At 34.4% G+C, this 72,089-nt stretch overlaps 3 protein-coding genes across 3 annotated transcripts; 1 reads left to right on the top strand and 2 right to left on the bottom strand.

Annotated features, from left to right (window-relative positions):
• Positions 1-16,612: 16,612 nt before the first annotated feature.
• LOC131056912 (probable UDP-glucosyl transferase 73B6) lies at positions 16,613-18,064 on the top strand. The gene has a single exon (XM_057991185.2). It carries the CDS (start codon positions 16,613-16,615, stop codon positions 18,062-18,064), a length of 1,452 nt encoding a protein of 483 aa, XP_057847168.2.
• Positions 18,065-31,595: 13,531 nt separating this feature from the next.
• LOC131056913 (scopoletin glucosyltransferase) lies at positions 31,596-33,128 on the bottom strand. Its single transcript, XM_057991186.1, has one exon. The coding sequence runs from the start codon at positions 33,126-33,128 to the stop codon at positions 31,596-31,598; it is 1,533 nt and encodes a 510-aa protein (XP_057847169.1).
• Positions 33,129-37,542: 4,414 nt separating this feature from the next.
• On the bottom strand, positions 37,543-43,046 carry LOC131056914 (UDP-glycosyltransferase 73C3-like). The gene is made up of 2 exons (XM_057991187.1): positions 42,879-43,046; positions 37,543-37,770 (listed from the first exon to the last, which is right to left on the bottom strand). The coding sequence occupies exons 1-2, from the start codon at positions 43,044-43,046 to the stop codon at positions 37,543-37,545; spliced, it is 396 nt and encodes a 131-aa protein (XP_057847170.1).
• Between the last annotated feature and the right edge of the window lie 29,043 nt (positions 43,047-72,089).

The raw sequence follows: 72,089 nt of genomic DNA, 5'->3' as shown, positions 1-72,089 counted from the left end.
CATCTCAAAAATTCCAACTTATCACAATGGTGGAGTCTGTGCTCAACACCTCAAAAATTCCAACCACAATTCAACAACAAATTCAATAAAAAGCTCTTTGATGGAATCTGAACTCAACATCTTACAATTTTAAGAACCTATAAAAAATTGCTCTAAAAAATGACCCTACAACTGCATTGTATTTGTAGTTCCAAAATCATGGTTGATGACAACTTACAAGAATAATCTATTGAAACTATTTGAACACATACTCTCTTAATCAAAATTGTTTTAACATAATATTGCAGAATCACAAAAGTTCTTCCTTATAAATTCTTTCAAATACCTTCTTACTCTGTTTTCAATATTCGATGAACAAGACACTTAACACAGATCAACTAAGGAATGTATTAATGACCTTTTCCTTTTTACACACACCCTTCTTCCATATTTTTCCAATATATATATAAGCATCCTTTTTAACACAAAACCAGTAAAAACAAAAAATCTTTCTTCGTAAATGAAATGCTCATAACTGAAGAGATGTTATGAAACTACTTTTTCAACCAACTATTAAAAGAAACCCTTCTCTTTTTTCATTTAACATTAAATTGAATCTTTGGTATTTGCTTGAAAGAATACCTGACTATGTAGGCAAAAAGTTAAAAAGAAATTGAAAAACCTATTTGCATCTTTTGCTCAAAGTCCACTTTTTGTGCATGATGACAACAAACCAACTTCTGCTCAACGATATCACTTTTTTGTTCACAATGATGTGATAAACCAGACAAACTGCAACATTTGAAACAGTTATCTGATAGAGGCTGCAAAAGAATACATGGCGGCTAGGGTTCGAACAAATGCTTTCGAAAGAAAGCTAGAAACATGATATACAAGCCCCAAAATAAATAACAATGATATTTCAAATCCGAATAATATCAATCGCCCAAAGTAAAAGCTGCCCACGTGCCAAAGGATATGCCATTAATCAAGTAACTCTTGTGGACACAATCTACCAAGTGGGATAATTCAACCATTACAAAAACACAAATAATAAATGCCAAGTGTTACAACCAAGTATCCCCGTGGGCAAATAGTCACTACGTAAAGAGATGCACATAGACCAAGAAATAAAAAATCCAACCTGTCATCTCAACCACCACATGCCGACATCAAGGACAATAACAAAGATAAGAGACCAACATGGGTCTACAAATGGGTTAGATCAATATGAAAAAGAAACACACGTTTTGTCATCTTATAACTTCAAAATCTGTTGTCGTTTATAAAAAATCATTCGGATTGTAGCGGTTAAAGTGCCCCAGTTTGAATTGACCACCTTTGCAATTCTTACCATATTTTTGGATTTTTTTTCTTGTGTTTTCTTCTTGCATGTCTCCTTTGACCAAACACTTGTGTATTACCTTGGGTTCACTAAAATCAGTAATGGAGTATGACAGGTAAGGGTGGGATTGTGCACCTTGCTCATCAACATTAAAAAAACACTCCTTTGTACGATACCCAACACAAAGTAGGAAGCTCACCACAACCATGAACACCCTGCAAAAACCCCACGTCGCAATGGTGACCTTTCCTGCAATGGGGCATTGCATCCCATCTCTAGACTTAGCCAAATTTCTCGCTTCACACTCTCTCATGGTCAACTATATCACCACTCGCACCATAGCATAGCGTCTACGAGGTGTTATAGACGACTCCAGCCAGGCCGTTGTTCTGAATATTCAGCTAGTTGGCCTAAATCCTCCCAACGCCATTCAATGTCTGCCAGAGGAACGCGAAAATATGGATCTTCTACCACGAAAATCGGTGCCTGGTGTTTCTTCATTCGTAGAGAACCTTCGTGAGTCCTTCGAACAGTGGGTCGAAGAGCAGGTCAGTCGTCGACCAGTGTGTATATTTAGCGATCTGCTCATCGACTGGACTGTGCACTCTGCAGAGAGATTTGAAACTATTAGGGTAATTTTTTCCCCATGCGGGGCTTTTGGGACCTCTGTATTTCACACCATCTTTGACTCAATAACCAGAAACACGTTGCAGAAGGAGGGCGATAGTGTTATAGGCGATGGTATTTTATCCTCGACTATAACACTAGGATTGTAAGCTCTTAACCGGGCACTCCTTTTATTGCAGTAAAAGAGATTGTGGGTTATCTCCACCATGGTTTTCTCCCTCTAATCAAGGGTTTCCACGTATAATTGTTGGTGTTATGTGATGTTTATTTGTTGCATGCAAATCTTTTTCCTTCAATGTTCTTGCTTTCATTATTAATGCAATGCTTAATGGTAATTTGAAAAAAGTAGTTGTAGATTGGTCAGTTTGGAATATTATTGTTTATAAACTATTTTTACTGATTCACCCCCCCCTCTAAGTCACCAATTAATACCAACAATTGGTATCAGAGCATAGGTCCTATAAAGAAAAGTTTAACATATTGAGGAAAAGATCATGGAGGAATACTCGTGTCTGAAGTAGCTTGATTAAGCTAATGAGATGATTGCTTAGCTGAAGGATAGACTGAAAAAATCACTTGCTAAAAGGAAGGAACTCACTCTACAACTTAATGAGAGTCAGGATATCATAGATAAACTCTATGAACATAGTGGATCTGAGGAAGCAAAAGAGGCAGTCTCAGAGGTGATGGAAAAGAACAAGAAGCAAACTAAAGAAATCACAAATCTAAAAAGAGAGCATGAAAGTCAGGCCCTGAGATTGACTGAAATACTACAAGCCATCAGGATAGCAGAGGAAAGAACGAGAAATGTAGAAGATGCACTGTCAAAAGATGAAAGAGCCAAAAGGCTTATTGAAGAATCCCTAAGAGAGAATGATGCAATAATCATTGAAAAGGATGAAGAAATCCGAATTCTTACTCAAGAGAACACAATCATGCAAGAGCATTTGCATGAAAAAGCAGAGGAAAAGGAGAAGATGATAAAGGAGATTGATCAACTAAAAAATGAGTTGAAAGCTACAAATGAGTTGATTTGAGGCAAACTTTCACAAGGGAGTTCTTTCTCCCAACTCACCTACTCAAATACTCTAGCGGGATTTCCCACTCAAGGGTAAATTTACTAATATTTGAGACCCTAACAAAATATAGATGCAGTCAAAGGTTGATTCCCAACCCACTCACCATCTACACTCTTCACAAAACTCTCAAGAGACTTCTCAAGCCTACTAGACACTCACAAGGCTTCAACAACATATGAAACACTTCATGACTCCATAACTCCCACTCCCCATTGAGACACCTTAGAACAAATAGAAACCATAATGACAATCCAACAAGGATTCCTAACCGACTTTGATTCCCACAACCATCTTATACTCGGTTCAAACTTGGCAATTAAGATTGCCCTTAAGGTTGACTAATGAGGTAGAAAATAAAGATCCCAAAGCTATGAGCCTATTAGGATTGATTTAGAGAACGTACCCAAGGTAGACACACACCTAAATTTGTTCAACTACAAACTAAAACATCTACAAACCACTATTGCAACAATAGTAGATTGATTTTTGAACTGTGATCATGAAGACATCGAGGATAGTCATATGCATAGGGCTTCTCCTCTCTTCTTAATGCCTTCAAATGCTTCTAGAGGTTGTTAGGGTCTTCCCACTCCCTTCCCAAAAAATAATCACTGAACCACCCATTACTTAACTTTGCAAAATAGATAATCTTGTCTCGCTGGTTATATTGTAATAGTCATAGTCACTGTTAAGGACAATCTTGAAATCTTGTTGTTTTGGTTTGTGAAATGGTCACCAACCTTTGGAGCATGTTTATGGTAACCCCACACACCACTCTTTGCCTTCTCCTAACCCCTTCAAGGCCTAACTTTACATTCCAATCTCCAACATACCATCAATTCATTGTCCTAGTAGACCGAGACACCAAAAATAAGTCTCTTCAACACATTTTTGCATGTCTAAATTTCATCATCAAACCCTACAAGAATGGAGAATATAAATGGGTGAAAGTATAGTGTTGTGTCACACTTTAGGCTAAGTGCGATCACATTAAATATCCTACTCAACCGAGCAGGACTCAACTAAGTCTGCATGGCGCCACATGGCACCTATGTGGAGGACGGGTGGTGGGGTATACTCGGGCTCAGTCGAGTCCTCCTCGGCCGAGCCGAGTCCCAACGACTGCACTTAGCCCCCCATAGTGCTATTTCGCATTAAAATATGAGGGAAAGGATGCTCATGGACGGTCTCGCCGCTTGGGGGATTTGGCCGAGCCCTACTCGACCGAGTCCCACTCGGTCGAGGCTTCTTATGTGGCATCCCACATTGCAGCCTACTCAACAAAACCCCCCCAATTTCCAGAACTTTCAAATTCTACTAAGTTGAACTGTTTTGCTATTGTTAGCCTTTTCCTTTATAAAAGTGAGACACAAGTTTGTGCTTTTACCCAAATAAATGATTAAAAGAGCCTCTCCAACCAGTGGTGTGGACATTTTTACTTTGAAAGACCCAAAATACATTTTTCTTCCCTCACGGGGAACCCTAATGAGAGTTTTGACAATTTTCACAACAATTAATATAACTTGGCCAAAATACAATGAAATTAAATGAAACCAAAAAAAATTGCAAAAAATTCATCCCCCTAACATGTTCATCATGTTTCCAAAGAAAATGAATGAGTTTTCAAAATAAAAAATGCAAATGAACAAACTATAACGTCTGATAAGACTGAGAAAATGCAAGGAACTCTGAGATTTTTATTGGTTTTTCTTGTTTTATGTCTCATACATTGTCCAACCCACATCTTGGTCGAGGGTAGGGCTATTTGAATGAATTCCAAACCCTTACAATGGTTATAACTATGTTTTAAATCTCACATAATCAAAATGTATGAAATAACTAATGTTGCATTGCCAAGTTTTGTCAATTATGATAATTTTAACTGGAAAACTGATCAAGGACCTAAACTAAGATCCAAATGACCTCACACTATAAAAAATAGATCCAAAGGCCAAAAAGACCTTCAAACATGATTTAAAAAAATTATTGTTCATCTTGGTACACATTTGTACTATATTGACAATTTAGACAATTTTTGGGCAACATAACTCCTGTAGAACTCAAAACACTACATAATGATCTCAAGGACCCTGATCACATAAAGAATGGTCTTCTATGACCTTATTTATGAAAATATCATAAACACACTAAATATCCTATGTTTATACCATATTGGACTCAAAATGGTCTTCTTGTGCTAGGTGCTCCTGCACCATACACCCGACCAAGAAAAGAAAGCATGCCCCATGAGTCATTTCCATGCCTTGCTCCACACCTCTCCTAAGCTTCACCATGTCTTCTAAATTTTCTCTACACTAGAATCTTCCTCCATGGAATAAGATATTCTTTTATTGGTTGAAGCCTACCATTATAAGGCTTTATATGTACACCTTGCCATGATGGATTCTGTAATCAGACCTGCACCATTTTTCTTAGCCTTCCTTGCTATCTTCCTTGCTTGTGCACCTTCATACAAACACTTAGTTGATGTCCCTTGGACTACTGCTATGGTGGTAAATGACTTCCCATCAACTATAGGACAAATGATAGTCCCCACTAGGGACGCTTCTTCCTTCTTCCAACCACCTTGTGGCTGCATGTACATCTGATCTTTGGCCTTGTCTTGGTCTATTTTATACATCAACCTTGGATCTCAGTCATTTGTGACTGTACCAACTTTCTGATTTGACATCTCCAAACATGGGAGTAACTGTAACTTTACTTGCCTCGTCTTCATTCATATTGACAAACTCCTTTCTTCAAAACATAATCACCTTAGTGGACTTGTCTCTTGCCTCATCACACTCCTACAACGATGTTAGTACAAAATAATTTCCATCCTTACAAATGGTATAAGTATTAGCCCATCCATCATACAATGCACACCTATCAAACTGCCATGGTCTTCCAAGTAGGAGATGGCAACAATCCATAGGTAGAATGTCACAAATTACCCTATCCTTATATGCACCAATCTAAAACTCAACAAATTATTGTTTACTTACTATGATTGACTAATTATCATTTAACTAAGATACCCTATAAGGTGTTCCATGAGGGATTCTTTCCAGATTTAATTTGTCTACCATTTCTTGAGAGACTATGTTATTAGTACTTCCCGAATCTATGACAACCTTCCATACCTTACCTTTGCATTTACAAGTGGTCTTGAATAGGCTCCTTCTTTGTGTTGTCCCCCTCTCCTTTGATTCTTTGAGTAGTTGTATTCTGACCATCAATGAATCCCCCATTTCAGGATCAACATATTGCATTGGAGAGTTTACACTCTCATCCTCATCTTCTTGCACTGATTGCACTCTCTTTTCACTTCTTTGGTCACCTCCACTTGATGTAGATCCTTTCTTCTAAAGACTCTTGAATGCTTGATGTCCAAATGAATTGCAATTGTAGCATCTTCCTAGAAATGTGTTTGAGCCTCTGCCTCCAACAATGCCTCTTGTGCCTTTGAATCCACCTCTAGAATCTGCAACTTGTTATTTTAATTTTCTTTCTTCTTCTTAGCCTTCAAGGGACTGCCTTGAACCCCTTCCTGTACTAGTACTACGTCTGCCTCTTCCTTGTCTCTCTTGCCTTATTTTGATCTTTTATCCCCAATGGATAATTGATAACACTCCTCAACTGTTCTTGGGCTTTCCATAGGTAACTCATCTTGGATGTTGAATCTTAATCCCCCAATATACCTAGCCACCTTTTCCACATTGTCCTCCATATGACCTGCCTTTATGCTCAATTTATAAAACTCATCAGTGTATGCCTTCACATGCATCTCTCTCTACTCCAAACCTTGTAATTTCTTGTACATTTGCAATGCATAATCAGATGGTAAGAACTTACCTTTGATCTTGGCCACCATCTTATCCCAAGAGACAATATTTTTTTTGCCTCTCTTCCTTCTCCCAGTTTGCTCATAATCCCACCATAAAAGTGCATGTCCCTTCAGTTTTGTATTTTCTATCTTTACCCTCTACTCCTCTAGAATATCTTCACACTTAAAGCGATTATCTAATGTTGCAATTCAATCCAAAATTTCCACCTCATTCAGATCACCTCCATACATAGGTGTATCAATTTTTTCCTTAGGCTTGTCTTCCTGGACCACCCTTAGTAACTTATCCATCCTTTGGTCTTCAAGATCTAATTCCCCTTCTTCTCCTTCTTCCTCAGTGTCACTCTCATCTCCTTGAACCATTCTCGTTCTCTGATCGGTCTCTATAGTAGTGAGCCTCTCCCTCAACTCTCTCATCTCTCTTTAATCTCTCGCTTGTTTGTCCTTCAACTCTTGCAACTCCCTAGCAAGGACATTACCTTTTGGAGGCATCTTGTCTCTTCAACTTCCTCACCACACAACCAGCACAACCCTCTCAGATCAGATGTATGCTCTGATACCAGTTTGATACAGAACCAAACCACAAACTCAACACACTTACACAATCCTCTTTGATTTGAGGAAAACTTTCACAAGGGAGTTATTTATCGCAAACTCACCTACTCAAATACTCTAGAGGGATTTACCACTCAAGGACATGTTTACTAACATTTGAGACCCTAACAAAACATAGATCCAATCAAAGGTTGATTCCCAACCCCCTCACCATTTGCACTCTTCACAAAACTCTCAAGAGACTTCTCAAGCCTACTAGACACTCACAAGGCTTCAAGGAAACATAAAACACTTCATGGATCCATAATCTCACTCCCAATTGAGACACCTTTGGAACAAATAGAAACAATAATGACAATCCAACAAGGACCCCTAACCGACTTTGATTCCCACAACTTTTTATACTCGGTTCAAACTTGGCAATTAGGACTGTCCTCAGGGTTGACTAATGACCAAAGTCAAAGATCCCAAAGCCATGAGCCTGTTAGGATTTATTTTGAGACCTTTACCAAGGTAGACACACACCTAACTTTGTTCAACAACAAACTAAAACATCTACAAACCACTGCTGCAACAATAGTAGACTGAATTTTGAATTGTGATCATGAAGACAGTGAGGATAGTCATATGAAGAGGGCTTACCCTCTCTTCTTAATGCATTCAAATGCTTTGAGATGTTTTTAGGGTCTTCCTACTCCCTTACCAAACACCAATCACTAAACCACCCATTACTTAACTTTGCAAAATAGATAATCTTGTCTCACTGGTTATATTATAACAGTCATAGTCATTGCGAATGACAATCTTGAAATCTTGTTATTTTGGTTTGTGAAATGGATGCCAACCTTTGGATAATGTTTGTGGTAACCCACCACACCTCTCTTTTCCTTCTCCTAACACATTCAAGACCTAAGTTTACATTCATACATCCAACATACCATCAATTCACTGTCCTAGTAGACCTAGACACCAAAAATCAGTCTCTTCAACATATTTTTACATGTGTGAACTTCATCATAGAACCCTAGAAGAATGGAGAATATAAATACATAATTAAAAGAGCCTCTCCAACCATTTGTGTGAAATTCGTAATGTTGGAATGGCCCAAAATATATTTTTCTTCTCTCACTGGGAACCTTAATGAGGGTTTTGACAGTTTTCACAAGAATTAATATAACTTTGCCAAAACACAATGAAATTAAAAGAAACCAAGACAAAAATATAGAAAATTCATCTCCCTAACATGTTCAATAGGTTTCGAAATAAAATGAATGATATTTCACAATAAAAAATATAAATGAACAAACTATAACATGTGATAAGATTGAGAAAATGCAGGGAACTCTAAGATTTTTATTGGTTTTTCTTGTTTGATGTCTCATACACTATCCAACCCCCATATTGGCTGAGGGTAGGGATATTTGAATGAATTCCAAGCCCCTTAAAATAGTTAAATAATTGTATTTTAAATCTCACCTAATCAAAATGTATCAAATAACTAATGTTACATTGACAATTTTTGTCAATTATGACAATTTTAACCAAAATTGATCAAGGTCCTAAACTAGGACCCAAATGACCTCACACTATTATAAATAGATCCAAGGAGGCCCAAATGACCTTCAAACATGATTAAACACTTCATTTATCATCTTGGTACACATTTGTACTATATTGACAATTTAGACAATTTTTGGTCAATATAAGTCCTATAGAACTCAAAACACTACATAATGGTCACAAGGATCCTGATCACATCAAGAATGGTCTTCTATGACCTTATTTGTGAAAAAATAATAAACACACTAAAGATCCTATGTTTATACCATACTGGACTCAAAATGGTCTTCTTGTGCTAGGTGCTTCTGCACCAAGATGGAAAGGAGAAAGGTGAAAAAGAGAAGATGTGTGGATTCCCAGGCCACGAGCTCTGATTCCATCACTTTGATGGTCAAGGAAACCTCTGATTATATGCTAGTATCCTCTAGTTACAGGGCTAGATCAAGTGATTTTTTTCTTTTTTCTAATAAAGTTCTTAGTTTGTGTCATAATTGGCAGGGAAAGGGTACCCACACACAGTAGACCATCACTTCTTTTTTTTATATGCCAGGTGGTTGTTTTGTGTTTTGGTGGTCCTCATTCTTTTTTTTCTATTGGTTTTTTAGTTTATCTATTAGTTCTTTGATCACCTTGTTGGGTTTTTGTTGTGTTTTGGTGGAGGGCCTTTTTGTTGGTTGTGCATCCCTCATGTTCTCTTGGTGTCATTTTGTGGTTATGTATTGGTACATACCTATCCCTCTTTCATTAATCAAAACACACACACACACACACACACACACACACACACACACACATATATATATATATATATATATATATATAAAATACTCTATTGTATTTCAATTTACTATGCATATCATTTAATAATTATTTTTAAAATTAATTATATGTTTTGATTATATAAAAGTTACTAACATATTTAAAATCTTGATGTACATAATGCTAAATATTGTAAACCCTAAAAACACTTTAATTGACCTTTCATATTTTGTTATATCTTAAACTAAACATTATGGACCCTAAAACTACTTTAATTGAACTTCTATATTTTGTTATGTCTTAAACTAAACATTATGAACCCTCAAACTACTTTACTTGACCTTTCTTGTTAATAAACAATATTTTTAGTACTCTTTTCCTTTGAACAACTAAGTTCAAAATATTGATAAAGGAATGTGTGTTCTATCGTCTATGTTATTACAACACTGATGTAAATTTGCCTTGTTTAGAGAAAATAAATTGGATTTTATTGATTGAATGAATTAATGAGATATTTTAATAATGTCCACAAGGCCAAAGAAACCTATGCTACCCAAGAATAGCACACACCCCCAAAATATAGGGTACCAAATCTTTAAATCAAAATGTAAGTTGCTCCATAGACCTGCCCTTCAAAAATGAATTTTGATCAGTAGGTTTATTGTTTTGTCTAGCTTTGTTTCCTCAAACAAATTATTTTAAATTGTTTGTTTTTAGGATGTCCTCATATTTATTGTGAATGTCACTATTTGTCAAGCACTTCATGACAAAGTGGTTCTCTATCTCTACTACTTCTCTTTTGTAAAATAAGCGTATTCTCTTTTTCCATTCATCCTTAGGTATTATCTACCTATTTCATACCTCAACTGATGAGAGCTAGTTCTCAATCGAGCAATAGATAATTTCACTTTCCATTTAATATTTTCTCCTATGTAAGATTTTTCCTCATTATCTCCTATTAGATTAAACCCTTTGATATAATAGACTTCTTAACACCCATTTTGTTTTGACCATAAGCTACTTCTAAATTTTTCCCTCATAATTATTTTTATTTTCTCATTGGTATTTGGAAATTTCTTGATATTAAGGTCCCATTTCTTCATCCATTTGTTTTTTTTGTTTCATCCATTTTTTCTTCCTTTTATTAGCTTTTCCTCTAGAATCATCTTAGGCCCACAATGTTTTCCCATATTTTTAGTCTTATTTAGGTAACTTATCAAATGGATCATCGTTGATGCTTCCAAATGAATAGTGTTAATTTCAACCAATAAAATCTCATATGGAAGAAGTGGTTTTAACCTTGAAACTACTTGTCATTATATATTTTTGAATTATTTCAACTTGCCTCCATTTATGATATGACATCTTGCTGCCCCAAGTTTCACATCCGTAGAGGACCACCAAAATTATCAACAAACCATAAAGCATTCTCTTGGTTTTCCCATCTCATAATTCTACCTTCCTACATCTAATTTGTAAGGAATTTGGTGCTCTCCATCCTCCTTGAATTCTTTTTTCTCTACAAGTTTCCTAATATTAGGTTATCTTCAGAGTTGTGTCCCAAGACACCATTGAATGCTTTGAAAGAAGCAACATTTACTAGCTAGAATGTATATCCAGCTAGATCATCGTCAACAATGATAACATTCTTTTGGTCCCTCCCAAGCCTATCAAGGTATTTTACCATCACAAATTTCTCTTCACATTTTATTTTCCTTCTTTTTCATCATCATCTTCTTTATTATGAACTTCGATTATGGTGCATGAATCTTTATATAGGCAATATTTAATGGTGATATTGTTGTCTGTCTGAAGTTTGTTTAGTATAGCAGTTACATAGGTACTTTGGGTTGAAGTAAAACCAATGTTTTCATAGTTGTACTCACTCAATCTCTGCAATAGAAGATCAACCCCTAGCCTTTTTTGTACATGGCAAGTAAGAATGCCATCACCTTCTCCCATGTTAGGAACTGTCATAAGAAAATCATATTGTGGGATAGGAGTAAAACTTGCATGCACAAGTGTGTTATCCAGACCTAAAACTACTATCTTTTCCTCCTCCTCATTGAGAGGTAGAGAAAATGTGTTAAGATATCGTGTGTTTTGAAGTGGGAATTCATTTCATACTTTTTTTTAATATTGAATTGATCTTTTTATAATCTAGAGTTTGATCATCCGGTGCATCATAGCTAATTGGTTTGACTTGTATATAATTTAATGAAATTTTTATTGGATTTATATTGAATAACAAGTATAAATATATATATTTAATATTATTTATAAAATTCGATCCTATAATGATGGTCTTGACTTGTGTCTTTTTACTCTTTAGAAACTTGTTTATCTTTTGTCAAGAGGTTGAGATGCAAGTGAATGCTAGCAAAACCAAAGTGATGATCTTCTTCTTAAAAAGAAATAGAAAGACTCAATATAACTTTCTTTTTTAGGGTAATTTGTTAGATTTGGTGAACGAGTACAAGCACCTAGGGATCAATTTTCACAACAAACTTAATTAGGAAACTTGAAAACAACACAAGCTCTAGTGGTGTTGTCTTCATATCACACCCACCTTTAAAAAAATGACTCACTTTTGTTTGCCATAAAGACAATGTTCGCAAAAGGCTAAATCTACAAGTTTGAGACCCGAAAGTTGATTTCTTGTGTGCATAACATGGAGCCCTTTCTTACTAATATGCCCAAGCCTTTGATGCCAAAGATCCGCTTTGCTGTGCTCAACCACCATTGCAGCTTCCACTTCACCATGAGTCTTAAAAAAATAAAGACTACCCAATTTATTGCCATTTGCAATCAGCATGGTATGATGAGTTACCTTCCAAGTATCTGGAAAAAAAATCACATTAAGACTTTGATCGAAGAGCTGTCCAACGGATATCAAATTTTGTTTTAATTGTGGGACATGCCAAACATCTTTGAGCAGCCATATTTTACCACCTTCTAATGGTAGCAACACATCACCCTTTCCTATAATTTCACAAGCTTTGTTATCTCCTAAGAAGACATTCCCAAAGTGACCTTCTTTGTAGTTTATGAACACTTCAAGACATGAGGTAGCATGATGAGAGGCACCAGAATCAAGTATCCATGAATCCGGAGTAGTGTCAGTTGTTGAAAGGATAAGTACACTATCATCCTTGTCATAGATGATATTCTCTTCGCTGCCCCACACCTTCTCTTGTACCCTTTTGTAGTTTCTACAATCCTTCTTTACATGACCAGATTTGCCACAAAACCAACAATCACCATTTCTATTTTTGGACTTCGATCTCCTTGCTGATTTCGATCGCCTATGATAATTATTTTTGCCTCTATTATGGCTCCTACCTCTTTTTTTGGTTCTTACCACCGTTAAGGCATAATCAGATGAAGATACTTTAGTTTTTCTTCTCAAATCCTCGCTGAGAAGAGTAGTTGCTACATCATTAAAAGCTAACTTATTTTTACCGGATATCGATATGCTAACTACTGTTACAACACCATCCTAGCTACTTGGTAAAGAGCATAACAAAAGGACAACCTTTCTTTCATTGTCTTGTGTCATCCCCACTGAAGTTGCTTGACTAATCAATGTATTAAATTCATTGATGTGATTTGCCATTGCGCAACCCTCCTTCATCTTAAGCTTGTACAACCGCTTCATGATAAACACTTTATTTCCAACCGATGCCATTTCATACATGGCTATTAATTTATCCCATACATCTTTCGTTGTTGCTTCACCCATGACATTGAAGAGAACATTGTTGGACAACGAGAGAAAAATTGTTGTTCTTGCCTTCTTATCTAATTTTTCCCATTCTTCATCAACTATCATAGTTGGCTTCTTTGCTTTCCCTTCAAGCGCAAGTAAAAGGTCTTGCTTTATCAGCAAGGACTCCATCTGCACCTTCCATAACCCGAAGTTCTGACCAGAGAACTTCTCTAACTTTGCTTCTTCCATGATTCTGGAATTTCAACCACCAAAATCTTAACAATAATCTAACCTCACTCTGATACCAATTGTTAAATTAAAGAAGTGTGAATAAAATGCAGAAAGAAAAATAGAATTCAGAAAGCAAACACAAATTCATAACACATGTTTTACATGGTTCACCATAAATGGCTACATCCACTTTGAAGTAGGGGAAAAATATATTACTCTGTTTATCATCAATACAATCAGCTGCAAGTTACATCTTCAGAAAGATCAACCAAAGAAAGTGAGAACCTCTCATATATATAAGAAAAGGCAGGAATACGAGAAGGTACAAGCCTTTGGAGGGAAATAAAGAAGACCGTTGGGCTTCACATGCTTAACAGTTTTAATAGACCAAGAACTATGGAAAGTCATGGATTTATGCAAAGTAGCTGTAACATGTGGAGATGTGAGAGAAGCCATTAGAACCCATGCTTTTTATCACCACTATAAATGAAGAGTATGCTTGCAGTTTAAGATAAAGACAACTTGAATGTGAGTGCATGCTTTCTGGGGTAAGTTTATCCAAAATTAAGAAAATGATTGTTTTCCAGAATTGTTCCAAGTTTTAGTTTCAACTAGCCAGATTCCCCTTCAGCATTACAATTTCATTAGTTATGTTGTTGAGATGGCAAAACAGTGACTTTATATGTTTCAATTAGACCCGGGGTTCTTAACCTTTTCGTTAAACTGTGCAAAAATTTTGAAATTGTTGTTTTTATTGAAAGCTACCATGAGACTGCAGATGTTATTCTAGGGAAAATTGATGTTAATTTTGACATAAGTAGATGGATTTATAGAGATCATTGCAAAAGGGTTTGCGATGGGTATGTGAAAGATCTTAAGAAGATTGGTTTAAATTGGTATAGTGCTATGATTGTGGATCATGTTAATTCTAGTTGCTATAAATCATAGCTTGAGAATGGTATTGATATAAGAAGGTTTGAATAGGGTAATGCTAAGGATAAAGAATTGTATCAGCTTGTTGATTTCTATAATGTGGTTGTGAGTTATCATGATTTAAGGCATGCTATTTGGTTGAAGAGAGGGTCAAATAATACGGCCAAAGAATGCTTTTAAAAACCACCTAGTTTAAGTACACATAGGTTAACCAGTTTGGAAAGAGTAAAAAGAAACAAGTCAAGGTCATCATTGTAGGATCAAAGTTGTATAGCGAGGTCTAGGGTCACCTGCATAGTTTTAACTCTTTAGCAAAGTAAAATTTATTGCTAATTTGTTGGAGTCTTATTGTTGGAGATATGAAGGTAGATTTAATCGATAGATAATAGAATATATGCTACAACATAAAATCCACCTCTCATAGAGCTAAACATACCTAGATTCTTATTTCAGTTAAATATTCATTTCAATATTTGTTTAAACTCAATTCTTTTATGTAAAAGGAATTTATTATCCTATATATTTTATAAAGATTGGTTATCCCCTTTCCATTTTTTAAATATATTTCATATACTAATTATTTGAAGTGTTTGTTGTTAGAAGATATTGAATGTAATATTTAATATTAACAACACACATATTCAAAAGTATAGTTAAAAGCATTACATTAAATTTAATGGAAACAAACACAACTTATACTTCGATGAAATAACTTCACTACACATGCATATGAGGATGACGATATTGAGATACATTTTTGTCATCTTGTTATGTATCTTTTTGTCTTGTCAATAAATGCAAAATCAACCGAGATGAAGTGGATTAAGAGTGCGGCCCACCTCATCATTCTCCTTGAGGAGAATATAAAATTTGCTTTTGATGAGTCAAAGCTTGTCTTTCTTGATGGTCTATATTACCATTTTTTCAATTTTAGATCTTATACTTCGACTTAAAACTTTATTAGACTGTATGAATCAGCATGTTGTATTTTATAAACCGTATATACAACTCTAAATGCTAAAATTTTGTTAATTTTTTCTTTAATTTTAAATAATATATTTTTAATTGTGCTTTCCATATTGTTTAATATTTTTTATATTTTTTAATTCATTATATTTTTTATGTTCATAGCTGACTACTTATAAGAAAGTTGCTAACTTGCTATCTTTTTTTTTATGGAGGTCCAAACCTGCAAGCATGATAGTCTAGCAAGGGCATGAAATCCACAAGTACACCAACCCAACGAGGACCTTCACAAAGTAGTTTTTGCCACCTAATATGAGAGCATGAGCCTATAGGCTAAAACTCCTTTGGCTAAGAGCCAAGGACTAAGGGGTATCATTCCACCAAATTCACCCATGACACGATCCCGACCTCATCTCATATGATGTTGGAGCCTTGCTCTCACCAAGACTTGATTTCTGGTAGACTCATTTGAGACCATTCAACTTCACCAATAGACCAAGGACCCATTGACAACTTACTATCATTTTTAAAAAACAAGCTAGAACAAATAATGTTAAACATTGTAGACCCAAAAAAAAAAAAAAAAATTGACTTGACCTTCCCTATTTTGTTATGTATTTTAAATGAACCTGTTTTCAGTACGCTTTTCCTATGAAACAAGAAGTTTAAAACTTTGATAAAGAAACGCATCTTCTGTCGTCTCCGTAATAACCATATCTGCTGTCGTTTATAAAAACTCATTTGGATTTTAGCGGTTAAAGTGCCCCAGTTCGAATTGACTACCTTTGCAATTCTTATCACATTTCTGGATTTTTTACTGTGTTTTCTTCTTGCACGTCTCCTTGACCAAACACTTGTGTATTGCCTTGGGTTCACTAAACTTTGTAATGGAGTATGACAGGTAAGGGTTGGATTGTGCACCTTGCTCATCAACGTTAAAAGAGCACTGCTATGTACAATACCCAACACAAAGAAGGAAGTTCACCACAGCCATGAATACCCAGCAGAAACCCCACGTCGCAATGGTGACCTTTCCTGCAATGGGGCATTGCATCCCATCTCTTGACTTAGCCAGATTGCTCGCTTCACACTCTCTCGCCGTCAGCTATATCACCACTCGTACCATAGCACAGCGTCTACAAGGTCTCATGGACGAATCCAGCCAGCATATTCAGCTGGTCGGCCTAAGTCCTCCCAACGCCATTGAAGGTATGCCTGAGGGACGCGAAAGTATGGATCTTATACCACGGAAATCTGCGTCCGTCGTTATTTCCTTCGTCGAGAGCCTTCGAGACCCTTTCGAACGGTGGGTCGAAGAGCAGGGCAGTCGTCGACCCGTGTGTATATTTAGCGACCTGTTCATCGACTGGACTGTGCACTCTGCGGAGAGATTTGGAACTATTAGGGTCATTTTTGCCCCTTGTGGGGCTTTTGGGACCTCTGTATTTCACGCCATCCTTGGCTCCATAACCACAAACACGCTGCGGAAGGAGGGTGATATTGTTATACTCGATGGTATTTTATCATCTGCAATCAAATTTACCAAGGAACAGATGCCTGAGAGATTTCTTCAACTAGATCTAGCTGACCCAAGTATAAGGTTTTTAATGGGGACGATGCGGTCAATTAGTAAATGCTGGGGAATGCTCGTCAACACGTTCGACGAGCTCGAGCCTCGTTATCTTCAGCACTTGAAAAACATACTAAACGGTAAACCCCTTTGGTCTGTTGGTCCCGTTGTTCCTTTGGGTTGTATTGCTAATACGAGGGGGAAAACAGCGGACATTAGCGAGCATAAGTTAGTGCAATGGCTAGATTCTAAGAGCCCGTCTTCGGTTATCTATGTTTCATTTGGAAGCCAGGCTTTTCTTTCACAAGAGCAGACTCAGGTACTGGCGAGGGGTCTTGCAGCCAGCCATCAGCCTTTTGTTTGGTCCATCAAAGTTTCCCCGGAAACTGTATCTGCAGACTCAAACCAAGAAGAATTTTGTACTTCGTACCTTCCAGAAGGGTTTATGGAGAGAGATAATGGATTGGTCATATGGGGATGGGCACCACAGCTTGTCATTTTGTCCCACCCATCTGTGGGTGAGTTCATGAGCCACTGCGGGTGGAATTCGACTCTTGAAAGCATTTTGATGGGCGTCCCAATGGTCACATGGCCGATGTTCGCAGAACAACATTTTAACTCTAAGCTGGTGACTGAGGAACTGGGCATTGGTGTCCAATTTTGCCAAAACCTGGATGCGATTCCTTGTGAGGACAAGGTGGAGGAATCTGTAAGACTTGTCCTCTGTACTGACGAAGGTACAGAGATGAGGAATCGTGCTTTGAAATTTCAGAGAATGGCTAAACGATCTGTAGGAGGAGGGTCTTCGACCTTAAATTTACAAGCTTTTGCTATTGAGATGCATAAGCTCATGAATTTAAAAGGTGAAGATAGGATTGAGGATGGATATGATGTAAATGTCTGATTTATTGTGTAGAAGTAATGTCTGATTCAGTTATCTTTCTTGTAGAAAACGCACTTCATGGTTGTCAAACGTATCTCTTTATTTTTAATTTGCACTCGAGCTTTTAAAGAATTCCTAATTGTGTTCTTCATACTGTAGAAAAATACATGGCTCAAAATCTTTAGATTCGTACATTTCTCGTTGTATAAATGATTCCTTTTCTTTCTCGGCCTTAAGCTCTTCTCTCTCTCTTCCCTATCTATAATTCATCACTCCACTTATTTGTTTTTTAAAATTATCTGTGATTCACCAGTCAAAACTAACATTATGAACAAAAATAAAATAATTTACCACATAGTTTTTACTTGTTAGATTCACTAAGATTTTATGTCATATTTCATTTTGTGTGCCCTTTAAGGCCTCATTCAGTACTTGGACTCATGAGTTCGCTTCTGCCAATCTGGAATCCAACTTGTACATGTCGTAAAAGCTCTCAAATCTGTGCATGAAGATCCCTTCTGTTTGATAGCATTTGTAGCCATATCCTTCATTTTTTCTGCGCGCTCTTTCAATTTTGTCTACATTGCGACAGCCTCCTTTACCTTTTCCTCATTTGGCATCCTATCTCTGTGTTGGCAGAACTGAGTTCCTACCCCTAACTCTGCAGAACTGAATTCAATTTTTGCTTTTGTTCTCCTTTCGTCATGCATGACGAAGTTGATGTCAGAGATGAGAGCACTAATTTCACTGAAAATAGACCGACGGCAGCTCCTGACTCACAAGTCGTGATGCTCGAGGAAATGGACGAAAAGCGTAATAATTGCCACACATTTCGCACTGATGATGCATGTGAAATAAAAATTCCTTCAAGCTTGTAATTTTTTCGTTGTTTGTTGTAAGGGAGAGGACAAGACTCTGGTGTGGGTGTGGGCTTCTGTAGATGTTGGAATGGACTATGCGGGCCTCAGTATTTAATACACTTTACTCGAAAATTGGTTTTTTTTTATAATTTTAAGCATAGATTTTTAGAAGATTAAGATTAGCACGTGTATTTTAAGATGTCCACTTTAATATGTTATGGTTATGTAGATAGTAAATTATATGTGGGAGAAATTTTTTTATAGGATAGATTATGGAATTGATTAAAATTTCATTATAAAATTTTGAAATACAAAACATGAAATTAATTAGAAGATATATACAATCTTTATTTATATAAATAGCATCTAAAGGTAATTACATGTATTATACTTACAATATTATTATTATTATTTTTAATCAATATTATACTTACTATATTGTTATGGTTCCCCCCATCCATGTATAGCCTTTTTAGGCTCTACTTGCTATCATAGGCACACCATTATGTCTTTGTTCCATTTTTGTAGCTTTCAGTGGTTTTATGTGTGTCTATATTTTTATTTCAGTAGTTTATGTTGTTTTTTATTAGAGTCAAATTGATTTTGAAGGGACCCAGAAACCCTTTACAAAAAAGAACAACCAAAACTAGGAGAGAACTAGACAAAAACCAACAATTGGCTAATAGCAAAACAAAAGGGAAACCAAAGGCTTGATAGACCCAACAACCTATTGAATATTCTTTAACATTTTTGTAGCTTCTACATTCTTTCAAATTAAACCTTCATTAAAATTCAAAACATCATTCAAAATATTGGTTTAATCACTCTTACCCTTATCATGGCTATGCATTCTAGTAAAGGGGCTAATAATAGAACTTGTGCTCATGCCATGTTAATCTCCAGCAACATTCTTTCCTTCATTCTCCACAAAAGCAAAAGGGGGGTTAGAGTTACTCTTTGACAAACCTTTGAGGGACTACACCTTATCATTCAATTGTCTCAGACTATCGGAGCTATTCTACATAGCGGTTCTACTCACAACCATAACAATCCTAATTTTATCATGGATCTTATCAATGGTCTCTTCTAGAGACCTGATCTTTTCCTCATGATCTATTTTCATATTTTTTACATCCTTAGCCACATTTTGGATAAGGGAAAGCATTTTATCTACATTGTCCAAAGAAGGGGTCCTATTCAAATTATTCTGCCCCAATTTCACTTTCTCTTTAAGCGTATTAACTCTATCCTTAAGCAAGTTTATTTCAGACACCATCCATTTAAAAAGGTTGTTTTGTCCCTCCATCATATCCTTGACCACTACTAGCATGTCCCTTATTCTGGTGGTAGAGGAACCCTTATCCATTCCCACGGGGGTACCTTTCTTAGATTCAATTTGGATATCAATGTGAATTTCCATACCCTATGGACCCATCCTAGAAACAGGGATATTGACCTTGTCCCCTACCCCCTCATCCATTTTCTTTTTATATTCACATTTAAATTCTCTAAAGTCATTTTGTCATGGGGGAAACTAGTCTTCCTTATATCCCCAATTACAAAATGAGACAAATTAGGAACATTTTTCTTCTTTTCATTCTCTTTTTTGTACTTTGGAGATTTAGAAGATTCCTTCACTTGATATTATTAGAAAAAATAGAGGTTAGTGAATCCAGAACAAACTCCTTCGAGGGCACACAATCTTAATCTTCTTTATTTGTTTCATACCCATGAGGCCAATTGGGGGCAAAAGTATCCTTGTTAGGTCATTTGTGATTCCCAATATGGAAGAATGCTTCATTTTAGAGGGGACATCATCAGAGTCAATAGAGAAATTAGAGAAATACTAGTAAACATTAGAGGCCAACTCAAATTTGTATTTAGAAGAAGATAGATTGGGCTGAATAGATAGATCTTTAGCATGTTCTATGATAAAGAGAATGAGACCTTCATGGAGAGCTGATGAATTGAGGTTATTTCTATGTACATTAATCCTATGGCCAAGCGAAGAGAGAAGATAAAAGGGCATAAAGATCCATCTATCATGCCTAAAATGATTCAAAATAATGAAATAATAGATAAGCAGGCTTGTAAAGTGGTCGTAAAGGGTTAAGTACCTCATGATCACTTCAAAAACTTCAACCAAAAGGGGTTTGATGGATGCATGTTCATATCCTCCAATAGTTTTCATCTCAACCCTTTTCCATTTGCCTTCTTTGAAGAAGATATTAACTACTTCATCAAATGTCTTTCGATCCCTATAAACTTTCCTACCCTCCACGAACATTCCATTGATTTTAGCAATGGGGTTTTTAGTGACTAATTTCAACCTTATATGCACACAAAATCCCATTATCCCACCCTTCCTAAAAAACATTGGTTACCAGAGGGTCGTGGCCATGGAGTTTCCCCAGATAAGGAGTAATACCTTTTATCGATAGTTTATCCCAAATAGTATGTTTGTTCTGCCATTTCTCATAAGAGGTGGCTTCCACCCTATTTCTCTCATCACCCATAATATTTCAATAGCTAACAAAAAACCAAGAACCATCCAAGGGAAAAGTAAACCCCAGAAAGCAAGTGAAAACCAGATTGGCAAACACCTCAGGTCTAGAAAACTTATAAATTAATGTCCTACCTTTTCCTTCCATAATGGGGATCAAACATCTCATCCTTCCCAACCGCAGAAGCCAACTGTAATGAGCCATCATTACAAAGAGAGTCGTCCAATTAGCATAATTGATTATCATCAGCAATGAGATTTTAATTTCTATGGAGATGCCATCATAAGTCCCCCACCATAAAATATGAGGTTGATTGACACCAATGTTAGCAAAACCATCAACAACTTTATTACCCTCGCGAAATACATGAGAGATTTTATAATCTTCAAAAGATTTAAGCATTTCAATGCTATCAAGTATTAAGATTTTGATTATCCAACTAAGAGCTTGAAGACCCCTTAGATAGTTGATAATGTTTAATGAGTCACTCTCTAGCCAAAGCTTTCGATAGTCATTAGAGACTACCAACTTGATTCCAACATAGGCTGCATTTACCTCGACATAATAGTTTGTCATGATTCCCAAAGGGAAGGCCACAACCAAGACAAACCTACCATTATGATCAGTAGTTTATGTTGTTACTTATGCATGAATCTATACTTAATTAGCTCAAATTTAAATCAACCAGTCCATCTAAAAATGATTAGAAACCATGTTGTTTGACTCTTTTTTATTAGAGTTAGTCAAGCATAACACCTTTGGTCTATTCATGTTCCAAAGTTTAATGGAAGAGAGGTTGACTTTGGTTAAATTAGTAGTTAGATTTGTGCATCACTTTTCCATATTAAACAATGATTTTTTTTATTTAATCATGTTTTTTTTGTTCACTATGACACTTATTATAATATGATCTCGTCCCTGGTAAATAAGATCTGAAATGAATTAATTTGTTAGCCAATTCAATGTTTAGTAGATTTCTTAAGTAGATGAAATATTTTCAATTATGGTTTATATATTGTATTTACATTTTTCTTAATAAATACCAAGAGAAGTGCTTAGATATAATGGTACTTCATAAGATTTGATAGAATATATCAAAATCTTAGATTTCTTTTGAATCCACTACCATGAAAACATATTAATTTTAATAAATATTTTTACATTTAGAATTTGTTAGGTCAAAATTAAATGTGTAGCTTATTTCTATTTGGAAAGAGAGTAAGACATGTCATTTCCAATAATCCTTAGTGCATGATTAACCAAATTGGGAACACTCATTATTTTTGTCACTCTTGTTTTCTATTTGTAATATTTCCTTATTAATTCATAACTCATGATATCCATTTTGTAGTCACATCAAGAACAATGTTGAGTACTTTCATTTTTCATTACTATAATTTTAAATAGTGTTTGCATAATGATTATTTCTTTGTTATTAGTTTTGGTGGTGTGAGTCTTATTTGAAATATTATTAGTTGTATTCGGGAGTATTTTTAGTTATTCTTCTTTTATTTCAACCTCTTTGTAGTATAGTTTGTATTTAGCCTATATATTATAATGATCTTCTAATGTGACTTCTACATACATAGTGGCTATAATGCTTCCCATGTGTATATTAACTTCTAACAATTAATATATCAAAGTCTTTATTTTAATGAAAGATATTTTGCTAATATTTTAATATCTTGAGGAGAATTAAATTTTCCCATTATATTTGTATTTTCATTTGTGAGAATATGTTACATGTACTATTATATTTACTCACATTATTAGCATTTCTTCCAATTGGATGATATTACCTAGTTGTCCATATACAAGTCTATATTATTAGATGGGGAGAATCTATGTTTACCTTTCACATTCAACCATCCACTATTTCTAAATTGGCAGTTTGATGGATTAACATGCACATTGTGTGTATACTAATTATGAATAATTTGTTATTGTTCTAGTTTCTATTTTGTTTTTTATTCATTTGTCAAGTCTATTGAGAAAATTGAGCTTGGCGCATCTCAATTTGAACTTCTACTTCATGATTCCTTTATGTAAGTTGATGAATTACATCTATTTGTTGATGTATTTATTTTCCCTATGGCCGTTTTATGTCTGGGTAGCTACACCAACATCTTAGAAGAGAGTTTCTAGCTCTTATTTAGTTTCATTGCATAAGGTAGGACAATTGTGATATACACTTCTCTTTGGATTTCTTAAATGTGAATGTAAAGGTATATTGATATATATGCCTTTGGTATGTAATTCTTGGGATGTGTCTCTATTTCTTATAATAATATTTATTTCATTTTGAGGCATATTATAATCATATCTAAGAGTGTTCTATCCTTCTTGTTAGTTGAGTCACCTAAATTGTACTAATATTATTCTCTTACTACTCCTATCTATCTACCAACCAATTCATTTCTTTAAGAATCATGTTCATCGACTAACATACCTAAAATTTTAGCTCTCCACTGAGACTATCATTTTCTTAGACCAATTGAAATTACATCAGTATTTCTTTTACTTTCAAATCACATTAGAAAGAATACGATGATTTGAAAGTCAAAGAAACACTAAAGTACTTTTAATTGATCTAAGAAAGTGATAGTCTAAATGAAAAGAAAAGATAAGATGATAGTCTAAGTGGAGAGCTAAAAAAAATTGAGTGCTTCCTTGATAGAGTAATTACTCCACATATTAGGAGAAATAAATTTTTACAAAAGTAGATTTTCTAAAGTATCAACCAAGGGATAGTTTGCATGGTCCTCGTGCATTTTCTCACCTTTCTAATACTAATCACATTTTTGGAAATTTCCTCGGTGTTTTCTTCTGGCACGTCTCCTTGACGAAACACTTGTGTATTATACTTGTGTCTTTCCAATACTTTGCTTGTTGCCCTTACCTCCACGCTCTGTCCCCTCCTTTATGGTAATCAGACATGTTTAGAAAAATTACTACTTAAGAGAGGTAACGATGGTTACGTAGAAAAAGTCGATGTTAAAGCGATCAAAATGTAGTGGGCACTTTATGCGTTGAAACTTCGAAACTCTTATAAACTATATTAAGCTTTCGATGTCAATGTAAGTTTTACTGAAATAAGAACTGTTTTGAAAGCTAATGAACTTAAAAACTGGACAACTGACCGAAATTTTTGAAAAGCGACAACAGTACAGAAGCATGATTCAAAAGCGATAGACTTATTCAGTACTTGGATTGATTAGATTCGATTCTGCCTCTCTCTTCTGTTCTATCGGTCTGGAATTCAACTTGTACATGTCACTTACAAAAGCTCTCAAATCTGTGGTTGAAGATCCTTTGTTCTCGATTGCATTTGTAGCCGTCAACTTCAATTTCTCTGCGCGCTCTCTTGCATTTGTAGACTCTTTCCTCTTTTCGAATCCAATCTGCGTGTTCGCAAAACTGTATTCCTACGCCTAATTCTGCAAAAAGATTTGAATTGAAGTGATGATCTCCAGCCATGGGCCATGCGAGTATTTAAACACCAATACAAACACTTTCTAGCACAGAGTTCCATCCGAAGTGGCTTACGAATGCACCCACCGAAATATGACAAAGAATTGCAAGCTGAGGCAGCCAACCGCGTATGATTAACCCTCTCTCTTTGGTTCCCTCCAGAAAGCCCTCTGGCAGATATGTGCTATTGAGGTCGGTTGTTTACTCTGAAGATTCTGGTTCCATCTTTGGGCACATTTTGATAGCCCAAACAAATGGTTGTTTGCTGGCTTCCACACCTCTGGCCAAGGCATGTGTTTGCTCTTCTGATAAAGGTATGACTTCCAAACGAAACGTACACAACGGAACGAGGGCTATGCGAATCCAGCCAGCAAACCAGCTCTTATTCGTTGATGCTCACCATTTTCCCTCTCATGGTAACATTACCTGCTCCGCCAAATAAATTTTGTGGATACACAGGGCCTATGGCCCAAATTGGCTTAGCGGTTATATTTTTCAGGGCCTTGGAAAATTGATAACCTTTTTATCTTCACTCAGAAATGGGTTCCTTATTGTAACCCTGAGGCTACGCGTACCTTAGAAGACCCTATCTAGATCTGGTTGCTCAAACATATTGGTTTGGCAAGTGTCTTGGTCGTATTGGGGGAGCCCTTGGGAACAAGCTAGAAATTGATATAGGCAAGGGTGACACTATCATGTATGTGCTATTGAAGATTATTGCAATCAAGAAAATCCCTACCTCGGTCAGCTTGAATTTGGTCGGTCAACGGATCCAATCAATTAAGATTAAGGTGCAAAGTTTTTTCTTTTTAAAATGTGTGTTGGTAAGTGTCCAGCATATCCCCTCAGGATCTGTGACATGGTTTAATAGTCTCTTGTGAGATCCTTAACTGGGATGGTATCAGATTCTTGAATAGATGCATCTTTTGGCAGAAACGGTCAACTCAACTCCCTATAAGTGGTATCACAGTGGGGTTGTAGGTTTGAATCCCCTCGAGTAATGTTGAGGGGGATATTGTTGGTAAGTGTCCAACATATCCCCTCAAGATTTGTGACATGGTTTAAAAACCTCCTGTGAGATCCTTAATTGGGATGGTATCGGATTCCTAAATAGATGCATCTTTTGGGAGAAACGACCAGCTCAACTCCCTATAATGTGTAGTTTTCGCGACTCTAGGTAATCCTATCCATCTAAGAAACCACATAGAAATGGATTCCTAAATATTTGAGTGCTCAATAATCAAGAGAGATGGTTCCTGATAATTCAAGCTCTATATATGTGCCCCCTTCCCTTAAGAAGGATTCTGTATTTAGCTATCCCTTGAGTGCTAGATCCCATCAATCACAACCTACTATGGAGGATGAGGGTAGCTTGACTCTTCCTATGGAGGTGGAGAAGAAGATCTATGATGGTGGGATTCCTATCCTTGGGGCGCCCACTATGTTGACTCAATGCATGGATTCCCTTCTTATCCCACATTGTCAAGATGCTTCGCTAGTTGTGAATGAGGAGGCACTCTTACCTACTCAGATTCAGTGTTTCAGTGATGATGATTTGTCTGCCCTCACTGGCGTTAGTGCTCCTATCATTCACAATTTTGCATCTATATTATCATAAATGAGAAATGGAAATTGTAATGGCCATGACAAAATGAAAAGAAATGAGGTATTTAAAGATTGCGCATAAGAAATTTAGTATATGTGTGTGTGTGTGTGTGTGTGTGTGTGTGTGTGTGTGTGTGTGTTATTGGAACTGTATCTTATGCATATGATAGATGCAATAATAACAATTCAACTTTTGTATTATTGGATGTAAGCCACTTTTCGACAGTAAGCCACTTGTTTTGTATTACTGTAACTAGTTGCATATTACTAAGAGTTAACCCTATCCGTGGTTTTTCCCATCTTGGGTTTTTGACGTATAAATCTTTGTGTTATGTGTTATACTCTTTTGTCTGCTATCTATAATTTGATATATTTGACAATTTGATGCAAACTATAATCACCAATAACTTTACAAAAATCAAGATTGAAGCTAGCTATATTTGATAATTTGATGCAAACTATAATCACCAATAACTTTATAAAACAGTAGCATTGGTGATTAGCTGGACACTTTGGTGTTGACAAAATAGTAGCATTGGTGAGTGAACATTACTTTTGGCCTTAGATTCCTCTTGGATTTCTCACGTAGAGGTGGACTACCTTGGTTTTCCTCTGACTTCAGCAAAGTGAGGGATTCACTTTTTCAACAACCAACTTTGTTTTTTATTTTCCCTCACTTTGCTAGGGTTAGAGGAAAACCAAGGTGGTCTACCTCTACTTGAGAAATCCAAGAGGAATCTTCAATTGGTTTATCCTTCCATTTCACAAGATGCTCCTTATACTAATTGCTCTGGGTACTACATCCAATGCTACTATCCAAAATGTCTTCAATCTGATCTGGTTCCTTCCAGGGCAATTGTCTCTCAAATTCTGCAATACTGTCTTCGTTGAGTTCTAATTCATGGTACTAATGTAGATCTGCAATGTTGAATATAGGTGAAATACTCAAACTATCTGGTAACTCCACTTCATATGCATTTCCAGAACTGAACTTCATTAAGATCTCACAAGGTCCTAACTTCTTCATCTGCAACATGTTATAGGTACCAACTGGAAATCTTTCTTTTTTCAGATACACCATCACTACATCACCAACTTCAAATTTCTTAAGTCTCCTTTTCTCATCTTCTTTCTCCTTATACTTGTTGTTCATATCCTCCAACTGTTGTTTAACATGAATATGTAAGGTTGCAATGTGATTTGTAAACTCTTCTGCTTTTGTGCTCCTCTTGTCTTCATTACTAATATCTCTCAATTCTGATATACCTCTAGGGTGTGCTCCGGTAACAAACTCAAAAGGTGTCCTTATGTTACTCCTGTTTATTGGATTATTGTAAGAAAACTCTGCTTGTGCAAGAATCAAATCCCAACTTCCAGTTTTGCTCCAACTAATCAGCTCAACAAATTTCCCAAGCTCTTATTTACTATTTTTGTCTGTCCATCAGTTTGTGGGTGAAAAGTAGAAATGAATTTCAAATCAGTCTTCATCTTCTTCCAAAGTGTTTTCCAAAAATAACCAACAAACTTAGTGTCTCTATTTGAAATTATGCTCTTAGGTAATCCATGCAATCTCACCACCTCCTTGAAGAATAAGTAAGCTACATGTACTGCATCTAATGTTTTCATACAAGGTATGAAATGAGCCATCTTCGAGAATCTATCCACCACCACAAATAAAGAATCATTTCCTCTATGTGCCTTAGGCAATCCTAGTATGAAATCCATGCTTATGTCTTTCCAATGTCTCTCTAGTACTGTTAAAGGCTTATACAATCCCACACTCCGACTATTACTTTTGCAACTTGACAAACTCTATAGCTCTGCACAAATTTCCTAACATCATTATGAATATGAGGCTAAAAGTAATGTTCACTCACTAATGCTACTATTTTGTCAACACCAAAGTGTCCAGCTAATAACTTTATAAAATTCTTAAGATATATAAGACAATTTGATGCAAACTATACTCACCAATAACTTCACAAAATCAAGATTGAAGCTAGATACTTAATTCAATAACAATTGAGACTTCCCCAAACACAAAACATCCTCCTCAAAAAGAACCTTCCTATCTTTCTTTGACTCAAATGTAACAACAAAAATATCCTAAACTATGACAAAATAATTTACTTTAATTAATAGGAAAGGTTTCCAACAATTTGAAACTCAAACATGGACAACTAACAAATATGGCCATCTTTTTAAATTTTCATATCAATTTCTTTGGAGCATAATGTGCCACTTCTTAAAATTTAAACTCCAAAATGAGCATGGAGATCTTTGCATAACATGAAATTTAGAGTCATAATTAACCATATTAGGCATGGAGATAGGATTAATTTACCCTACTTTATTTTTACTTCCTTGGAGTCTAGCATTGCCAATGGAGAAAATCCCTTGCTTCATGAAGGTTTAATCTATGTCATGTGTACAAATATGCCTTTGACCACTCCCCAAATCATAGCTATTTACTCTCCTTTCTGAGTAATGCTAAGTCTAAAGATGAAATTTGTGGGTCTTTTGTCAAAATTGATTTAATTAAAACAAATCCGTTGTGCTCTCCCAATACCACTCCTCCAGCAAAATCTAAGGGAAGAAACCTCGCCCTGAACAGGAAAATGAATCCCTCAAGGTTGCCTTGCTAAAATTAACCCCGATAAAAGGAAATTGGAAACCCCCCAAAATAGCCCTATCAAAGCCAGGGCAACTGAGAAAGACACTGATACAAAAAGCATTACCATTGACCTTGACCTAGAGGACTCGAAGAAAGATGAGAAAAATATGAATGAAGGGAGAAGAAGGAGAGCAATTATAGAGAAAGAAGATCTGCTCGACTCTTGGCTAAAGATAAGAAGGTTCAAATTGAACCTAAAGTGACTACCTTTGGTTTAGAGAAATATTTTAACCTTGAGGGTGTTCATGAATCCTCAATGAGGATACGAAGGATAAGGAGTTTTACACTGAAGAAGAAGAACAAGAGGAACATTATTTAAGGAGGAGATGGAAGCAGGGAGTGATTGTTTAGAAGACATGGAGAATTCAGACCTGGCCTCCCTGCCTTTTAACTCCCAAGATGATATTGACATGGTGCCCTATTCTTAGGATATATCTTCAGATAAGGACAACAATAAGAGCCTACAAAGTAAGATAATGGAGCTTCAAGAGAGGGTCTTGAACCTGGAAATAAAAATTGAAGATTACACGTAGCGTTTTGACCAAATGGGATACTCCTTTTGCTCGATGTGTGCCATCACTAATGGTATTATAAGAAAGGCAACCATGGGGTTCATTTCTGGCAGAGTCAGATGAAAAAGGAGGTAAAGAAGTTGTCAAAGGAAGGGAAATTGGACGATGACAACAAGGAGAAAGAGACTACCTCGGTGGAGACATGGACCGACCAAGTGAATAGGTTGGAGCGCAACTGGAATATGATCAGTAATGACTAATAAGTTTAGTTTTTGTTTATGTTTTTTGATGATCTTTGCTATTGTTAGTAGTGGATATAGTAAGTATTTTGATAGGAAAAGTCCTGCGTGCCGTATGAATCAAACTCTTGTTACTATTAGTTATTGTGTTAAGTCAGTTAGTTCTTTATATCATCAAATTACTTGCAATATGCTAGGTAGATGGTGGTTAGCTAAGAATGGTATGTTTAGTTACAAAGACATGATGTTTTTTTACTATATCTGAGAGTAGCTGGCAGTGTTTCTTTTGTTGGTTGTATGAAGCTAGATTTTTGTTGCCACTCTTTGTTTTTACTATTTTGTAGGATTTAGGGCCTTCTCCCTGCTAACATAATAAAAAATGTGAAATTTAGAACACTTATGGATCATAACCCCTAAACTATGATCAACCTCCACCACTAAGGGTTATTATTGTTCATTTATCTAGGACAAACCAAGTCTAATAGGTAACTATTATAGTGAGATTTTACTAACAAAGTAGATAATGTGTCAATTCTTGCATTCAATGCCAATTAAATTTGAAATGTTACTAACTATAGTGGTTTGTGTGAGTGATAATTATTTCTCTCAATTCAATTCATCCTTTATCATTACAAAAATAAAACTAAAATGATGTCATTAAGTAATTAATTCTAGATATGTAAGATAAAATCTTTGATGCTCAACATGATAAGCGATAATCATATTCTAAGGGCATGTTCCCATGCAGCTGCTTAGCTTATTTTGGCTAGCTGCTGCTGCTTAATATTTTTAGGGATTATTTGTGAAGCAGCTGACCCCATGAATATTTATCTTTGTTGCTTATTTTTAAGCAAAACATCTTAAATTTGTATTAATAGCATTAATACTAATTTGTGTACTTAAAATTTGGAAAAAAAAAGAAATAAAATCTTAAAAAAAAAGAGGGAAAGAAAATTATGGAGCCACGTGGCATTTTTGTTAATAAGTAGCCACTGCTTATTTCCAACCCCCCCTTTTGTTTCATAGCTTATTTCTAATTCCTAAACAATAGTTGCTCCACCAAAATAGGGAAAGATTCTCAATTATCCCTTTTTTGACAATTTTTAAGTTGCATGGGAACACTTAACTGCTTAAATTTAAGCAGAAAATAGAGTTAAGTAGCCGCATGGGAACATGATCTAATATTATTGTCTTAAAGAAATATTAAAACAAAATAAAATTAAAGATTAAATCATGTTAGATAAGTTTTAGAAAAAAAAATACAAATACAACTCAATCTAAAATTTCAAAAATATAATTTTTATAATAAATTAATAAAAAACTAAATTAAATAGTAAAATTATATAACAAATATATCTACACAAAATATCATAAATCATAAAATTTCTTAATGTAGCAAAAATAGAAATTATATTGCAATTGTTTCAGAATAGATTGTTTAGAGATTTTTTTCATCACTGTTTTAAATCATACTTTGAAATTTTTTTATTTTCTTGAGCTATCTATTATCATCATGATGATGCATCAAAAAATGTGATCCGAAATATTGATAAAAAACCTCTACACAATCTAATCTAAAAAACTATTAAAATATTTAATATAGACGATGAAAACCTTAAGTAACAACAGACGGGAATTTTTGAAAAGAGATTACAGTACAGAAGCAATGTGCAAAAGCGATAAAACATTATTCACTACTTGGGTTCATGAAACTCGGTTCTGCCTCTCTCTTGTGTTTTTTCGGTCTGGAATTTAACTTATACATGTCACTTACAAAAGCTGTCAAATCTGCAGCTGAAGTTCCTTGCTCTTTGATAGCATCTGTAGCCATCTCCTTCAATTTCTCTACGCGCTCTCTCATCTCTTGCCGTTTGTCTCCAATTAGAACCATTGTGACAGCCTCATTTACTCTTTCCTCGTTTGGAATCCCATCTGTGTGTTCGCAGAACTGTATTCCTACGCCTAATTCTGCAAAAAGCTTTGAATTTAAGTGTTGATCTCCAAACATGGGCCATGAAAGTATTGGAACACCGAGAGAAATACTTTCGATTGCAGAGTTCCATCCGCAGTGGCTTATGAAGGCACCCACCGAAAGATGGGAAAGAATTACAAGCTGGGGCGCCCAGCCACGTATGATTAGTCCTCTCTCTTTTGTTCGCTCCAGAAAGCCCTCTGGTAGATTTGTGCTATTGAGATCGATCTTTGAGTCTGACGAAAGCGGTTCCTTCTTTGGGTACATCTTGATAGCCCATACAAATGGTTGTTTGCTGGCTTCAAGACCTCTGGCCAAGGCATGTGTTTGCTCTTCTGATAAAGCAGTCTGACTTCCAAACGAGACGTACACAACGGAACGAGGGCTTTTCGAATCCAGCCAACAAACCAGCTCTTGTTCATTGACGCCCACCATTTTCCCTTGGGTGTTAATGTTACCTACTCCTCCAAATAAATTTTGTGAATGCACAGGGCCTATGGCCCAAACTGATCTAGCGGTTAAATTTTTCAAGTGCTGGACATAGAAAGGCTCGAGCTCGTAGAACGTATTGATCAGTATTCCCGATCCTTTGCCAATCTTCTGGAAACACTGATAAACAAAAAGCTGAATGGAGTTTGAAAGGTCTGGATTGACGAAAACTGGGCATACCTCATGTTTAGACAATCTAAGGGGACGAAGCAGATTGAAGCTCACCACAAGACTGTCCTCCCCGTCTTTCTCTAACGTGTTTTGAAATATCGAACTGGAAATGGACTGCATCAGACTTATTGCGAAGGCGCCACAGGTATTGAACAGAACACTGGCAACGTTAAACTTTTGGGCCGTGTCGATAGCCCAACCCATAAATATATCGTAGACAATACACACGGGAGGCGTTGCTGTTTGTCGGTGGAATTGCTCCTCCATCCAAGTGCTGAAAGGATGTTGAAGTTTTTCCGCCATTTGGAAGATAAGACCTCTCGACTCCAACGGAACAAGGTCGTTCCTCTCTCGTCCTTGTAAGCCTTCCACGTCGGGCGTAGGAAGGCTAACCAGGCGAATGTCGACACCATCGTTGATGGATTGAACAAGGTAGCCCTCCAGGAAGGAGACATTACCAGGCGTTGTCACATAACTTACCGCAAGGCCATTAGAAGCGAGGAGCCTTGCCAGGTCGAGAAAAGGAATAAAATGACCCAGCCCTGCGAATGGCACCACCACAACGTGAGGCTTCTGCAACCCATTCATCTTCGCGTCCCAAAATAAGCTGCTGAAACGAGCTCGTCTTCTTGCACATGTAAAAGCGGATTATTATATTAAAAAATTGGAAAGAATTTTGTGGTGTGTAGTTTAGATTATTAAGATAAGCATCGGGCAAACGTGGTGAGACTTCACAATTTTGGCACCACGCATGTAGGATTTTTCTTCTCCTTCCGTCACGCATGACGAAGCTATTGTCAGTAGTTTGGCAATAATTAAAGTGAAAATCAACCGACGGTGATACCCGAGTTTCATGTCGTGCTGTGGGACAAAACAGTCGGTATTGCATGGCTTATCGTGCACTTGAGGTTCAACATGGTTTCCTGGATGCATTGGAAAGTTGTTGAAAACAGTCTATTTCGATAGGACTGAAAGTGGCATGCAAGCCTGGAATTTCAAACTGCTGATGCGTCAGTAAGAATATATTTAAATCAATTTATAGATAATTGTTGTTATTCTAATAGTATATCATAAAATAAATGATATTTAAATCAATTTACCACATGAAAGATCTATCAGGAGGTACAAGATATTTGTTTCGCTGATTATGAGAGTATTCAATTGCAATTGTAAAACTAAAAAGATTCTTCGACGGTCGTAATGTAACTGAATTTGTTAAAGGAATTACGTTTGTTCCTTCTTCTGTTAATAAAAAATCATTTAGACTTTAGCCGTAAATTTGGTCCCGTCTGGATTTTTACTACCTTCCAGATTGATTTATGGGGAGAGATAATGGGTTGGTCATCTGGGGATGAACACCACAGCAAGTCATTTTGTCGCACCCATCTGTGGGTGCGTACATGAGTCACTGCACGTGGAATTCGACTCTAGAAAGCATTTCAGAGATTGGCTGGACGATCTGTCGGAGGAGGATCTTCAACCTTAAATTTAAAAGATTTGGCAAATGAGATGCATAAGCTCATGAGTTGTAAGACTGAGGAAAGGATTGATGATGGATATGATGTAACTATCTTATTTACGTCGTGCATTCAGGTAACTTTCTTGTAGCAACCGTATTACATGGTTGTGAAAACGTATTACTTAGTTTCCAATTTGTAGTGGAACTTATTAGAAAATTTCCAATTGTGTTCTTCAAACTGTAGAAAAATAAATGCTTAAAATCATGAAATTACTTGAATTTCTTGTTGCACACAAGTGGCCATATCAAAGCCTTGATAAGTACAAGCAGAGTTCAAAAACATACAGTCCAACACCAACTTAAAAGATTAGCCTAGTCCATATTCATGAAAACCAAATGGGAAGACATATACCTAACTTCGCATAAATGATCATTTTTGTATTTTTTTAGGCTTAGCTGTTGTCGGATGCATCTATTCTGGTTCTAAAATAACAGTACGGATTGACTAACACGCGTGTTAGTTGGACGTTTTACACTGTCGATTTTGCAGTTAACGGCTGCGATTGACTAACCTATGGCTAACACGTTGTATGGAAGGTCCGTTTTGGAGCCAGAATAGACGTAGCTGCTACTATCACTCTCCTTGCTTGTCGAAATCAAATATATTCTGACAAGTATATATATAGATTTTTTTATTAGCAGTTAATTTGACAGTCACATATAGAAATTATATTTCTTATAATTAATTAAAAATATAATTTTATCTATTTGTAATCACAAATATGTATCACTCATTATAAATTGTTTTAAATAGATTGTTAACTTTCTTCGTATTAGAAAATGGTTCTTTCGATAAAAATAATACAATTTAACTTTTGAAAGAGGAATCAGACAGAAATAAGTGTATGTGAAGTATATCTCTAGGGGACTATTTTTAAAGTTTTCAAATAACTAAAAAGAACTATAACCCAACAAATAAAATAATAATCTAATCGTGTCAAGTTATCTTAAATCCAAAGTTCTCTAAAGAGCTTTCAATACAACCAAAAATCCTAGCATTAGACTCATTAATGCTAATTTCCTTTCTAGTTACATTCCCTCTTTAGTTATTGCACCTAACTTATAAGAATTTATAGGCCTTCTTGTTGACCTCTCATCTAGATGTCTCTTTATTTAAACCTTACATGTTGAAAGCATAATAGGTAACCACAAAGTCTTAGAAAAAAGTTTTATTGAAAAAATGTTTCTAAACAATCTTGTTTGAATTGTCTTATCAAAGCCAAGGGCTTAAAAAACAAAATACCATTAACACCAGAGAGAATCCTATTTGAAGAAGGGGTACCTTCATCACCTCTCTTAACCAAAGGAACCACCTCAAAAGGATAAAAAAGGAAAAGATCCATACTTTCTTTTTATTCTATAGAAATAATGCTTACTCACAATGTTCAAGCAACCAACAATAGAATGACTAACTTTGTGACATTTTTATCACATAACAATAAAGACCTCCTAAGCAATCTATTACATCTAATCTATTGATTTAGATGGCACTATTATTAAAAAGGGAGTCATTAGATCCACATTTACATTAATACAAAACCTAACAAACAACAATTCAATTCATTGGTTTTACTTAATTTTTTATCTTTGTTCTTTCATTATATTTATTACATTGGCAGTTGAATTTTTTTTATAGCTGTATCAACATAAACAAATTTGTCCATAAACTCCCTTAAATTTGGATTAATTCTTCTGACCTATTTTGAAGGGACGCCACAAGAAATAAGAAACAATCCTTTGACGTTTCATTCTTTATATAACATCAAGAGGATTCCAATCCATTTTCACATATTTGCTTACCAGTTAAAAATATTTTCACTCCATTAATTTGCTACCCGTGGTTACAAGAAAAAACAGTAGAGTAAAGCAATGGCTTTGCAGGAGAGAGAGCTAGTGGCAGATTGGTGCAAAAGCCTTGAACATGGTGTGGGGGAATTACGTGACGAAGCCGCAAACGTATGTTTGCAGGCAGATTGTTTGTTGAACCGTGAAGCTCTCCCTTGTCTTCTGCAACAGCTTACACTTCGTCACGATTCTTTACTTTCTGAATTTCGTTGTATTGAACTTCATGAGGTTGAATTTCCTGACGAAATTGCGTGGATACGTGAGGCCTTTCGTACTTTCTATTTCTTTCTACAAAGGATTATGAAGATAATAGAGAATGAGAGAGAGTCGAAAGAAATGGTAGAGGCACTACCCACTGTAATAATTTCGGCTTTTCATGTTGACGATGGACTTTTTTGTGGAGTATGCAGGGAAGATTTTATAATGGGAGAAGAGGTTTGTGAAATTCCTTGCAGAATCCGACATGTGTTCCATTCTGAGTGTATTCAGCCATGGCTTGAGAGCCACAATACTTGTCCCCTCTGCACAACGCAATTCTCTTTGGAAAAATGAGTGAGGATCACAACCACAAGATTGAGACTACAGTTTGTATGAAAGAGTAGTCATTCAATATGATTCTACACGTTACAGACGCTATATCCTCTGAGGATTTGGCTTAGACTTTATTGATTTGAATGAATAATGAATTATTATTCAATATGATTCTACACGTCGCAAATGCTTCATCCTCTTAGGATTATTCAATATGATTCTACACGTTCAGATGCTTCATTGTCTTAGTATTTGGCTTAGTCTTAATTGGTTTCAATATATAGTTATGTATTCTATACTAAAAATATTAGAATTGTTTTTTAAAATTGAGGTTTAATTTTTCCAAATTTTAAAGTAGGATTTGGTGCAATATCTAACCTTTCATTATATTTTCATTTGACATAAAAAAGTTTACACTCCAACTTAAATTAAAAAAATTCAAGAATACCATAATGTTGACTTTCTCTTGTAAGACCGCAAAAAAATCAAATATCAATTCTATTAATGACTTGAATGACATGAATACTGTTATATAAATTGTAATATAATAATTGTAACTCACCAAGAAAATATTAACCAAATGTATTTTCAAGATAACATAATATTTTCAAAACAAATATTTATTTCATATCGACTTCAAAAATGCTAACACAAACCAAACCAAACCCATCCACCTTATCTCATAAACATACTTAATCTAAACCCCAAAGTAACTACAAAATAAACCACCACAATAGATAACACCATATTTTACTACCTCACCCACTCTTACTACCAAATCAGAAAACATAATCTTAAACTGAGCTCACAGAACCAGTTTGTGTACACAACTTAGGGCAAACTTGATTGGTGTTGTCTCATCTTCAGCAGCTTGCACATTTCACTTGCGAAACCCTGGACATTTACTTTCGAAGATCCTCCATCTCCAACAGCTTTTGTGGCCATCTCCTTCGCCTTCTGAGCAGCCGTTCACATCTCTTTACCCTTATCATCACTAAGCACCTGGCTTAAAACCTCCCTCACCTTCTCTTCATCTGGAATCCCACTACGACATTCACACAACTGAATCCCCACACCCATTTCCACTAGAATTCTCATATTAATAAACTAATCCCCAAACATAGGCCATCCGACTATGCGAACTCCAAGGCTTAAGCTCTCAAGCGTAGAGTTCCACCCACAGTGGCTCATGAAAGCACCTACGGAAGGATGCAAAAGAATCAAGAACTGCAGTGCCCACCCCCATATGACCACCCCTCGATCCTTTATTCTGTCCAGAAAACCTGCTGGAAAATACTTTGCACTTCCTGAACTTTGTTGATAACTGATGTTGATCTAGCATGCAGCTAGATTAATTTATTTAATAGTTTTTTTTGTTTATTCATGCAAATAAAGCATGTAGTCCAGCATGCATTAATCCTTAGGACTGTTTTTAGTTTTTTTTTTGCATGAGTTTGTTTTTAGTAAATAAAGCATGTTGTGCATGCACTTATTGTATTCTTAATTTAGGGAGTAGTTTTTTTTTTTAGTTTGAGAGCCTTAATAGCTTTCCATGCAATGCTAGGAATATATTTAGAACTACAATTATTATTAATTCTTCTAGGCTGCAAATTCTTTATATATATAGCCTCTATGTAATTTTTTAATTAAGCTTCAATAAAGAAATTGGTGTGTGCAATTCCAAAAACTAGGGCACTATGTTTTCTATTCTGAATTGTGATTTCTTTTTGCAATTTATTCTTTTTCTTGTTATTGTTAGCTAATTAGCTGGTTCAAAGATGATAGGTCAGGATTAAAATTCCACAAGTGGTATCAGAGCAGGTAAAATTTTCTTGGGTTAAAGTTTTATTGTTGGAATTTCACCAAAGTTAATCATGTCGAATTCTAACAATATGCCCGTTCCAGAATTTGATGGGAATGATTATGATTATTGGTGCATTAAGATGTTGACCTTTTTTATTGGAAAAGATTTGTGGGAGATTATTGAATCAGGTTATGAAGAGCTAGCTAATTGGAATGCCCTTACAACCAATGACAGAATAACAAGAAAGGAAGCAAGGAAAAAGAATTCTCAAGCTTTGTTTCACATTCAGATAGCTCTTGATAAGAGCTTATTTTCAAGAATATCAGGAGCAACAACTGCCAAAGATGCCTGGAAGACTCTACAAGAAGCTTACCAAGGTAGTGATCAAGTTAAAGTGGTCAAGCTTCAGACATTGAAGCGAGAGTTCGACAATTTGAAGATGCAAGAAGCTGAAAGTATAAGTGATTATTGTGTTAGAGTCAAAGATGTGGTCAATAAAATGGCTACACTTGGGGAAATTGTAAGCAATGAAGTTTTGATTAAAAAGGTGTTCAGATCTTTGACACCCAGATGGAATCATGTAGCAATAATCATAGAAGAAAGCAAGGATTTGACAAAACTACAGTTTGATCAACTGGTTGGATCCCTGATGTCTCATGAAGAAAGATTGAAAGATTCTTTTGAAGGTGTAGAGAAAGCGTTTTCCTCTAAATTGTTAATCACAAAAAATGAAGATGCAAGCAACAGTAGTGCCAAAATCAATCAAGGCCAAGGTAAAGGGCAAAGCCAAAATTCTTCAAGAGGTAAAGGAAGAGGTGGCTCAAGAGGAAGTGGTGGTTTCAGAGGAAGAGGTAGAGGCAGATTTGATAAGAGAAATGTTCAATGTTACCATTGTAACAGGTATGGCCACTTTGAAAGAGAATGCAGATTGAAAGAAGGTAAAAGTGCTAACTATGCTCAAGAAAGTAGTGAGAATCCTCCTAATCACTTATTTTTATCTAATGCAAAGGGTGAAAATACTAGTAAAGATGTTTGGTACCTAGATTCTGGATGCTCTAACCATATGACAGGGAATGAGAAGTTGTTCTCAACAAAGGATGGAAGTTTCAAATCCAAGATCCAGCTTGGTAATGATAAATCATTGGAGGTTACTGCCAAAGGAGCTATGGAGGTCCAAACAAAACAAGGTATAAAGAGTATTCATGATATTTATTATACTCCACAATTGAATCACAATTTGTTAAGTCTTGGGCAGCTATATGAGAAAAATTATAAAGTAGTCTTTGAGAATAAGACTTGTACTATCCATGATAAGAATAAGGATAATAGGGTGATCACTGTTGTTCCTATGACAAGAAATAGGATGTTCCCCTTGAGGTTTGGTGAACATAACAACAATTTGGAAAATATGGCTTATGAGGATTCAAGTTGGTTATGGCTTCTCAGGTATGGGCATTTAAATTTTCATAGTTTGAAGTTTCTAACTTCACATGCATTAGTTTCTGGTTTGCCCAAGGTTGAGGAACACAAGGAGGTTTGTGAAGGTTGTGCTAAAGGAAATCATGCAAGAGAAAAGTTTCCAAAGGGCAATGCATGGAGGGCCCATCACCCACTTCAGCTTGTTCATTCAGATATATGTGGTCCTATTCAGAATAAGAGTCTGGGTAAGTCATGATATTTCATCACTTTTATTGATGATTACTCGCGAAATTGTTGGGTATATTTCTTGAAGGCCAAAGATGAAGCCTTAGATACATTCAAGAAGTTTAAAGGCCTTGTGGAAAATGAGAAAGGGTACAAGATCAAATGTTTAAGGACTGATTGTGGAGGAGAGTTTTTCTCAAGGGCTTTCCAAAGTTATTGTGATTTTAATGGAATCAAGAGGCAACTTACTACTGCATACACACCTCAACAGAATGGAGTAGTTGAAAGGAAGAATCGTACTATGCTTGAAATGGCAAGGTGTATGTTACAAACCAAGGGATTGAGCAATTCTTATTGGGGAGATGCAGTTGCTACAACGATATACATCCTCATTCGTAGCCCCACCAGTGCACTAGAAAAGATGACTCCTTATGAAGCTTGGTATTGCAAAAGGCCTAATATTAATCATTTCAAAGTTTTTGGTTGTTTGGCTTATGTGCATGTACCTGATCAGAATAGACAGAAGTTAGATGCAAAGAGTTAGTCATGTATTTTTATTGGGTATAGTGATAAAAGCAAGGCTTATAGATTGTATAATCCCCTCACTAACAAGCTTATTGTCTCAAGAGATGTGATTTTTGATGAAGGGGGAGTTTATGGTCATCAAAAAGGCCATGTTGAGAAGCCAAAATCTATTTTGAATGATGATATAATTGCTGATATTGATCATGAGCAGCCAACTAATATTTTTGTATCTAGTGGTTTAACTCCACGAAGCAACCCTTCATCAAGTTCTTTAGTACGAAATTCAAGTCCAGCTTCTTCTCCAAGTTCTACAAGGAAGGTAAGGAAATTGAGTGATATCTACTAGAGGAGTGGAAATCAAGTACATGAAGAAAACCCAATAGGTGAGACAGTGAATTTTGTTTTATTAGCCAAGGCTGATTTTTAACCATCATGTTTTGAAGATGCATGTACTAATGAGGTTTGGGTGAAAGCCATGGAAGAAGAGATGGATTCCATTCACAGGAATGACACTTGGGAGTTAACAGAACTTCCACATGACAAAAAAAGGACTGGCACCAAATGGGTCTACAAGACCAAGTTTAACAGTGATGGGAGTGTTGAAAGACACAAAGTGAGATTAGTTGCTAAAGGCTTCACACAAAAGTATGGAATTGATTATGAAGAGACATTTGCACCAATAGCAAGACAAGAGACCATAAGAATGCTGATTTCATTAGCAACTTAGAAGAAGTGGAGCATACATCATATGGACGTGAAAATTGACTTCTTGAATGAGTACTTAGAAGAGGAAGTATATGTGGAGTAGCCACAAGGTTTTGAAGTGGAAGGAAAAGAGCATCAAATGTACAGGTTGAAGAAGGCTTTGTATGGCCTCAAGCAAGCACCAAGAGCGTGGTATGCTAGGATTGACGGATACTTTTAGGAGAATGGCTTCTAGAGAAGTAAGAGTGATCCTACCCTATACTACAAACAAAAAGGTACTGATATTCTCATCATAAGTTTGTATGTTGATGATCTTTTGTATATGGATAGTAGTTCTAAGATGAAAGATGAATTCAAAGCTGCTATGATGAAAGAATTTGAGATGAAAGATCTTGGTCTGATGAAATATTTTCTAGGAATGGAGGTTTATCAAAGTAAAGATGAGATTTTCATTTGTCAAACAAAGTATGCACAAGATATGCTGAAGAAATTTAATATGACTGATTGTAACCCTACCTCCACTCCAAGTGCTCGTGGAGTTTTGTTATGTCGAGATGATGGTACTGATTTAGTTGATGAGACAGCTTACAAAAGTATTGTGGGGAGCTTGATGTTTCTAATCCACATGAGGCCTGATATTGCCTATTCAGTTTCACTTGTTTCAAGGTATATGACAAATCCATTTGAAATACATATGAAGGCAGCCAAGAGGATTTTGAGGTATGTGAAAGGGAATTTAAGTTTTGGTATTCATTACTACTCTTCTGAAAGGTTCAATCTTGTAGGCTTTAGTGATTCAGATTGGGGAGGTAGTATGGATGACCGTAAATCTACATCTGGAAATTGTTTTTCTTTTGGTTCTGGTTTGATTACCTAGAGCTCAAAAAAGCAAAGTATTGTTGCCCTCTCATCTACAGAAGCAGAGTATGTTGCAATTACCTCAGCAGGTACACAAGCTCTTTGGCTCATAAAAGTTTTGGAAGAAATTGGAGAAAAATAAATTCAACCTACAGTAATTTATTGTGACAATGTGAGTGCCATCAAGTTAGGTAAGAATCTAGTTCGTCATAGCAAAACAAAGCATTTTGATTTGAAATATCACTTCATACAAGATTTGGTGTAGAAGAAGGATGTCGAATTGAAGCACATCAACACCTAGAATCAGCTAGCATATATATTCACCAAAGCAATTGTGAAAGCTCAGTTTATAGCACTACGAGATAAGATTGTGAGCCCTCTTAGCATCAAGGGGGAATATGTTGATAACTGATGCTGATCTAGCATGTAGCTAGATTAATTTAGTTAATAGTTTTTTTGTTTATTCATGCAAATAAAGCATGTACTCCAGCATGCATCAATCCTTAGGACTATTTTTAGTTTTGTTTTTTGCATGAGTTTGTTTTTAGTAAATAAAGCATGATGTACATGCACTTATTGTATTCTTAATTTAGGGAGTGGTTTGTTTTTTTAGTTTGAGAGTCTTAGTAGCTTTCCATGCAATGCTAGGAATATATTTAGAACTGCAGTTATTATTAATTCTTCTAGGCTACAAATTTTTTATATATACAGCCTCTATGTAATTTTTTAATTAAGCTTCAATAAAGAAATTAGTGTGTGCAATTCCAAAAAATAGGGCATTGTGTTTTTATTCTGAATTGTGGTTTATTTTTGCAATTTATTCTTTTTGTTGTTATTGTTAGCTAATTAGCTGGTTCAGAGAGGATAGATCAGGTTCAAAATTCTACAAGCTCCCGGATTCCCTAACTTTGATAGCAAAAACGAAGGGCTGCTGGCTGCCTTCCAGCGCTCTCGCTAAGGCCTTTGTTTGTTCTTTTGAAAGCTTGACCACGCTCCCAAATGAAATGTACAAAACGGATCCAGCGCTCTGAGAGTCCAACCACTGCACAAGCTCGTCTGCCGTGATGCCTGCCATTTCCCGCCCGTGCTAACTTTATTACCCGCTCCGCCGAAATAACTCATGGGAAGCAAGGGTCCTATAGCCCACAATGGTTTTCCCGTCAAGTCTCTCAGGTGCTCGACATACTCAGACTCCAACTCCTCGAAACTATTAAGCATCAATCCTGACGCGCCTTTAACAATGATCCATGTAACATGGGCAAAAGAAACTTTGTGATCGGATTCATCTCGTCTGGAGTCCAGTAATCTTGGTCTATCTCATTCCTTTTAAATCTGAGGGGCCTGGGAAGATCCAAGCTCAACACAACACACTCCTCCCCTTGTTTCTCCAACACCCGGTGCATGATTGAATGCGAGGCTGAGTTCGTCCCGCTGATTCCAAACGCTCCAGACGTGTTAAACTCCACGGAAGAAATCGAAAACTTTTCGGCGCTCTGTCGAACCCACCCCATGAAAGAATCGAACACGACACATACTGGCGGCGCCAATTCCTGTTGTTGAAACTGCAGTTCCATCCAAGCATCGAAGGGTTGTTGGAGCTTGTTCGCTAGCACAAATATGCTACCATGGGACTCTGGGGGAGAAACGTCAGAGCTTCCTCGGCCCTCTGGCAGGCCTTCCACGTGTGGCGTAGGAAGGACTAGAAGGCGAAGATCGATACCGCAGTTTAGAGCTTCATCAATGAAGTCCTGAAAGCGGGGTACGTTGGCGGGCGTGGTGACATAGCTGACTGTCAGATGTTGGGAGGCAACAAGCCTTGAGAGCTCCAACACAGGAATGTAGTGACCCAGTGGGTACTGGGAATCCATGGGAAAATTTGCACCGCCTGGATAGCCGTGCTTCTTCGGTCCTCCCCCCTCTGCGTTCGTGTCTGCCCGCCTGCATGCCCGTGAAAGGTGCCCATAGCCTAGGCCCTTATGCCTCCCTATACGGCTTCTGCAGGTAAGTATCATCGTCCGCAGGGCTCGGGGTAAACGATGCCAAGGGAAAACAGTGCCGTAAAAAACATAATGATTTAACATAATATTAAGTTGGTCATATTGATATAAAATATTATATCAATGTGGCGTAACATTTTGAATTTATTTTTTAATAAATTTAATTCTTTTTTAATTTATATCAATTTCTATTAAATTTTAAATATTTATATATAGATTTTAATTTTGAGTAAAAATATAATGTAATTAATATAAGTAATATTTTTAGATATATATTATTATTAATTTATTTAAGTTTTATAGGTAGAAATAATTTAGAAAATAATTGATATCAATTTGAATAATATTTCATTATTCTTTAGATCAAATTTATATGATTGTGCATTTTAATTTAAATATATTAAAATATTTGTTTCTTAATATAAACATCACTTATGCATTCAATCAACTCTAAAATATAAGAAAAAAATAGTTATTTTCTATTATGTAAAACCTAAGAAATTACCATAAAAATCTGATAAAGAATATGGTGAATGTAATTTGTAATTTATAATAATATGACTCAATTGTGTAAACATCAATATATTTAGTTATATTTTATTTATATAATATTTTTTTAATATTTATTATATTTTATTTAATAAATTTTAAGTTTAATAGTTTTTAAAATTTTAATATATTTTATTTATATTATATTTATTTAATTTTTTAAATATTTTAAATTTAATATATTTTATTTATATAATGTTTCTTTATTTTTTAATATATTTTAATTATATATATAAAAGCATACATCGAAGTATTTTTTAATATAATTTTTGAATTATAATATAAATATATATATTTAATATTTGATTAGTTATATATTAGCAAACACCCAAGTATTTTTTTAATATTACTTTTGAATTATAATATAAAGTATATAAAGTTATATTATAATAAACTTTATGCACTTTTGAATTATAAGTTTATAAATTAAAAGTGCATAAAGTAAATTATACTATAAAATATATAGAAACAGTAATTTAATTTATAATATATGATTAAATGTAGTTATTTATGAATTATATAATATAATTTAAAATTTAATATATAAAATGAAATATCTAAGTGAATAATTATTAAATATATAATGGGAATACATACTTTTATATTTAATTTTACAAAAGTGAATAAAATTTATAAGTGAATAAACTTATATGATAACTTATATAAAAAATATTAATATATGAAAGTTATTAAATGCATTTAAACAATGCTATTAAAATTAGTTTAATAAAATGTTTTAACTTGTTAATATAATTATATTAGTAATTGAATCAACATTAACAACTAACTAATTATTTAAATATAATAAATATCAAATTTTAAATCTCAATAACTTGATTAGTCTAAATGTTTTAAATATTCAAATAGTTGATCTCCAAATGTGTAACCACCTATTACATCTAATCATTAAATAGAAGATTGGCACATAAAAGTTCCTTGTGCATTACAATAAATTTGACCACATAAAAACAATTTACAAGAAGTTAATTTTTAAAATTTATTAAACTTATTAAATAGTTTCCATATCAAGTAGTCACATAATTTTATATGGTTTATGTAAGTGAATTTATTGTTTGGTTGTTTTCAAATACATTAAAGTTTGACATATGAATATTTTTAATGATTTTAAATATATTTTTAAATAAAATTAAAATAACATGTATGTATTATTAAAATGAATCATGTAGTGTAATTAAATAAAAGAAGAATAGAAAACTAGATTAACCATAGAAGAACACCTATGTAAAATATAACAAATATAACCTCTCAAATTGGAAGAACACTACATACAAAGATTAAAAGTGAAAAATAATGAATTCACCAATGTTAACCTTTGTTTCAATTGAAAGAGCTATAACACAAAAATGTAACCATGAAATTAAACCACACCCCAAAGCCAATCCCTAAATCCAAGTAACCCTACCATTAATAGTATGCCAAATTTAACAAGAACCCTAATTTATGACTTAATCATATTTGTAAATCAAGTAACCCTACAATTAATAGTATGCCAAATTTAACAAGAAACCTAATTTATGACTTAATCATATTCGTAAATCATATTGAGGGTAACTCTAACCCTAAATCCTAGACCATATTGAGCCTTAAACCTAAACTGAACTTAAATAAACCCTTAACCTTAAAACTAACTACAAATTAAGCCAAATCGAACAATAACCCTAACCATGAGGTAAACGCTAAAAGAAATTACCCTAAATCCTAAGCCTAGCATAATTCTAATTAACTCTAACCTTACACGTAATTGTAAATGTAAACCTAACCCTAAACCTAACCCTAAACATTATGCCCAAACCTAAGCCTAATAATACAATAGCCTATTTATATATTAACTAATTATTTTATCATTTTATTATATAAAATATGTCGAGATGGAGGCCCTAACCCTAAAAATTAAGCCTATATATAATAGTACTATAGATTAGTATATAAAATGAAGTATAAAAGTGAATAATTATTAAATATATAATGGGGATACATACTTTTATATTTAATTTTATAAAAGTGAATAAACTTTTCGGTTATAAAAGTTTAACTTATAAGTGAATAAAGTTTATAAAGTGAATAAAATTTCACATATAAGTGAAAGTTTAATTTTATAAGTGAAAGTTTAATGAGTTTTATAGGTTTTATAAATTTAATAAAGTTTTATAAGTGAATGTTTATTAACTTTTGAATTATATTAAACTTATAAGTGAAAGTTTATTCACTTTTGAATAAACTTTATAATTGAAAGTTTGTTCACTTTTAAAATTCACTTTTTATAAAATTAAATATAGAAGTATTATTCACCCACTAGTACAAACTAATATATACGTCCTAAATATTTATTAATAAACATAAGGATGATCTTATTTAAACTTTGGACTTGTTTAATATTTTATTCAATATATTTTAATTATATTTTTAGTATAAGTTTAAAAAATTAGTATAAAAAAAATATATTAAAAAATAAAGAAGCATTATATAAATAAAATATATTAAATTTAAAATATTTAAAAAATTAAATAAATATAATATAAATAAAATATATTAAAATTTTAAAAACTATTAAACTTAAAATTTATTAAATAAAATATAATAAATATTAAAAAAATATTATATAAATAAAATATAACTAAATATATTGATGTTTACACAATTGAGTCATATTATTATAAATTACAAATTACATTCACCATATTCTTTATCAGATTTTTATGGTAATTTCTTAGTTTTTACATAATAGAAAATAACTATTTTTTTCTTATATTTTAGAGTTGATTGAATGCATAAGTGATGTTTATATTAAGAAACAAATATTTTAATATATTTAAATTAAAATGCACAATCATATAAATTTGATCTAAAGAATAATGAAATATTATTCAAATTGATATCAATTATTTTCTAAATTATTTCTACCTATAAAACTTAAATAAATTAATAATAATATATATCTAAAAATATTACTTATATTAATTACATTATATTTTTACTCAAAATTAAAATCTATATATAAATATTTAAAATTTAATAGAAATTGATATAAATTAAAAAAGAATTAAATTTATTAAAAAATAAATTCAAAATGTTACGCCACATTGATATAATATTTTATATCAATATGACCAACTTAATATTATGTTAAATCATTATGTTTTTTCCGGCACTGTTTTCCCTTGGCATCGTTTACCCCGAGGCCTGCGGACGATGATACTTACCTGCAGAAGCCGTATAGGGAGGCATAAGGGCCTAGGCTATGGGCACCTTTCACGGGCACGCAGGCGGGCAAACACGAACGCGGAGGGGGGAGGACCAAGGAAGCACGGCTATCCAGGCGGTGCAAATTTTCCCCTGGATAGCCAGTGCCGACCCAGTGAGGGAAACAGCAAGACCACCACGTGTGGTTTCCGTAGTTCATCCATTGAAATTCAGTCGATAGCTTATCGAGGATGTCTTGTCTATCGAGTATGAATAGAATAACCAAAACTTTTAAAGGACAGCGAGATCGGAACAAATCTAGGTGGGGTAGAGTAGCATTAAATACAACTTTTTCAATAAATGAGGTCAAGTAGATTCAAAGCCAACTTTTCCAGTTGTACCTTCAACTAACAAATTGGGTAGAGCAGTATCAATACTAGTATAAAAGATCTTGAAGTGTATCTGAGGGGAAGATGCTCATTCGACCATGTGATGCATTTGACTGGAAGATGGACATACAATCTTTAGGGGAGGATCCCCTGTAGTCGTTATAGCTAACTTCGCGTACTTACAAATCTAAATGGTACATCGGATTTTTTTTTTTTTTTTAGTTGTCTTTGTATGCTACTTAACTGCTTATAGCTATTGATTTGGCTTCTGGGTAGTAATGATGCATGTTGTGGAATCGGTTATGCACACAAAGGTCAAAAAGTACACATTTCAAAGTGTCCCCTGATACCTAACTAAAGATGTTCGAGTAACCGTCAACTCAAGATCGCTAGTACTTGTTGACAAATGTCCCAATAGTGGTGCACAAATGTTCCAATAGTGGTACAAAAATGGGACAAATGTTCCAATAGTTGTGCACAAATTGGCCAATTAATTGCAAAAAATGATCGGCTATTGGTACAAAACAAATTTATTAATGGTGTTTTCACTATGACGGTTATCGAGGGGTCAACATGACAATAAGGTGACGGTTATTGGAACTATGTTATCTATTGGTGCTCTTCCCCAATTTAATGCAATTAGAAAAAATTGATCATGTAAACGTGATGATCAATTACCTATATGGGCTGATAAAACGTTTCATTCCATAGACTTAAAAGTATGTTGCATATGAAATTTATTCTCTTTAAAACATCAAATACATTTCTTATTGTTATTAGTTGGGCATTCAAATGTTTTTAATACTTTAATCAATTATAATTTTCAACAAAATTTCTATAGTTATATTTTAAATAATTATAAAAATGTCATTTATTTGTCTTTCTATTGGTTTATATTAGAAACAAGACAAAATTTTAAAAATTCTATTTTTAAAAAATGATATGTCTCAAAAGCATTTAATTCATCAATGAAATGTCAATTGTACTTGGGACTTGAATGACATATCACCATTGTATGTCATATCTTGACCTTATTACGTCGAAGGCGTATCCTATATGAGATGGACAACCTCTTATTTAAAATCTAAGGTTGAATGTTAAAGAAAACCAATGCAAGATAATTCAAATCCTCTTGACTGTTCAACTTCTTTGTGCAACTGGCTTTAACATCTCACACTGTTCTATGTCTTCTCACCATCACTTCTCACCGTTTTTCGTTCACAGTGATTCAGAGTACGCGAAGTTGACATATTTGTCAATCGCCAGATCCCTTCCACGTAAACAAAAATTGAAAGTTTAATTTTTACTATCATTCAATTTCAAAAAACCAAAACTAATCCACACGTTTGGAAAAGGATTTGCACAGTTACAAACAATTCCTTAAAATAATCAAGGTGATGTTCACTATTCATTGTTCTTGTTTACTGTTGAGCATCAAATCCTAGGGTATTGGTAAAAAACACAACAAATCCACGCTTCGTAAAAACTACAGAAAAATTAGATTCTTATTCACCTACTAATTGTCTTGTGATAATGAATTTAATATCAAAAGTTTTTAAAACCAAAAAGTGGACGACTCAAATGAATATGACAAATAATTCCAAGAATATTGTGAAACTTCCAGACTCTTCTATTGTTATTATTAGAGAGATGATTTCTAATATTTTATTGTTCAGATGCTCTAATAATAATAATGCTAAACACTTTAAATTATAGTCATGTCCACTTTACTATTGAAATATTTAGTAGACTCCTACAAACTATAGTTCCAATATTAAACATTTCAACATTTAAATATCTGGCTAACTTTGAGATTTTAATTATATTAGTTGTTAATAAATATTTAAATTGGTGTGATTTTTTAATTTTATTTTTTAAAATATTAAATATTTAAAAAATTGTCAAAAAGAAATAAAAGAATGTAAATATGAAATTAATTTATGTAAAGATAGATTTAACATAATTTATTTGATTATTTTTGATGATTTTTTTTATAGTATATAATAGCATATAATTCTGCTCTTACTCTAATGATTTTAATACATACTTATTCTTACTTGTATAGCCTTTCACCCATCTTGGTACTTAAATACATTAAAAAAAATTGTGTATGCATTTGTTTATATCTTATTTTAGACACCTATCCATCCACCTACTTTCATATAGCCATAAGCCAATTTTTTCTTGACTACTTGCCTATCTTGAGACAAACTCATGATCATGGATGCAATCTTATGGTCCCAAACTTGTCCCTCATTTTAAAGTCCAATTTGGCCAACTAGTCCCCTTTACCTTATCCACTAGAGTCAACTAATTTTTTTTGTTCAGATTTGATATTATGTACTAATATTTAAAGATATCTAATTTGCATTCAATTCACATCTCTTGTTTGCCAAGCATTCTCCAATCCTAGAGTATTGAAGGAACCATTAATAGTGACACATTTAGACTTGACACACTAAAAAAAAATAATAAATTTGCATACATCATTTAAGGAACCTACTTGTTGTCTTTGATTGTTCCTATCTTATTTGTCTAAAGTTGAACTTCATGAATGTCTCGATGTGATATAACACCTCAACTTAGATATTTCTAAATATTGGTAGCCCTTAGATATCATAAAAGTGTATAATAGGGGATCTATTGATTGAAAGAGGAAACAAAATTCCACATTCAACAACGCCAAATTCAAGCATAGAGGGCTAGTTCATAGCCACAAAGTTTTCCTTGACCAACAAATTTGTCCTCTCACAAAAGAGATATCCAATGTAAAAAGAAAGACATTCAGAGATCATGCATTCAAAATAATATAAATTACTAAATATAGTTATTAAATTTATAATTAATATTTGTTATAAAGAGAAGATAAAGCAATATAAAGAGAGACATAGAGAGATGGAAATGAAAAGATAGAGATATAGGGGATGATTGATATCTCTCTCCATATCCTTCTATATCTCCTTACATATCTTTCTCTATCCTCTATCTCACCATCTATATCTCTCCCTCTTTGTTTTCCTCTATATCTCTTTATCACTCCCTCTCTATCTCCTCATCTTTCTTTGTCTTTATCTCTCTCTCCTTTTATCTCTCTATCTTGTCATCTTTGTCTTCCTCTCTTAATCTATCTTCATCTCCACCCCAAGTTTCCTCTCCACCCTCTCTATCCATTTATTCCTCTCCATGTCTCTCTTCCTTTCCCTCTTCCTAGACCTCTCTATCTATATCTCTTTTCTTGGATATCTCTCCATATTTTTTCTTCTACATCTCCTACTATCTCTATCTCATTATCCATCCATCTTTCTCTAACCTTATATCTCTACCTATCTCTACCTATATATATCATTTCATATCTCTATCTCTATCTTTCTATCTCCCCCTCTCTCATTCTCTCCCTCTCCCTCTCTATATATTCATCTTTTCCATCTCTATATATCCCTCTGTCTCCATCTCTACCTACATATTCATCTTAATCTCAACATCTATCTTCCTCTCTCTATATATGTCTCATTTCCCCCCCCCTCTCTCTCTCTCTCTCTCCCACTCTTCCTCATATATCTCTATGTGTCTCTCTCTACCTCTCTCTATATCACTTCTATATCTTTATCGATCTATCTCTCCATCTCCCCATGTTCCATTATCTCCCTCTTTCTATATATATATTTCTCCCTATCCCTCTTTCATCTCTTCACCTCTCTCTCATCGCCTCTATCTTTCCCAGCTTATATCTGTCTCTCTATATATCCTTGTTTCTATTCGTATATCTCTTTGTTTTTAACCATATCTCTCACTCTTCCCCCCCCTCTCTCTCTCTCCCCCTCTCTCTCCCAATCTATCTTCCTCTTACTCCTTAGTCCATCTCTTTCTATCCATATATTTGTACCTCTATATACCTATCTCTTTATCTCTATCCCTATATATCTCTTTATATCTCCCTCTATCTCTATAATTCCCCTTTTCTCTCTCTATAAATTGGTCTCTCTCTCTCTCTCTCTCTATATATATATATATATATATATATATATATATAAAACTATCTCTCTATCTCTATCCCTATCTATCTCTTTATATCTTCCTCTATCTATATCATTCCCCTTGTCTCTCTCGATAAATTAGTATTTCTCTTATTCACTCCATCTCTCCTCTCTCTCTCTCTCTCTCTCTCTCTCTCTCTCTCTCTCTCTCTTCCACTCACTCTATATTCATATCCTACTATATCTTCCTCTCTCCCTCTCTATCTCTATACATGTCTTGCTCTCTCTATCCATCCATCTCTCTGATGGCATTTGGCATAACTAATATAGATCAGGTGATGCAGTTGAAGATAGATGACTACACCGGTAAATGATAGAAGTCTATTTGTGATGAAGAGATTGATATTTTGTGATTACATGACATGATCAGTTATTTGTGTTGTCATTGATGGAAATAAATGTTGCTCATGTTCCTGATGTTTTGTTTTTTCATCTAAGTGATTTGGTTTACCAGTAGAGAACTGAAGTCTATGAAATAGGACTTTAACCGGTAAAGGAGAGATGTTTTGATTGAATCAAATGATCAACAATGATTGGTGATTTGTGGTTTGGAATGTGAACTTATATCATGGAAAGGAGTATTTGACTAGAACTGGAACTTGTGAATATTACCAAAATGTGTGTTTCAAATTTCTGATGAAGTTTTGCTAAGGTTTTAGTAGGGTTTAAGACTGGTGAAGATATCATTAAACCGGCAATGATTTTTGTTATGACAGTGATCGACGATGAGTCTAAATAAAGTTGGTAACATGACACAACCCACGTGAAAATATTTGATTGTTGTTTTGGCATGATTCAAGGAAGAATTTGTTGGGAATCAGCAAAACGCTTAGTAGAGTGTTTTGAGGGTTTGACTTTGGTACAAATTGCATTTTCCTGATGGGTTACAATCAACCAATGGTTGATATTGCATTTTAATTTGTTGTAATGATATGTATATCAATCTATTATGATTTAGATTGTAAATTCAAGATGTAATTAGGGTTTAGTGGCTGACCTAGTTGAGATGGTTATTTGGGATGAGACAGTTGATGTTTATAATGTCAATGGTCTTAGAGAATGTATTGAGTCATCCAAGTGAAGTGTGAGATCTTCTTGAGAGTTGTAGAGTGTTGTGCATAACTAGATCTGATCAAGCAAGGAAAGAAGTGCAAGTAACATATCATTTATTCACTGTTGTTCCCTAACAGTTGCAACAAGTTAAATCCCCAGGTAGGTCCTAACAAGCCTTAAACATTTAAGTCCCCTAACAGGGAAGCTCTCAAAAGAGTGTTAAATCCTATCACAAGGTTGATCCTAAAATATTATCAAGTTCCTAACCAGGATTCTAGGAAAATCCCTTAATCGGGTGACTCCTAATAGGGTCTGCTCCTAACAGGGCATACTTCAAAAGAGTACAAATATTTGTGGGTGCCAACTCCCACCATGGTTTTTCCCTATTTGGGTTTCCACGTCAAAAACTTATGGTGTTTATGTGTGGAATGTTTTTCATGTAATGTTCCTTTTTATGATTTCATTTCATGCATTATTTTTGAGACATCGGTTATGATGTTTTATCATAGGTTTATCAGAGGTTACCGATGTTGATAAGAGTTGATAGAGTAATGTATGTGATCTTATAGATAAGGTTGATAAGTTCCTAAATGATCAAATCTATATAATTGCTTAAGTTGTGAAAGAATTGATTGATTTGGTAAATTATTTGATTAATGTGTTAAGAAAATTTGATAAAGAGGTTGTTAGATCTGATTAAAGAAGTTGAGATATTTGTTAAATGGTTTCAGATCTGATATAAGTTTGATTTTGGGTTTAAATTTTCAATGGGTCTTAATACTGATTCTCCCCCTCTCAGTATTAACCGGGTCCTCATAGGATTAACAATTGGTATCAGACCATTGGTCCTCTGTGTGCAAAAAGCCTAACCACTTGAGGAAAAGATTCTGAGGAAGTCAGGATGATGAAGAAAGAGGGTCCTAAGTTCAACAAGGATAACTACAAGATCTAGAAAGACAAAATGAAGATCTACATCAAAGGTCTTGGTGCACAATATTGGAAGCAAGTTGAAACAACATATGTTGCTCCTACTACTACTCTCTTGACATCGGATGAACTCAGAGAGTAGCAAGATAAAATTCAACCCCTAGAAGCTATTGTAACTACTTTATCTGATTCGGAATATATTGATGTTCAATGATTGGAAACTGCAGGTGAGGTTTGGGAAAAGTTAGAGACAATCTATGGTGGAGATGAGCATGTTCAAAGAGCCAAAGAGGAAAGTTTGAGAGGAAAATTTCAATGGCATGAGAATGCTTGAAGGAGAAAATATTGCACAGTATGGTCAGAGAGTCAAAGAAGTTGTTGGTGGCATAAAGAGTGTTGGAGGTAAAATGGAAGATGATGCAATAGTAAGTAAAATGCTTAGAAATCTTCAACTTTAGTATGATATAAGAGTGTCTTCAATCCAAGAACTTAGATCTATTTCAAAGGATAAGGTAACTATTGATTCATTGATTGGTAAGCTTACAACTTTTGAGTTAAATAGTTTTGACAATAGTGTGACAAAATCTATCAAATCTGCCTTTAAAGCTTCTGTTATCGATTCATCTACTAGAAAAGGAAAAGATATATGTCAAAATCATGAGTGCAGGACAAGACATGGAAGCAACCAAGGAAATGAAGACAATGAAGATCAATTGATGGAACTTGAGGCATTGTTAGCAAAGAGATTTCCAAGGGGCACTAGTAAGTATAAAGGAAAGCTACCTTTAAAGTGTTTCTCTTGTAATAAAATTGGTCATATTGTTGCTAACTTCCCTAACACCGATAAGAAAGAAAAGTTTAGAAGATTCAAAGGAAAGGGCAAGAAACATTGTTAAGTTGCAGTAGATGAAGTGTGATCAATGAGGAGTCAGAAGAAGAAGATGACAATGAAGAAACAGTGTTTGTAGCTATGAAGGAGGAACTATCTGATAAAAATGCACTAGTATCTCATATGGAGAATAGTGATGAATGGATTATAGACAGTGGTTGCTCACACCACATGATCAGAGAGAAAAGTAAGTTCATAACCCTTAATGAATTTGATGGAGGTGTTGTTAGATTTGGAAACAACTCTCCTTGCATGGTGAAAGGTAAAGGTTCAATCTCTCTAAATGGGAAGAGTAATATTGATGATGTGTTTTGGGTTGATAGTCTAAAGCATAATCTCTTAAGTGTTGGTCATCTCAAGGATAAAGGTCATTTGCTTGAATTTAAAAGTGGAGTCTGTAGAATTCTTTGAGGTAATGGTGACCTGATTACTACTGGAAAGAAAACTAGAGGTAACTTATTCCATTTGAATAGTAATATTAATAATTGTCTGGTTGCAAGAATGGAAGACACTTGGTTATGGCATAAAAGATGTCATGTTAATTTAGATAATTTGGTTAAGATAAGCAAGTCAAGTGTTGTAAGAGGATTACCCCAACTTGTCAAATCGGTAAGATGACCTCTATTTCTTTCAAGAGCAAGAATTGTATTTCTGAGAATATTTTAGATTTGGTACATATTGATCTCTATGGCCCTATGAGAACAAAGAGTTACTACGGTGATAGGTATTTCATGATTTTCACCGATGAATATTCTAAAATGATGTGGGTGAAATTTTTGAAGGAGAAATCATAAGCATTTAGTAAATTTAAATCATTTAAAGCTCTGATTGAGAAGGAAACTGATAAGAACCTAAAGTATTTAAGATCAAATCGAGGAGGTGAATTCACATTTGATGAATTTGTTAAGTATTGTGATGAACAAGGTATAAAGAGACAAATGCCTTCTCTGAGGACACCACAATAGAATGGAATAGCAGAAAGGATGAATAGAACAATAGTTGAAGCTACAAGATCCATGTTATTACAGGGTGATGTATCCTAAATATTTTGGAGAGAAGCGGCTAGTACTGCTATATACACATTAAACCGGGTATTGGTAAACAAAGGTAACAATAAGACACCCTATAAGCTATGGTATGGGAAAAATCCTTGTGTAAGTTATTTCAAAATTTTTGGAAGTCAATGTTTTATTAAGAGAGATAAGTACACTAAGAAATTTGATACAAAATCTGATGAAGGGATTTTTCTTGGTTACTCTTCTAAGAGTAAGGCATATAAATGTTACAATAAGAGAACTAAGAAAATCGTTGAAAGTACTAATGTAAAAGTTGATGATCTATTTGATAATTCTGAAGGTACAAGTAGATCAAAGCCTGAAAAGGATGACAATGAGGAAAAGTTTGTTATCATTAAACCAGAGGCAAAGAATAATGAAGAACCAAAAAATGCAGAATTGGATGCTCAACCGGTAAGTGATGATAGTGAGGAAGAAGATGAAGAACCTGATGCAGAAGATGCAAAACTGACACAAGAAATACCTAGATATATCAAACTGAACCATTTAGAAAAGTAGATAATTGGTGATAAGAATGCAGGTGTGCAAACCAAGAGAAAGATCCAAGAGGACTCATGTTTGATATCTACAATAAAACCCAAGAGAGTTAAGGAAGCACTAAAGGATGATGATTGGGTGAATGCCATGAATGAAGAATTAGACCAAATTGAGAAGAATCAGACATGGTCACTTGTTCCTAGACCGGAGGATAAGAATGTAATTGGAACAAAGTAGGTCTTTAGGAATAAATTGGATGAAGAAGGAAGAATTGTAAGAAACAAGGCAAGGTTAGTCTGCAAAGGGTATGGTCAAGAAGAAGGTGAGGATAATGGTGAAACATTTGTACCTGTTGCTATATTAGAAGGTGTAAGAATGTTGTTGGCATTTGTTGCATATAAGGGATTCAAAGTTTATCAAATGGATGTCAAATTAGCCTTTCTAAATGGGATTCTAGAAGAAGAAGTATACATTGAACACTCGGATGGATTTTCCTTTACCAATGATAAAGATATGGTGTGTAAATTGCATAAAGCACTATATGGTCTAAAGAAAGGATTGAGAGCATGGTATGCGAGATTACATGCACATTTGATAAAAAATGGATTCCAACGTATCAGTGAGGACAACACCATTTATTTGAAGACAGATGGAGACAAGATGCTAATAGTAGAAGTGTTTGTAGATAACATAATTTTTGGTAGAAATGATGATATGTGTATGGATTTTGCTGATATAATGAAAAAGGAATTTGAAATGTCTCTAATCGGTGAAATAAAATTCTTTATTGGCTTACAAGTCCAACAACTGGATGGTGGTATCTTTATTTCTCAGACCAAGTATATCAAAGAGGTATTGAAGACTTTCGGCATGGAAGACTACAAACTAGTAGGAACACCGATGGTGACAGACTGCAAGTTATCAAAGAAAGATGATTCCCCTGATGTTAGTGAAAAAGAGTACAAATTTATGATTGGCAAGCTACACTATGTTGTTCATAGGAGACTGGACATTGCTCATGTTGTTGGATTAGTGGCTAGATTTCAAAAAGAACCTAAGGAGAGTCACATGGTGGCTGTGAAGAGAATTTTTTGGTATCTCAAAGACACAGTAGACTATGGTTTATGGTATCGCTATAAAGAAGATTTTACTTTGGATGTCTTTACTGATGCTGATTGGGCAGGTAATGTGGATGATCAGAAAAGAACAACCGGTGGAGCTTTTCCACTTGGTGGAAGATTAGTGGCATGGACAAGCAAGAAACAAACTTGTGTTTCTCAATCTACAACTGAAGCTAAGTATGTAGTTGCATCTATGAATTGCACGCAGGCAATATGGATGAGGCATGTGCTAGAAGGATTCAAGATAGATATGTTTGAACCGGTGATTATTGATTGTGATAATACAAGTGCAATAAATATTTCTAAGAATCATGTACTTCATTCTAGAACCAAGCACATTGAATTGAAGTATCATTTCCTATGGGAAAGAGTTCAAGAAAAATAGGTGAAGATGGAATATGTGAAGAGTAAAGATCGGTAAGTTGATATCTTTACTAAGCCCTTATCGAAGGCTACCTTTGAGTTTCTTAGAGGTAAATTAGGGGTTAGACCCTACACTAGAAGAACTGGAATGTTGGAGATGAATCAATCTTGTGGATTTCATGATTATTTTTCACTAAGGATTGATGAAGGTGCAAGCTACTCCTTTGGGGGAGCAAGTCTGATGTAAAGTTATGATTTAATGCTCTGTTATAATTTTTCTGATTTGAGTAGCACAGATGATGGAAGAGGTAGCAACAAAATTGAAGACAAGTGATGCATTTATACCTTTGGCATTGTTGTCAAAGGGGGAGAAGAAAAGAAATCAAGTATGGGATAATTTGAAGATCAGATTGAGAGAAGCATTAGTTAAGGGGGAGATGACAAAAGGAGGAGAACCGACAGATGATGTGATATCAGCAAGCAAGCTGCAGATGATGATGTTACTTTGATTGTATATCTAATTGTTGTTGCCATCAATGCCAAAGGGGGAGATTGTTGGAATTTGGCATAACTGATGCAGATCAGGTGATGGAGTTGAAAATGGATGACTGTACTAGTAAAGGATAGAAGTCTATTTGTGATGAAGAGATTGAGATTTTGTGATTAGATGACATGATCAGTTATTTGTGTTTTTCTCATTGATGGCAACTGATGTTCTTGATGTTTTTTTTTGTCATCTAAGTGATTTGGTTTACCAAAAGACAAGGTTTATCGACAAAGAACTAAAGTCTATGAAATAGGACTTTAACAGGTAAAGCGGAGATATTTTGATTGATTCAGACAATCAATGATGATTGGTGATTTGCAATTTGGAATGTGAACATGTATCATGGAAAGGAGTATCTGAACGGAACCAGAACTTGTGAAGATTATCGGAAGGTGTGTTTCAAATTTATGATGAAGTTTTGTTAAGGTTTTAGTAGGGTTTAAGACCGGTGAAGATATCATCAAACTGGTAATGATTTTTGTTATGATGGTGATCAACGACGACTCTACATGAAGTTGCTAACACGACATAACTCGTGTGAAAATATTTGATTGTTGTTTTGGTGTGATTCAAGGAAGAATTTCTAGGGAATCAAAGAAATGCTTAGTAGAGTGTTTTGAGGGTTTGACTTTGGTACATATTAGATTTTCGTGATGGGTTAGGATCAACCAATGGTTGATATTTCATTGTAATTTGTTGTTGTTGGTGTAATGAATTATTCATCTTGGATATTATTACACCTTACTTAAGCTTACTTAGGATAATGAATTTCATAGTAGTTTGGGTATGAGACATTTGGGTGTTTGTGCCATATTGGGATAGTGTGTGTAGGCAAATTTCCACCTTTTATGGTGTTGATCTTGTTACTACTCTATCATATCCACTTATTGTGGAGTGATAATTCCACCTTCAGTGGGTGATCCACCTCATGTGGAATATTTTATTGTTTCACCTACCTACCACACCTATTTCCTACCTACCCTTGTTTCTTATTGAACCACATGTCATGTTTGTGTGCTCACATATCCATATTGCCTTGCCTATATATGCAGGCTCATATTCATTGCATGAAACAACTATTTATGAGAATACAGTTTATTCTTGTCCTATATTTTGTCTCTCTATTTGTACATTTCATTGAGCTCTTGATCTTGGAAAATAATCACAGTTGTAATGCTCTGTATATTGATCATTATGATTTGGATTGTAAATTCAAGATGTAATTAGGGTTTAGTGGCCGACCTATTTGAGATGGCTATTTAGGATGACACAGTTGATTTTTATCATGTTGGTGGGCTTAGAGAATGTGTTGAGCCATCCAAGTGAAGTGTGAGATCTGCTTGAGAGTTGCAGAGTGTTGCACATAACTGGATCTGATCAAGAAAGCAAATAAGTGCAAGTAACAAATCATTTATTCATTGTTGTTCCCTAACAATTGCAGCAGGTTAAATCCCTTAACCAGGTAGATCCTAACAGGCCTTAAACATTTAAGTGCCCTAATAGGGTAGCTCTCAAAAGAGTATTGAATCCTCTCACGAGGTTTATCCTAACAGATCATCAAGCTCCTAACCGGGCTGCTAGGCAAATCCCTTAACTGAGTGACTCCTAACAGGGTCTTCTCCTAACAGGGCATATTGTAAGCTCCTAACAGGGCATACTTCAAAAGAGTACAAATATTTGTGGGTGACAACTCCCACCATGGTTTTTCCCTATTTGGGTTTCCACTTCAAAAACTTATGGTGTTCATGTGTGGAATATTTTTCATGTGATGTTCTTGTTTATGATTTCATTTCATGCATTATTTCAGAGACACGGGTTATGATGTTTTATTAAAAGTTTATCAGAGGTTACCTGTAGTGATAAGAGTTGATAGAGTAAAGTATTTGATCTGATAGATGAGGTTGATAAGTTGGTAAATGATCAAATCTATATGATTGCTTAAGTGGTGAAAGAATTGATTGTTGTGGTAAATGATTTGATTAATGTGTTAAGCAAATCTGATAAAGAGGTTGATAGATTTGATTAAAGAAGTTGAGATATTTGTTAAATGGTTTTAGATCTGATATAAGTTTGATTTTGGGTTTAAAGTTTCGATTGATCTTAATACTGATTTACCGCCCCTATCAATATCAACCAGATCCCCATAGGATTAACACTCTCTCCCTCTCTCCCTCTCCTTCCTATAACTATATATCTAAATCTGTTTTCCTCTCTATCTTTATATCTTCTGTCATATCCCCCATTTTCTCTATCCCTATATCAATCTCTTTAGTTATATCTTTGTCTATATATAATTTCCTATATCTATTTTTATCTTTTTATGTCTCCCTCTCTCTCTCTCTCTCTTTATATATTTATCTCTTATACCTCTTTCCCTATCTCCTCTCTTCTTCTTCTTTATTTATCCATCTCCTTCTCTTAATATCCCTCTCCTCCTCCATCTCCTTCTCCATCCCCTCATCATCTCTCCACTCATTCTAAACCCTTTTTCAATAGAACAAAATTTTCCTAAATTGACCTTCCACATCTTTTCGGTGTACCCATTGCACACTAAGGTACAATTTCTCCTTATATATTTTTTATTGGTTCTTTTTAGAAATGGTCATTTCAAAACTAATTTTTCATTCAATTTTTATAAAAAAGTTGTAATGCTTTAAATTTTGTACTTCAATTGTTAACCCTATTAATTTTTTCAATGACTGTGCTATAAATCTGATAGTTATTTCTGCCTACAATTTGATTATTTGCAATTATTTTGTTAATTTCAATTCATCCACCATCTACATATGGTTTTTTCTATTATGGTCTATTTTAATATATTAATTTATTTTGGTTATATTTATATATTCTATTTTTTTCTCATATTTCTATATTTTTATTGTTGTATCATCTTTTAGGATTTTGGTCCTCAAAAGTTAAAATTTTTACATATTTTCTCCTAATCTTTAGACTATTTGAAAAAAGTAGTGATTTATACTAAATTAGTTAAAAACTCCTTCTTTGTAGTCTTAACCCAATTCTTTAGTAGCACTAATTAAATCTTTAGACTAACACAAACAAACACACTATTGGCAAGAACTTGACACAATGCATCTATTATTGAAATAGTTGTATGCGTAATCTATTAATACCATGAAATGTTATAGTATTAATTGGAATAAAATATTTGTGTTATAATAGTATAAAATGTTATAATATTTTTTCTTATTAATGGTAGTGGTGGGTTTTTGAAGTATGCAAACTCTTGTGTAAAAGTCAAGAAGGATATGATGATGAAGCATACAAGAAGCTCCATGGCTGCATTACAATAACACACAATCATATTTAATCATGTTGACTAAAAGATGTTCATTTGACCAAGATATGTATTTGATTAGAAGATGCAACATATTTAATCATATTTATTAATTATTTAAAATTAAAAAATGACATGATTTTGAATTTCAAATAATATATAGTAAAATATGTATATATTATGTTAGATAGATGTTGTCTTAACACGTCTTCTCATGAGTGGATGATCATTGCACATATTGCATATATGGTTATACACATTAGTTACAAATTTGTTAATTGAGACACTAGTGTTATCATCAGTTATAGTTGTGTTGGTCATTGCCACTAATGTATAGTAATGGTGTTGTATATGTGAAGTTATGATCTTCATTTATTATAAAACTTAATTAAGAATATATTATTATTTATGTTTCAAGAATTGTTTATTTTTGTGGATTTTTTTTTAGTTAGTTTGCCACATGCGAGAATTAAAACCATGTAATTCACACAAAAGGAGTATTTTTGGACAAGAAATTAGAATTCCATGCTCAATTAAATACTGAATTCTGTAGAGAAAATATGACTTACATTAACAAAATGAACTGAAAACATATAATGCATTATCTATTAACAAATGGATCTACTTAAAAATATGGAAGGGTGTGTTTTTTTAAATGAGCTCTACAAGTGGTTGGCAAGAATCTCTTAGTGCATAGGTGAAGGTGCAAGGTCATCCCCCGTTGAAGGAATTCTTTGCTATAAATGGGTCCATCATGGTGTTTTCTCATTGTGAGGACTAGCATGCAAATAGTCATATCTTATTCCAAAAAATATATGATGAGGGAGGTTTTCAAATTGTTGGTGGGTCCTTCTCTGCAGTTTAACTTGTTCTAGAATAAAAAAGTGTGGTAAATGAGAAGGATGTGAACCCTAGCAACAAGGTAAGTGGGCCCTCTCCTTCCTTGTATGTGTCATCTATCAACAATTCCCAAAGGATTTGGAAGGAGATTTTCAATAGTGGAAAATTTGTCCCTATGGATGGGTCCTTTGTTGAGCTATCCAAGACTCAAATGTGTTTAAATATTAAGGACCCTTCTCTAAATAAATGATCTCTTGCTAAAAAGAAGGACTCTCTGGTTTAAAATTTATTGGGTAGGCACCCTGATATTATTGTTGTGTGCAAATGGGTGGCCCCTCAATGACATGTTAAAGGAAATATGTCCATTTTTGCACTCCCTAAAGGAATATTCTATTTTTCCTTCACTCGGTATGAGGAATATATTTAAATTATTTCTACAAGCCGATGTTTCTTTTGGAACTAGCATCTCCTTCTTTGTAAATGGCACCTAGGGTTTGATCCTAAAATCTATTTGGCAAGTGTTATTTTGACCTGGGTCTAACTACCAGGTATTCCTTTATAATTTTAGGATGAAGAGATCATTGATGGCATTGCTAAATCCTTTGGCAAGTTCCTTTCTCTAGATTCGATCACTAAGCATAGAGCTCGATTGGTATTTTCCCACTTTTGTGTGTGCATAATACTTGAAACACCTTACCTCTATCGATTGAGTTAAAACTCATTTGAAATCATGGAATCAACCATTGGAATTTGAGAACATAACTCCCTTTTGTGAACTTTTCTCCTTTGTTGGTCACCATAGTAATTATTGTCTGAAAGGAGGTCACCAAAAGTAGGGTCCATTTTCTTGACCCAAATGGAAGGGTCCAATGGTCTCTTCCTTGACTCATGTGGATGGTGTTTTTGGTTCCCATTCCATTGAGTTAGATGATCCTCCTTTTTTGGATAATTTGGATGAGAAAAAGAGGATCCCTCTAGCTATTTAGAAAAGTGACAATGATTTTCCTTCTTCACCTTAGAGGATAGAGTTTCTATATTCCTATCATGGTGTGATTTGGAATTAGGGTTCACCAAATAACAAGACCACTAAGTAGCCAAATTAACAAAAACATTGAGGAGGGAGTGAATCCAAAATAGCTCTAGCCACAATCCAATAGGAAACAGGCTAAATTTCTGATTAGATTAACTGGTTTGTGATTTTAGTCCTCCCTCTTCTTAGTTCTAATTGGAAGGTAATTGTGAAATTAGGGTAAAACAAGAGATAGTTGAAGCTAATTAATGAAAACAGACTACTACAAATATTTCATGGAGTCACCAACAAAGTTCTAGGAAAAATAAGAGATTTAGAACTTGTTTTGAGAAGTTTTTACTGATTTTCCAAGACTAGGTCGTAAAAATTCACCCTGGTCCTTTGAGTTTCTCTGTATCAAAAGCTAAAACTATTCATCATCACCAACTATGTTGGAATTCTCAAGTACAACTTCTGCACCTGTTTCCTACACACAAAAAGAGAGGAAATAGGTTGTGGATAGGGGTTTTTCTTAGGTCAAACCTTGGTTTTGGAATTAACCTTGAAATTGAAATGATAAATGTAGTCAAAAACTATAGAAAGATGATTTCCTTTTGAGGGAAAGGGTGGATCTAAAATGAAATGCTTGTAATTGAAATGAATACCTTGATGAAGGTTTCTTAAATCCTCATGCAAGGGTGTTAGGATGTCTTGTAGAATGTCTTCATAAAAAGTTGATCATGGATGCGATCTTGAATTGTTAAACTTGACTTCACTTACTCTCCAATGCTTGATGAATGCTTGATTGATTGCTCATTTGAATTTTCTAAAGTGTAATTGAGATCATAGAATTCATTAGGTTTCAAATGAGAGGGGTAGACCTCCTTTTATACTTGACTACTTGAAAATTAATTGAATATCTACAGTAGGCTGACATGGGGTTAGATTTCCTATTCATTTGAGATGATCATTGCAAGAACCAAATTTGAGTCCTGATTAAGAGGACTAGGGTGTTGGGCACCCTAGTTCTGAGAATCAAGACTCAATCTTGTAGTAGAGACATGGAGGGTGGTGAGAATGTGAGACTATTGGTTCGTGTGAGTACAATCAAATTAGTTATTAGGCATCAAAAGCCAAAACGCCAAGGTGAGTTCTAGGAGAGGATGAAAATATTTACGGATACAATTTACAATGCTATAATTTACAAAGGGATGAGTAGATGAAGAAAGAATATCCTATATATGGATATTCTCCTTTCTATCATCATTATTCATGTCCTCTTTGGTAGATTGGGAAGAAGGATCCTTATCATCTAAGGCTTCATCATTGCTTAAGGTTATGTGAGGAGATAGATCATAAATAAAATACATTAAATCTTATTTCCTACAAATATGTTGATGATCAAGATAAGCTATAGGAGAATAAGGAGGATCTAGTGAGATTGATACACCAACATTTTGACCTTTCCTCCCTTGCACTAGAGTATATGTATGAGAAAATATGGTGTCATGTTTCTCTTCAATGCTTTCTCTCCATTGGAGAGATCGTTGATAGGAGTTGATTCTTTTCTAATTCTCATGAGATACCCTAGGAGAGGTACAAGTGTTAGCCTTTTCTATGTCATCTCTAGGATTATCATTGTATATGAAATTTTTTATATGATCTACATATCCTATGAATTTTCTTAAGAGTATCATAATAAAACAACATACAACATGAATAAAATCTTTGAGAAATGATTTGCAAGTAGGGAATATCTTTGAAACTCTAATGATGCCTTATGAAAGAGTACTAATAATGAAAAGTAGTGTAAAGTGAAAGAACCATTATCCAGCACATGTTTTGATAAATGTAACTAAGAAGAAATGTAATCACATGTGAAATAATAAGCCAATCAGATTTAGTGAATTTCATTATGAAACACCCACAATCAAATCTATAAAGGAAAATAAGAATTAATATATTGGAAGAAGAATTAGATTCACCAAAATGTAAGGTGGTGAAATTAGGGTTTCATCAATTAGGATAGTAAAAATGTCAATTACACAAGAACAAACTTACATTTAAAAGTGGAATGTAAACCCAATAGATCTAGCCACAATTCAATTAGAGAAGAGGGATGAGGTGCTAATTTGATTACTCTTTGTTGTTTACCCTTTTCTAGATTTGAATTGTAAAATTGAATCAAGGGAAAGATAATAGAGAATTGAACCAAAACAGTGTAATAAAATGTTCCATACTTCAAACAAAGCCACAAATAAAGATCTGAGAAGAGAAAGTAGATCAAAACCTATAGCTAAAAATCCATGCCAAATTGTCGGGAACATGACTGTAGGGCGACCTAGTCTTGCAACTTTTGGATAGGCAAGTGGGATGTTTCTTGGATTAGGAAGATGCATAAGATTCATGATCAGAAGATTGGGTTGGATTCCTAGGATTAGGGCAGTGGGAGCTACCTGGTCTTCCACTTTCCATGCCTATAAAAGTTGAACCTATTTTTCATCATCTACTCTGTTAAAATATTCGATCACCACACCTAAATTAATTTTCCGCACATAGAAATAGAGAAAAGGATTGTGGATAGGGGTTTGCCTTTGGTCAAACCTCATTTTAGGAATTAACCTTGAATTGAATTGAAATAGGAAATGTAAATACTGAAGTAAATGCTGGACAATATACCTTAGATCTACAATGGTTAATAGAAGATTGATGATGCAATGCTCTTTAGATGTGATCACAAATGTTAAATGCAATAACATGAGAAACATATGAATATGAATGACCTAATTAAACACACATTCTTGCATGAATATTTATATAACTTTGCTCCATTATTCTTGAAGGATATGGTGGGATGAAATTTTTCCTTGAGTGCTTGAAATGCTTGAGGAATGCATGAATGCTATGGTACATTTTCTATGTCAAAATGAATTAAAGGGATGTCCTTATATAGGGTTTCCTAGGCAAATTATCAGTTATGCCAACCTCAAATGGTCAAGTGGAGCAATGGGGACCAAAATCCATCGAGGAAAGGAAATGCCTACCCATATTTGAAATGGGTTTTGTTGAAGGAGAACAAGGGTGGTGGGGGTGCCTTGGTTTATATAGGGGTGTCCCTATGCCCTTGTCCTCCAGAAATAGGACAAACAATAAGGAGGGATAACCTCGGGATGGGGTCCACTCAACTATGCATTTAGATTACACCAGATTTGGAGTAAAAAGGGGCCAAAGAGGGTCTTGGGGGAATGAAGATAAGACATGCTAAAGTAGGAGCACAAATATGAATTGAATTGTACAATGTTATAATTTATAGGGTTACACAAATAATCTAGTGATGTAGTCAAGGACTAAACACATTTCTATTTGGTATCAATTCTTAAGAGAGAAAGTTGTAGAGAAGCAAGTTAGATTAGTATATGTGCCTACAAAGGAGCAAACTGTGGACATCTTTACTAAGTCAATAGCAAAGGATACTTTTGAGCATCTCTCATAGAAATTAGGGGTTATTACCCTTCCTTCAAACTAGATGCACTGAAGTGGTGCATCATTCCAGGAGGATAATCAAAATTTATCCTTTGTCTCCTTAATTGATGTGGTGGTTACTCTCAGGGGGAGTAGTGAAGGTTGTGATTTCCTGATTGCAAGGAAAAATGGTTGCAGAAGAGATATATCCCCATTGGAGGGATATAAAAAAGGAGAGAGATAGATTTATAGAGGCCAATATGGAGATTCATTGTTTGCAGTATTGTACCCTTCGTCCTCGATGTTAAAGGAGGAGAAAGATATAGTTGGAAATAGTTTATTACTGATTGGTGTTATAAGTGTTGTCATCAATGATAAAGGGGGAAATTGTTGGAAACTTGAGGTGTATTGTCATTGATGTCAAACTTGTTTGGTATTGTCATTGATGACATAGTCTTTATTATTTGTGATTAGGTATAGAAGTAAAATAAGTCAAGAGGAAGTTAGAATTATTCAGTTGTTTGGATCTAGTATAGGGTCCTAAAATGAGTTTTCAAATGCTATTATGTTGTATAGTGGTAATTTTAAGTGAGTATGAGGTGTTTTCAGAAGCCTACAGTAGTGGAAGTTATAATATGTAGGTAAGAGGATTTAATGTCCTTATGTAAGAATGCTCCACATTCTATGTGTTCTTGAAGATGATGGCTTGTGGTTTTGGATATAATCTCTACATTTTGTGGATGTTTCACTATTATGTTTTCAAGTCCTTGGTTGCGCAAATGATGAACTTGGTTGTGGCCACGAGGGCTTCACTTAGAAAACATGGTCTATAGAACGTGTGTTCATGGCATAATAAATAATCCCCCTATTTTATAAAAATATTGTCCTAAACTCCTTTTTCGCCATCCCTTCCCAATACACATCCTGAATTAAAAGCCCCCTATTTTTGCCAAATATTGTATTTTTTCATATCCTGAATTAAAAAATCCCCTATTTGAATCATCGATAGGAAATATATTGTACCCTCATTTTGGGGATATTAAACCCCCCAATATGAAGGCACGTGATATAATATTGTCTAGCTAGTGAAGCCCTCGTGGTTCTAGTGGTTTGCTGATAGTAAGGCTATCTATTAGGAGATGATGGCTTGTGGTTTTTGATATAATCTCTACATTTTGTGGATGTTATACTATTATGTTTTGAAGTCCTTAGTTGCTCAAATAATGAACTTGGTTGTGGTAATTTGCTAATAGTAAGACTATATATTAGGATTGGTCCAAAGAATTCTCTGCATTGCTCTGTTGTGTTGGTTCAAGTGTTGCGGCTTGGAGGACATGTTCATATAGTTCGTCTAGTGTTCTAATTCAGAATTCTAGTGTTGGTATGATTGACAAGTGAAGTTGTGTTGTTTTGTGTTTGTCACTGTTAGATGTATTAGTCTCTAGCCGACTCGGATGATTTATATTATTTGGATCATACTCTTTTGGTCTCGATATGCATTGGAGGTTAAGTTAGAATGTTGATATGGGTTTTATCATGGTGTGTGTAGATTCACATTAAGTAATTTGTATCGAGGGATGTTTTTTGGCCGACTTGTTAATGTGCTTCAGTATTTTTCTACATGTTACGCTGGATACCAACTTTGGAGGAAGTGTTAGCATGTGAGGTTGGTTGGAATTGAGTTAGGAATATGTGTTGTAATATATTTGGGTCCTTATTATCTCCTAGAGTAGAATGCATTGAGTGATTTTGGTTTGAGTGGCCGACTTTATGTAGTTCATATATATTTTGTTTGTGGCTGACCTAGTTGAGGGTTTCAATGTATAACCTAGTATAAATAGAACTGTGGATGTGTGGTTTGGTTTGTGGATTGTTGTGAATTTGATGTGAATGATATGTAAGTATACATATGAAGAAGTAGAAGTGCACATTTTAGTTTCTAATTTATCTTTAGTGTGACATTGTTTTGAGACAATGAATAGCATGAGATTTGTTTGCCATGGTATTGTTTTCTTGACATAGAGGTTCAAGGATAGTTTCATGATCAAGAGACCTTGTTCATTTTAATTCATTTCCTTGTACCTATCAAAAGACAATGATTTATTTAGGTAGTTTGTGCAGTCTTTGAACTTTGCCCTGAGATTGTGTGACTCAGTTTTTGCAAGTCCCTTGTATCTTGCCCTAAGTTTGTGCACCGTAGTCTTTCAAGTCCAATTAGGTGTAGTGAGCTTCCTTGGCCTTGATCTAAAATATTGTAATCAATTACTCATATTGTATGTGATTCTCATTGTGATTTTTCTCTTCTTGGGTTTTCCACATAAATATGGTATTCTGGTGTGTGTTGTGCTTTATGGTTTCATGTTTCATAATTGTTGAAATAAATTAACTATGATTTGAAGTTTAAAAGATTATAAAAAAGTTGGTTTAAAATATGGACTGATTCACCCCACTCGCCTCTTAGTCCTATGGCGTGTTCAACAAGTTATGCAGTTAACCTTATGGTGATAAAATATTGTCTCCTATGTGGTGTGACCTTGTATTTTTGTATAAGTAGTCACATCGCCTATATGCTTGTGTTGCACCACCTCGAAAGGATCAGAAAGGCAAAGATAAATGTTCACTCAATTAATTTGCTAACCGTGTTGGGAAGAAAAATAGTAGACTAAAGCCATGGCTTTGCAGGAGAAAGTGCTGGTGGCAGACTGGTGCAAAAGCCTGGAACATGGTGTGGGGGAATTACGTAATGAAGCCACAAATGTATTTATACAGGCAAACTGTTTAATGAACCGTCAAGATCTGCCTTCTCTTTTGCAACAGCTTATCATCCGTGAGCCACAATACTTGTTCCCTCTGCACAACGCAATTCTCTTTCGAAAATGAGTGAGGACCACAAGCACAAGATTGAGACTATAGTTTGTATTAAAAAAATAATTATTCCATATGACTCTACACGTCACAGATGCTTCATGCTCTTAGGATTTGGGTTACACTTTATTCATTTGAATTAAGAGAATTATTATTTTGTAATACGACTCTACACGTCGAAAAATGTAATCTTTGGAAAGCAAGAAATCATAGCAAATCCATCATATTTACAAATGAGTCTCATATGAAATCTTTGGAAAGCAAGAAACTCTTACATTTTATTATTTTACTAGCACTTGTATTGAAATGGGGTGTAAGGGTTATGTTGATAGTAAGGTATAAATGAATTATTTGAAATGAAGATGCTGTTGTCACATCATTATTAGAGAAATAAATAACCAATACTAATTGTACACCCTATTAAACAAATTTACAAATCCTTAAAACCCAGTTAACTCAATAACATATTTCATGTTTAAAAACATTAAGATATCTAATTGTGTGTTGGAGTTGTACTTAAATTCCCTTGTAATGTATATTGCTCCCACCTCATGCAATTTTGCCTTGCTATACTCGATTACATTTTGGACTACTCATTCTTCATTCTCTCAAAATCTTGTAATTGCTATTTAGCATCAATCAATTCCAATTTAGATTTTAGATTCTATCAACAGATATCTTTTTTAAAGGTGGCCACAATTTTGCTAAGATAGCAGCAATGAATCAGTTCCGCCTTGCCTTTTTTCTATTTGCTATGAAAATTTGCACACATTATTTTTAAAAGTTCTATTAATTCACATATATTTGTCGATGTTTTTGATAAAGATAATATATTTACTGATGTTAAAAAGACAAACAACTCCAATTGTTGATTAATTCTTGAATTGATTGAATATTTAGCATTAATGATTATACATTTACTATAGATCTTTTAAGAATACTTTTCCAATCAATTGTTTTGAATGCACTATTTTATTTCATTAAAAAAAATTATATTTAATATTTTTAGGTCAATAGAATTTTTCTCAATGATGAATGAATATGAAATTGAATATATCTTAATAAGTTAGTAGATTTAATATCACACTACAAGAAACCTCAAATATCATTTATAGAATGTATGTTATCGATTATAAATTAATCAATTTATAATCAAACAATCCCATGTAATCACCACTGGCCACAAATCATGTTATTGCCTTAGTTCCTTATAAGAAAGGTGGACTATGACAATATAAATATTCAATTTTTGGGCCTAATAGAATTTTCCGTTGTGTCTTCAATAGATAATATCTATCCCCATTTTTGGGCCCTAAGACATCGTTTATATGCAACCTCAATATCAATGCAAATGTTGGAGCAAAAGCTCATTCCTTCTATGCTTGATGCTACAATAGCATGGTGGAAATAATGTTTTAAGCTTTTATGACACCTCAAAATTTTGACTTAAGTCTCCTCCACCCATTTAACAAACGCAAAAACACCATCACAAAAGTAAGATGAAATTTGCTTTGTGTAAAGCATTTGTTTAAGGGCAACTCTTAAGCTATGTCCCATAAATATTTTGCATAATCTGTCAATATCTTCTCAAAATTTTTAAATAATCATTCTATCTCTGAAAATACCAAATCTCTAAAAGCTCTTTTCTTTTTAATAAAATATTTATTCGTAACTATTACAATCCATAAAATTAGATTTGTTATTTTGGTTTTAATCCTTATTTTGGTTTTAACCCTTCTCTACGAAGTGTAGAAATTAGTAAGTTTGTTTGGATTTTGTTCGAAGCATGGGTCGATAGCCAATTTTAAGTATTGACAATATTTCACCCTAGGGCATGCTCAATAGTTATGATCAAGGAGACATTTAGCCATATTCACCTTGTAATGATAATGCTTGATATTTCATTATTAATAAGAGCTGACCGAAGTGAAATTTAATGGCAGCCCTCTTAGAATTTGCATCAGGTATTGTATGATACTTAACTATAGAGAGAAGGTTGTGAGCTTGTAATGTAGAATCAGCAA

Source organism: Cryptomeria japonica, chromosome 1 (assembly GCF_030272615.1).
Source record: "Cryptomeria japonica chromosome 1, Sugi_1.0, whole genome shotgun sequence".
Taxonomy (NCBI): Eukaryota; Viridiplantae; Streptophyta; class Pinopsida; order Cupressales; family Cupressaceae; genus Cryptomeria; species Cryptomeria japonica.
This window is presented reverse-complemented; position numbering and strand designations above follow the sequence as displayed.

Bases quoted from the DNA above. Each gene is read 5' to 3' on its own strand.
- LOC131056912 (XM_057991185.2), top strand. From the start codon at position 16,613: ATGGTGACCTTTCCTGCAATGGGGCATTGCATCCCATCTCTTGACTTA.
- LOC131056913 (XM_057991186.1), bottom strand. From the start codon at position 33,128: ATGAATGGGTTGCAGAAGCCTCACGTTGTGGTGGTGCCATTCGCAGGG.
- LOC131056914 (XM_057991187.1), bottom strand. From the start codon at position 43,046: ATGGCAGGCATCACGGCAGACGAGCTTGTGCAGTGGTTGGACTCTCAG. The intron at 37,771-42,878 runs GTTAGGGAATCC...GCTGCATGCTAG, and splicing joins CCTTCGTTTTTGCTATCAAA to ATCAACATCAGTTATCAACA.